Source organism: Nicotiana tabacum, chromosome 18 (genome assembly GCF_000715075.1).
Source record: "Nicotiana tabacum cultivar K326 chromosome 18, ASM71507v2, whole genome shotgun sequence".
NCBI classification, from domain to species: domain Eukaryota; kingdom Viridiplantae; phylum Streptophyta; class Magnoliopsida; order Solanales; family Solanaceae; genus Nicotiana; species Nicotiana tabacum.
Window position 1 is genome coordinate 98,161,876 of NC_134097.1, and position 72,089 is coordinate 98,233,964.

The 72,089-nt window shown below is 39.3% G+C and overlaps 2 protein-coding genes across 3 annotated transcripts; both read left to right on the forward strand.

Annotated features, from left to right (window-relative positions):
- The first annotated feature begins 9,696 nt into the window (after positions 1–9,696).
- LOC107793277 (uncharacterized) lies at positions 9,697–29,199 on the forward strand. 2 transcript variants are annotated; one of them, XR_012702202.1, is made up of 5 exons: positions 9,697–9,903; positions 10,130–10,238; positions 20,891–21,915; positions 28,109–28,409; positions 28,528–29,199. XR_012702202.1 is itself a non-coding variant. In XM_075237084.1 (4 exons), exons 3-4 carry the CDS (start codon positions 20,915–20,917, stop codon positions 28,338–28,340), a joined length of 1,233 nt encoding a protein of 410 aa, XP_075093185.1. In that variant the 5' UTR covers positions 9,697–9,903; positions 10,130–10,238; positions 20,891–20,914; the 3' UTR covers positions 28,341–29,199. The 2 variants fall into 2 exon arrangements, 1 of the variants encoding a protein (XP_075093185.1); XM_075237084.1 differs by having other exon boundaries at positions 28,109–29,199.
- Positions 29,200–52,133: 22,934 nt separating this feature from the next.
- On the forward strand, positions 52,134–54,598 carry LOC107805590 (putative methylesterase 11, chloroplastic). Its single transcript, XM_075236259.1, has 4 exons — positions 52,134–52,502; positions 53,261–53,758; positions 53,854–53,985; positions 54,091–54,598. The coding sequence occupies exons 1-4, from the start codon at positions 52,134–52,136 to the stop codon at positions 54,367–54,369; spliced, it is 1,278 nt and encodes a 425-aa protein (XP_075092360.1). The 3' UTR covers positions 54,370–54,598.
- Positions 54,599–72,089: the final 17,491 nt, after the last annotated feature.

The following is a 72,089-nucleotide window of genomic DNA, read 5'->3' on the forward strand; positions in this document are numbered from 1 at the left end:
ACAAACTTGAGCAATAATGAGACCCGAGAAACCCAGATGCACAGTAACAGTTTTTTAAAGAAAACTTCAAATTTTAACTGAACTATGGATTCAAATAAATCCGAACAGATTCAACAAAGGGACAATATTTCAGATTTCAGTTTCTTTTCTGTTTCAAATTCCTTTTTTTTTATTTTTCTGTTTCTGATTTTTTTTTTGTTTCTGATTTTTTCTGTTTCTTCTTTCTCTTCAAATCTGATTTTCTCTTCTCAGATTTCTGTTTCACTCAAATGTATATGTATTTCTATGTGTATTTTCTATGCTTCAGCCTCTCTTTTCTTTCTTTTTCTTTTCTCTCTTTTCTTTCTTTTTCTCTGATTCCTTTTTCTCTCTTAAAATCTCCTAAAGTCTGCCTGAAAGCTCTCTTTTTTCCTTGTTTTTCTTTCTGAAAGAGCTCCCTTAAATCAGTCCCAATCCCCCTCTATTTATACAAGGTTGTCCTATATCCTTCTAGTGCTGCCAGGGCCCTTTTCTCCTTTAAAAAATCAGAAAAGTTCCATTAAAACTACTTTTGAATACTTTAAATCCTATTGAGTGCTATTATCCTGTTTTTCAGCAGCCCATTATCCCTTGTTCCCCATTAGTATCTTAAATTATAGCCATTAACATCCCACTTTCAGTCCACTATTCTATCACATTACCCTTACTGTTCTGTCCCAAAAATGTCCCAGAATTCCTACTGTAATTACTGTTATTACTGCCTTAAATTCAGAATCTAACAATACAGATTTTAAAATCTGTTTAAGCAGTTATAACCAATCCTATGATTTGAGACAGTACATCACATTTATGCACAAGAGTTGAATTTAAATAGATGATTCTCAATTGAATACTGAACCTGAATAACACACACTAACATTACACAGAACATGCAGGATTATTTCAACTGAGATTCAAAACTGAACCAAAAAGCAAACAAATACAGGAGCATTGTCAATATACTGACAATGCCCTGAAACTCAATGCTCAGAAATCAACACATACACAGCATTCATTTGAATTTACTGGTTTATTAAACAAGAACCAACTGATTAACAATAACTAATTAAATGGTTATAGCAAAATAATCTACTCAAAACATGTTGTCTCAGTCAACATTTTCAGAAGCAAGATTCACAATACAACTAATCGACGAACTTAATCGAGCCGATTACACACATTGTACATAATCACAATCAACAGAAACAATTCACATTTAGAATCAAGTAGACGGGTAGGGGACAGTATAACAAAATTGACTAGAAAATTATGAAAATTTAGACAAACTAATGAAACGAACATAGAATATAGGTAGAATACACACAAGAAACAGAAAATTACCTCTGAACCTTCAAATTCAACCGGACTCAACTCAATTTGAATTTGGACTTTGTTTGAAATCAAACAGACCTTAGTCGAAGTATTTTCTATTGAAAATACTTTGACTAAGGTCGATTAAACCTCAATCTTTCGTCTAAAGTGAACAGAATCCAAAAGTCTGGTATTTCTAGGGTTCTTGAAGGTTCGATTTTGGACTTAACCATTTCTGGTCAGATTCGAGGGGGACCAAATACGACACAAGGGTGAGGGTAGCCTAGGGGTCATTTGGTGTCAGTTTAGAACGGATCTGAGTTTGTTCTTGTTTGGTCCGAATCTTTAAAAGAAGATTCGAGAAGCTCGGAACTGATTCGAGCCAAACAAACTTCAGATCCATAACGAGGCATGCTAGGGGGTACTATGGTGTTATTTTGGAAGTCATTGGAAAGGTTTGAGTTTTCAGACCCACCTTCGATTTAGTATTCGAAGAGTTGGGGTCTGATTCGAAGGAAACTAAGGTCAGATTTGTGTAGAGGATGTTCAGGGGGTTCTAGGGTGTTATTTTGGTGACCGGCGGTGTTGATGTCGCCGGGTTTCAGGCGGTGGGATTCTAGGGCGGCTAGGGTTAGGGGTGGGGTTTGGGGACGATGATGAACAGTGAGAGGAGGGGGGGTGTTCAGTTAGGGGCCGGGGTAGGGATTTGGGATTTATATAGGGGGAAGGTGAATTGATACTAACCGTTAGATCAAGTAGAATGAAGGGCCAGGATCAGTTCATTAAACCAAACGATGTCGTTTGGTTTAATGCCAGGGTCGGCTGAGTCGGGTCAATGGGTCGGGTAGAGGGTTCCGGGTAAGGGCAAGGTATCTCAGCCGTTGGATTGATTTAATCCAACGGTCCTTGATGAAGTGGGACCAAACGTCGTCGTTTGGATTTGCTCCTGAGTTGGACCGGACCTGGGTTGTTTTGATTGGGCTGAGGGGGGGTTAACTTGATTTTGGGCCTGGATTTTAATCCAGGTCCGATTTTTTTATTTCTTTTTTCAATTATTTCATTTTTCTAATTTAAATTTCTAATTTTAATTATAAAATAATTTTAACTTCGCAAAAATATATTAATTACTTTATAACAATTATTTAACACATAGACAAAACATTAATCACACAGTGGAATATTTAAAATAGAACTAATGCGTTTTTTTTGTGATTTTATTTAAATTATCTTTTAAATGCATAATTAAATCCTATACGCATGCAACATGTATTTTATTTTACTTTTCATTTTTATTATGACAAAGTGAACATTTACGGACATAACACAAATATTTAACACCACGCAAATTCAAGAATTACACAGTAAAAGAAATTTATTTTATTTTTTGATTTATTTTGGAGTAGTTTTCGTAAGGCAAAAATTACGTGCTCACAATCACTATACCAAATGAATCAGCGGCTAGCACGCTAAGCTAAGATCAACCAATGTTCAAACGCGGAGCCTTTCTTTCTCGGTCGTCTGTCTTAATAAGTGGATTCTGATTCATGCAGTCGTTCTCTGCTGCATTGGTCTTTTCACTCCCTACTCTCCACCATAACAAAAATATTTCCACTATATCTCAGGAGTAGTCAAAGAAGTACGGCGGGTCCGAATAGGAAGAAATTTACTAAGAAGTAGGGCATACAATAATGGATCAATTCATTCAACAAGATCTGTTCAGATCAGACCAGGATTAATGTTTCCACTAAGAAGTTCCAGGACTATGCTGCGGAAGCAAGAAGGAAAGGAAAGGCAAAAATGGAGGAAACAGGGGTAGCACAAGGCATGACCCGAACTGGTAGGGTGTATACACTCGAACATCTAGGAGGAACAAGCAAAGAAGCCGCTTCTAAGCCGCCTGTCATTGAGACCGGCCTGGACGATCTTTGGATAAAGGTGCAGGCGAGGGAATATTCTGTGGTTGATTATCTGAACAAAACCTCTACTCAGATATCTATTTTATCATTGTTGTATAACCCCGAGACACATAGGAATGCCTTGATGAAAGTGTTGAATGAAACTTATGTACCCAATAACATTACCAGTGGGGAGATGGCCAACATGGTAGGGCATGTATTGGAGAGCCACAAAATCCCTTTTCATGAAGATGAGATGCCACCTGAAGGACTAAGCCACAACAGGGCACTACATATCATAGTGCAATTTGAGGACAAATTCATTACTAGGGTATTGATAGATAGGGGTTCAAGCCTCGATATATGCACGCTGACAACTCTGAAAAGGTTGGGTAAAAGTTTTTATGAGATACGAGCATGAAGTATGAATGTGAAAGGATTTGATAGTTCTCAAAGGGCCACAATTGGAGAGATCAACCTCAGCATATAGATGGGCCCAACTTGGTTTGATGTCGAGTTTCAAGTGCTGGACATATCTACAACCTACAACTTGCTGTTAGGACGACCCTGGATACATGTTGTTGGGGCCTTAGCTTTTACTCTATATCAGGTGGTAAAATTTGAATGGGACCATCAGGAAGTGATCATCCATGGAGATGGGAGTAATCCCATTTATACCAATCAGACTGTTCCGATCATCGAGAATAGAAGGAAGTTGGGTGGAGAAACATACCATCGCATCGAACGCGTCAATACAATTGAGAAAGACAAATGGTGGAGTAATAAGATAGAAAGCATACTAGCATGGACAGGGTATGAACCCGACAAGGGTCTCGGTAAGAATCTCTAAGGGATCACCAAATAAGTACAATTAAAACGTCAACTTTTAGGCTTGGGTATGAATACACTTGAAAAGAGTATCAGGATTGGTCGCCACCATGGCGTGGTCCTTATTATCCATTGGAACAATCAATACCGCATTTGCACCAGACATTCAACAAACTGACGTGATATGGGGATCTGAAGAAGATGAAGCTTTAGCTGGCCTAAGGAATTTATTTCTGGATGATGAAGACATGGACTGCAATGCGATAATTGAGGAGGAGGAGGAGGAGGAGGAAGAGCTTACCATTCAGATCATGGAGAAAGGAACTATTCTTAGGAATTGGACTGCTGCACCATCCCGGGCCCGTCGAGTTCCTGGGTAGCCTGGAAATTAGCACAATTTATTTTTTTAAAAAGCAATTTTGAGCATTTAAGACATTTTCAGTATTTTGTTTTGAACGTATTTTGTTTTGAAATAATTGCTCGAGTCATCGAGCCGTACTTGTTTTGATGTTTTCAATATCTAATGAATTGCTATTTTTAGTATTTATTATTATCCTTTATGTTTTTCTCTACAACATTATTATTACGTATCCCGATGAACCTACGATTGTGACATGTAATGAGACAATGCAGCATAAGGATAGTGATTCAGAGGATATTGTCAGAGAAGTGGAAAATTTTGAAAAAAAGGCTAAGTTTAACTTGGACAAAACAGAGACAGTTAACTTAGGAGATTCTGAATCAATCAAGGAAACCCGTATAAGTATTCACCTATCACCATCAGAGAAAGAATAGTACATTCAGTTCCTGAAAGAGTATGAACACATCTTTGCGTGGTCTTATGATGATATGACCGATCTGAGCGCATCCATAGTGGCTCACAAGTTACCCACCGATCCCATATGCCTACTAGTGAAATAGAAGCTTAGAATATTCAAGCCAGATATGAGTTGGAAGATAAAGGAGGAAGTTACTAAGCAAATCAATGCCAAGGTTCTCAGAGTGGTTGAATATCCAACCTGGTGAGCCAACATCGTGCCGGTTCCGAAGAAAGATGGGAAGGTCAGAGTATGTGTTGATTAACGGGATTGAAATAGAGCAAGTCTCAAAGATGATTTCCCATTGCCCAATATACACATACTAATCGACAATTGTGCCAGGTATGAGCTTTAGTCTTTTGTAGATTGCTTCGCGGGGTATCATCAATTTTGGATGGATGGAGAGGATACCGAAAAGATCGCCTTTATCACTCCGTGGGGGATGTATTGTTATAAGATGATGTCGTTTGGCCTGAAGAATGTTGGAGCCACTTACATAAGAGCTATAAAACCATTTTCCATGACATGATTCATAAGGAAATAAAGTTGTACGTGGATGATGTCATCATCAAATCCAGAAGAAGCACAGATCATATAGCAGACTTGAAGAAATTCTTTAATCGGCTTCGAAGGTACAATCTGAAACTGAATCCTACAAAGTGTGCCTTCGGAGTCCCTGCTGAAAAATTGCTAGGTTTCATCGTCAGACGTCGAGGGATTGAGCTAGACCCGTCAAAGGTTAAAGCTATCCAAGACTTGCCACCTCCAAAGAGCAAGAAAGATGTGATGAGTTTCTTAGGGCGTCTCAACTATTTCAGCCGTTTCATAGCACAATCAACTGTGATATGTGAACCGATTTTCAGAATGTTAAAGAAGGATGTTGCAACAAGATGGACTGAAGAATGCTAAAAAGCCTTTGACAAAATCAAGGAATATTTATCCACACCACCAGTCCTGGTCCCATCGGAACCTGAAAGACCTTTGCTACTCTATTTGTCCGTACTAGATAGGGATTTTGGCTGTGTCGTGGGACAACACGACAGGATGGGAAGAAAGGAGCAGGCCATATACTATCTGAGTAAGACGTTCACGCCATACGAAGATCGATATTTTTTGCTAGAACTCATCTGCTGCGCTTTATCATGGATAGCTCAAAAGTTGAGGCATTACTTCTGTGCCTACACCACATATCTCATATCAAGGATGGATCCTCTAAAATACATTTTCCAGAAACCCATGCCTACGAGCAAGTTGGCAAAAAGGCAGATACTATTAAGTGAATTTGACATCGTCTATATAACTCAGAAGGCGATTAAAGGGCAAGCGTTGACGGATCATCTCCTGTAGGTGGAAAATACGAACCACTGAAAACATATTTTCCCGATGAAGAGGTATCATTCATAGGAGAAGATATCACCGAAATATATGATGGTTGGAGAATATTTTTCGATGGAGATGCAAACTTCAAAGGAGTGGGCATTAGAGCTGTCTTCGTATTAGAAATAGGTCAGCACTATCCAGTATCTACAAAGCTCAGATTCCCATGTACCAGCAACATGGTAGAATACGAGGCCTACATCTTAGGACTCAAACTAGCCATCAACATGAACGTTAAGGAACTACTTGTAATTGGTGATTCAGACCTTTTGGTACATCAGGTTCTAAGAGAATGGGCTACAAAGAATACCAAGATATTGTTGTATCTTTACAATGTGCAAGATTTGATGAAGATATTCACAAAGATAGAATTCAAACATGTTCCAAGGATTCAGAATGAGTTCACTGATACTTTGGCTACTTTATCTTCCATGATACAACACCTAGACAAGAATTTCATCGACCCTATCCCGGTAGGAATCCAAAGTCAGCCGACTCATTGTGCTCATGTTGAAGAAGAAACCGATGGAAATCCATGGTTCCACGACATCAAAGAATATCTAGCAAAAAGAGAATACCCGAAGCACGCAAATCATACTTAGAAATGCACAATCCGGAGGTTATCCAACCACTTCTTCCAAAGTGGAGGAATTTTGTATAGAAGGACTCCAGATCTAGGACTATTACAGTATGTCGATGCCAAGGAAGAATCCAAGATGCTCGAAGAGATACATGCCAGAACTTGCGGACTACACATGAACGTTTTCGTCTTAGCCAAGAAGATGTTAAGAGCAGGATATTTTTGGATGACTATGGAAGCGGATTGCATCAGGTATGTTCAAAAGTGCCATCAATGCCAAGTACATCCAAATATGATACGAGTTCCACCAAATGAACTCAATGAAACAAGTGCACCTTGGCCTTTCTCCGCTTGGGGAATGGATGTCATCGGTCCGATCGAACCCACCACTTCAAATGGGCATAGGTTCATTCTAGTGGCCATAGATTACTTCACAAAGTGGGTTAAAGTTGCATCTTACAAAGTTGTAACTAAGAAAGTCATCACAGATTTTGTCAAAGATCGTATTGCTTGCCTATTTGGGGTGCAGAATCCATCATCACTGACAATGCCGCCAACCTCAACAGTGACTTAATGAAATCTATGTATGAAATCTTCAAGATCAAGCATAAGAATTCCACAGCATACAGGCCTCAAATGAATGGAGTTGTGGAGGCCGCCAACAAGAACATCAAGAAAATACTGAGAAAGATGGTAGACAATCACAAGAAATTACCATTTGCCTTATTGGGATATCGTACCAAAGTTCGCAATCAACCGGGGAAACTCCTTATTTGCTGGTCTACGGTATTGAAGCCGTCATTTCCGCCGAAGTAGAAATTCTTTTTTAAGAATTATACAGGAAGCTAAACTCAGTGATGTAGAATGGATATGGAGTCGCTATGAACAATTGGCTCTCATTGACAGAAAAAGAATGAACGTGGTATGCCATGGTCAACTTTATTAGAACAGAATGTCTCGAGCTTTTAACAAAATGGTCAGACCTAGACAGTTCATACCGGGGTAGCTGATGCTGAAGCGAATCTTTCCATATCAAGATGAAGCCAAAGGGAAGTTTTCACCCAACTGGCAAGATCCTTACATAGTTCATCGAGTACTAATAGGAGGGTCGTTCATACTTGCAGAAATGGACGGAGAAATTTGGCCAAAAACTCAGTTAAGAGATATTATGTTTAGGATTGTTTACATTTCTTCACTTGATGTAACTGAACTACGTTTGACCTGATTCCCGTTAAAGAGGGGATATGTAGGCAGCCCTGTAGGTTCGGTCACATCTTAATAAAATCTACATTTTGCCATGGCCAGAAACTGAGGCAGAATTTTAAGGAAACCCCTCAAAATTCTGAAGTAAGTCCAGCCGATTTCTTCATACGAAGAGCAATCAAAGAATCGCTTTCAAACTAGGGCAGAATTTTGAGGGGGATCCTCAAAATTCTAAAGCAAATAGGTCACGGTGTCTCTAAAATATGTCACAGTCATCGCTTCATCTAAATTATTTGATATTGCATACTACTACATTTTAAACAACTATATTTATCAAATGCATGCATATTTTTTCAAAAACTTTATTTCTATGGAAGCCAGATGTTACCCAGGGTAACTCAAATAGGATCTCAAGACAGGAGCACAGGCAAAGCATAAGATAAAAGCATGAACCAACCTTCCCCCACAAAACTCACAATTTTTCTTTGAATACAAGAATAATAAGGCAACGATATTCGCAGATACATCAAGACATCGCCTTCAAGAAGACAAATTATCCAGCACGAACATCTTTAGCTAAGAAATACATTACTTTTCCATTTTTCTCCCCTCCTTGCATTAGGCTAAGCATTGCCTCCCTAATTGCATAAGGCTAAGCATTGTCTTTCTTTGCATCGAGACTAAGCATTGTCTCCGTTTCCTGCATGAGGCTAAGCATTCCCTCCCTAATTGTATAAGGCTAAGCACCACCTTTCCCTGTATCGAGACTAAGCATTGTCTCCTCCTTGCATGAGGCTAAGCATTGCCTCCCTAATTGCATAAGGCTAAACACTACCTTTCCTTGCATCGAGACTAAGCATTGTCTCATTTTCCTGCATGAGGCTAAGCACTGTCTTTCTTTGCACCGATACTAAGCATTGTATCCTCTTCCTACATGAGGCTAAGCATCTCCTCCCTAATTGCATAAGGCGAAGCCGTGCCTTTCCTTGCATCGAGACTAAGCACTGTCTCATTTTCCTGCATGAGGGCAAGCATTGCCTCCCTAATTGCATAAGGCTACTATCTCCATTGTGCTATTTAAGACCTAGAACTATCCTCTATTCGCCTGAGGCTAAGCACTGGTTTTGTTTGACTTCGCTTGAATCGTTTTGGCTTGGATTGACTTGATTTGATTTGGCTTGGCTTGGCTTGGTTTTGGTTGAATTGGCTTGGCTTGAATTGGCTTGGTTTATAGTAGCTTAGTTTGACTTCATTTGGCTGGGTATTAAAAAAATGGGTAGGAACAGGTAAATAGTTGCATGCGCATGGGTATTTGCTAAGCTTCCCCTAAGAAATACTCTCTCTGATCCGCCTTAATGGAATTTTTGGTCTTAACTTCTTTTTTATGGTCTACACTATTTGATTTTTTCAAATATTAAAAATGAATTAACTACGAGAATGTTGCTAACATTGTGACAGCTACAAAATTTTGAAGAAATGGCACAAAATTAATGATTTAATATACATTTTAAATTGTTGGACTATTTATTTTAACATAATGATTATGAATCATAAACTAAGTGTGTTCAAATGCACGTGTAGAGCACGTGAGGAAGGTGTTAGTTGTAGGCTGGCGCCAAACAAAACCGAAGTTCGTTATTCAAGAATAAGAGAGTGATGACTCCGAAGCCTACTCTTTACCTTCCCAACTTTTCTTATCATATATTTCCTCCCCAAAAAAAAAAAACCCTAATCCCTCCATTTCTTTTGATCCTTGCAGAAACTCATCATATCCCACCCGGATTAATTAAAGAAATTATGAACCCCAAGAACGATTTATAAAAGTTGAAGAAGGATCAAGAGAGAAAATAAGAATCTAAGATTCACTTACTAGGTAAAATGTTTTAATTCAGAAAAATCCCACAGCAAAATGTTCATTTCTTACTTTTTGGCCAATAGAGTTTGGATGTTTAATTTGAGGCAAATCCCAGATCGACATGTATTTCTTGTTTTTTTTTTGGTCATCTGTTTCTGGCCTAAAGCTTTGATTTTTGGAGATACTTTACTCACGTTAATCTTGTTATAACTGTGATTTCTAATTTTACATTTTTCTCTTTTAGAGATTCTGCTTGGGGAAAAAGTTGAAAAGTATTGCCGGTACCGCCCCGAAAATATATAAGGCGGCTCTTTTATAGGAGGGCATTGGCATTAAACTGCTGTTTGCATCAGGTAATAATTTTTTATTACAGATTCATTTATCGCAGATAATTTTCATTTCATAAAAACAACAAACCAAGTAATTTCCCACAAGTGGGGTATGAGGAGGGCAAGATGTACGCAGCCTCACTTACCCCTACCCTAGAAGGACAGAGAGGTTATTTTCGATATACCCTCGGCTGGAGAATGGATGACAAAAGTAATGACAACAAGAAGGAGTAACAACAAGATAAAAAAATACCGAAGCCAAGAAAGTAGTTAAACTCTAGGTAGTAATAGCAATCTATGAATAAAAGGATATCATCGTGGGCGGCCCTTCCATAAAGCAAGTGCTTTAGGCCCCATATTTGTGGGGGCCTTATTTTTTGTTACACCTAATCGGTTGTGTATAAGTTTTAAAAAAGGTTCTGTGAAGTGAAAATATTTGATTTCTTTCTTTAACAAGTATAGAGAATAAGGATTTGCAACTACTATGATTTCTGCCACGAAAATTGCACTTGAAATGAATGTCGAATCCGAATTTCATAAGAAACGTATGATATATAGGAAGTATCAATTTGATGAGAATGTTGATAATAAAATCTCAAAATCTTTCGAAGAGTCCTTTGGAGTTGATTACTTTATACATAGTAGACAAGACTATTTTTTTCAATTCAAAATAGATTTTAACAATTCGAAGCATATGAAAATATTTTTGGTTTTCTAATTAGCGGTAAAATTAAGATCACTAGATGATGAAAATTTGAAAAAATATTGCCTTAATCTTGAATGTTCCTTAAAGCATAATGATCAATTCGATATTGATGGTTTAGATTTATGTTTGGAATTAAAAATATGAAGAAAAGTAGTTCAATTAGAAGATAACAGTGTAATTGATACACTCGATCAAATAAAAAGATTTGATTCTTTTTCCCATGCCTATATTACTTATGGAATAATATTAATAACTTTTGTTACTATCGCTTCAGCTGAATGAATTTTTCAAAATTAAAATTGATAAAATCTTACCTATGATCAACAATGTTTCAAGAAAGGTTAAATGGATTAGCTATATTGTCAATTAAGAAAGACTTATTAGGACTTATTGTTTAAAATTATTAATAGCTTTGTATCTAAGATACGTTAGAAAAATAGACTTCAAATAAATAAATAATTTTTTTTTTAAAAAAAAAAGTTAAGTCCTCTTATAAAGTTTGGCTTTAGGCCACTTAACTCGTCGGGCCGCCCCTGGATATCATACTAACACTAATGCTAGCGAACTGAGAAAGACAAAGAGATACACTCAACTACCTACTAGCATTCTATCCTAATCCTCGACCTCCACACCCTCCTATCTAGGGTCATATCCTCAGTCAGCTCCAGATGTGCCATGTCCCGCCTAATAACCTAGCCCCAAGACTTCTTAGGCCAGGGGCGGATCCACCCCTTTACAATGGGGTGGCATGACACCCGCTAAGATGATAAAAAAATTATATACCAATGTTGAAATTTTCTTAAATTAGGTTAAATATCTAATCGTACCACCCGCAGCTATAAATTAGACAAAGGTGTCATGACTGGTAGATCTTTTTGAAAGCTTTTCTCGTGTGAAAAATTCAAGTTGAAAATTATCTCGTGCCATGACTGGTAGATCTTTTTGAAAGCTTTCTCGTGTGAAAAATTTAAGTTGAAAATTATCTTGAACCTTGTCCGACTTTTCCTTTTCGTGTGCTTTTTATTTCTTTTTTTCCCAATTATTTTCCTTCTTGGCTCCCTCCCAATTTTCTATTTATCATTTCTTTTTCTTTTTTTGTATTTTTCTTTTTTTTATTCTATTATTTATATGTGGTCTCTAACAAAAACACTCAAAAAAAGACTCCAATATTAGAAAATTTTATAAAATAAGCATTCCTCTTAATCTTAAATATATGAGTTTGCTTCTTTCATATCCGAAAAATTTGAGTCTTAATGAGAATTTTCGATTGAGATCAAAAAAAATTCTTCTTTTTTTTAGTTGTATCATAAACATTTATGTTATTCTATGGTTATTAAATATAATTTAAATCTCTTTACTATTAAATTATAACAAAAAATTTCTAAGCATTGCTTAAAAAATATGAGATTTATGATTTTGATTTTTGAGAACTCCTAGTTTATTTAATTCTATACTTGTGGGATATAGTTTATCTATTGAAAATATTTTTTAAAAATTTCTTAGTCTGCTTGATGTAATTCCCTCATTCAAGATGTTATCTTGTGTAAATTTATTTTTAATATATAAAAAAAAGATGTAATTTCCCAGTGAAAATGTTGATTTTACTTGTGTTGCTATAATTAAGGTATGATTCCATATTTACAATATCGAATAAACATTCCTAATAAATTTCATATTAGTCATTATAAGGTATATATTAAAAGAAATTATGGCACCCGCCACTTTCAAATCCTAGATCCGCCTTTGTCTTAGGCCTACCTCTACCCCTCTTGATACCCGCTGAGGCTAGCCTCTCGCACCTTCTAACTGGGGCTTCTATACTTCTCCTCTATAACATGCCCGAACTATCTTAACCTCCCCTCCTGCATCTTTTCCTCCACAGGAGCCACTCCCACCTTATCCCGAATAACTTCATTCCTAATCTTATCCAACCTGGTATGCCCACACATCCACCTTAACATCCTCATCTCAGCTACTTTTATCTTCTGGACATGAGTTTTCTTGACAGGCCAACACTTTGCTCCATACAACATAGTTGGTCTAACTACAACCTTGTAGAACTTACCTTTAAGTCTTAGCGGCACATTCTTATCACGCAAAACACCGGAACTTACCTTTCATTTCATAAATGACTTTCTTTTTTGTTTAAAAAGTGATTTTGATTGTAATAAAACTGGAGAGAAAATGATAGGATCAATATGGACTTAGCTAAATCCATGTAGGAGATACCAACAAATTTGTTTAAGTAGTAGTTGTTGTTTTACTTACATTAAGTCAAATGTTGTTAGTTTGATTGGGAACTCGTGCCTCAGTGGGGGGATAAGTGTAAGATCTAGAGAAACTCTGGTATCATAGATTCCTTTTTTTTCTTTTTTGCAATAAGTGAGAATTATTTCAGAGTATCGGATTGACATGGACACGAGTAGAGCTAAATGTATATTAAGGATTCATATTTCTCTCAATTTATTTGGGATTGAAAATAAACATTGATCGAATAAGCTGATAAGTTTATGAAAAGTTTCTGTCAGTACTTTGTTTCAATTTCTAGAAGCATCAGGAAGTTTTAGTCAGTATATAGTAAGGTCGTGATGGTACAGCTTGAATTGAAAAATGATAACACATTAAACTATAGAACCGGTTTTTTTTAAGACAGCGGTCCAGTCTAGGATGTCGAGTATGTTGAAGTTTGGCAAAATGCCAAAGTCCCACATTGGTTGGGAGTTAAGTTTGGGGGGGATTTTTCCCCTATAAATGAAGGCCTAATGTTTAGGATTGAAATACACCTCTCATTTGCCTTCTCATCTGTTTAAGGCATTTGTATCTTCTCTCTTTAGTATTATTTCACTTGTATTTTTGGAGTGAAATAAAATATTGGTTGTGTCCGAGGAGTAGGCAAAATTAGCCGAACCTCGTAAATTCTGGTGTTCCCTTTATTGTTGCTTTATTGTCTTATTTATTATTTGGTGGCTGTCATAATTTTGGTATAGTAGTTGTGACTTATTCACACTATATACATTTGGCTTCCGCAACAATTGGTATCAGAGCCAAGGTACTGTCTAAGTATGCTCTGTGGTTGCAGCATAGTCTGATCTTCCACATCAGAAAAGATTTATCTTGGTAACTGAGTCAAGGTTCTGTCTGAGTATGCTCTGTAGTTGCAGCTTAGTCTGATCTTCTACATCAGAAAGGAAATAATCTTGATTTGTGTCGTCAGCTATTAAATAATATTTGTGTCAAATATGGGGGACAATAAACAAGAAGAATCTACATCAAGTGTCAACAATACGTCATCATTGACATCTTCGCTTATGACAAGAATTGTGTCAAATGCGAAATTTGCGGTAGAAATTTTTGGCGGGTCCGGACATTTTGGGATGTGGCAAGGCGAGGTTCTAGATGTCCTTTTTCAACAAGGGCTAGATCTGGCCATTGAAGAAAAGAAACCAAATGTTATTGGAGAAGAAGATTGGAGAATTATCAACCGTGTTGCTTGCGGTACCATTCGATCCTACCTTGCTAGAGAGCAAAAATATTCATACACAAAGGAAACTTCTGCAAGTAAATTATGGAAAGCACTGGAGGATAAATTTTTGAAGAAAAACAGTCAAAATAAATTGTACATGAAGAGCTGTTTCACTTCACCTATGTTCCTGGTACCACGATGAATGAACATATCACCAGTTTCAATAAGTTGGTCACAGATTTGCAAAATATGGATACAACTTATGATGATGGTGACTTGGCCTTAATGTTGTTGGCGTCACTTCCTGATGAGTACGAGCACCTTGAAACTACTCTACTCCATGGAAATGACGAAATTTCTCTCAGAGAAATTTGTTCAGCTTTGTACAGCTATGAACAAAGAAAGCGAGAAAAACAGAAGGGCGGAGAAGGAGAAGCACTGTTTGTGAGGGGTCGTCCTCAAAATCAAACGAGGACAAAGAAGGGAAGATCCAAGTCAAGATTCAGACCCAGCAAAGATGAATGTGCCTTTTGTCGAGAAAAAGGGCATTGGAAGAAAGACTGTCCGAAGTTGAAGAATAAAGCCAAACATAACAATGAAAAGACTATTATGGATTCAAATGTAGCTGATTGTGATGATTCAGACTTCTCATTAGTTACAACAGAGTCATCAACATCATCAGACATATGGTTGATGGACTCGGCTTGTAGCTATCATATGTGTCCCAACAGGGACTGGTTCGTGGAATTTCAAGAAGGAGAATATGGAGTCATCCACACAGCGGATAACAGCCCTCTTACCTCATATGACATTGGTTCAATACGATTAAGGAACCATGATGGAATGATCAGAACATTGATAGATGTTCGATATGTACCGGATTTGAAGAAGAATCTCATCTCTGTGGGAGCCCTAGAATCAAAAGGGTTCAAAATCATTGCAGAAAATGGAGTGATGAGAGTATGCTCCGGTGCACTAGTGGTAATGAAGGCTAATCGGAAGAATAATAATATGTACCGCTATCGTGGCAGTACAGTTATTGGGACAGCGACAGTAACATCCAGTGACGACAAAGAGGCAGAAGCAACCAAGCTATGGCAAATGCGCTTGGGACATGCTGGAGGAAAATCCTTGAAAACTCTATCAGATCAAGGATTGTTAAAAGGAGTAAAGGCTTGCAACTTGGAGTTTTGTGAGCATTGTGTTAAAGGGAAACAGACAAGGGTTAAATTTGGTACAGCGATCCATAATACTAAAGACATTTTGGATTATGTACACTCTGATGTTTGGGGTCCTTCCAAAACACCTTCATTGGGTGGGAAGCACTATTTTGTAACCTTTGTTGATGATTTTTCCCGAAGAGTATGGGTGTATACAATGAAGAGCAAAGATGAAGTGTTGGGAATTTTTCTCAAATGGAAGACGATGGTGGAGAATCAGACAGGCAGGAGAATCAAGTGTATTCGCACAGACAATGGAGGTGAATACAAAAATGATCATTTCAATAAGGTCTGTGAAAATGATGGCATCGTCCGACACTTCACTGTTAGACATACACCACAACAGAATGGAGTGGCAGAACGTATGAACCGGACCTTACTGGAGAAGGTACGGTGTATGTTGTCCAATGCTGGCTTGGGCAAAGAATTTTGGGCTGAGGCAATTACATATGCATGCCACCTCATTAATCGTCTACCACCTGCTGCTATTGATGGCAAAACACCATTTGAAAGATGGTACGGAAAACCTGCTGTAGATTATAACTCTTTGCACGTGTTTGGCTCAACTGCATATTATCATGTGACGGAGTTAAAATTGGATCCAAGGGCAAAGAAGGCTATTTTTATGGGAATTACTTCTGGAGTCAAAGGATATCGCTTATGGTGTCCTATGACAAAGAAAGTAATATTCAGCAGAGATGTTACCTTTGATGAATTTGCTATGGTAAATAAGGTAACAGAAGATACCAAACAAAATGAAAGTGCTTCTAAGCAGGTGGAGTTTGAGGGAAAATTTATTTTTCCTACACAAGAAGCAGAGGAGGAAACAAATGAAGATTACCCTCTGGAAGGAGAGCCAGTAGAGGAGATTCCAACTCAGGAATCTCAACAACAACTTGAATCAATAGCAACCAGCAGGCCAAAAAGAACAATAACGAAACCTGTTCGTCTCATAGAGACGGTTGCTTGTGCAACCTCAATTGTAGCTGATGATGTTCCTACTACTTATAAAGACGCTGTCCAAAGTTCAGAAGAATATAAGTGGAGGATTGCCATGAATGATGAAATACAATCCCTTCATCAGAATCATACATGGAGATTGGCCAATCTCCCGAAGGGAAAGAAAGCAATTGGGTGCAAATGGGTATTTGCAAAGAAAGAAGGATTTCCTAACCAATTAGATGTTCGCTACAAAGCAAGATTGGTGGCCAAAGGATATGCTCAAAAGGAGGGAATTGATTACAATGAAGTGTTTTCTCCTGTTGTAAAACATTCCTCCATTAGAATTATGTTGGCTTTGGTAGCACAATTGGATTTGGAACTAGTTCAGATGGATGTAAAAACTGCGTTTTTACATGGAAACTTGGATGAGGAAATCTACATGACTCAGCCAAAAGGATTCAAAGTTGCTGGAAAAGAAAATATGGTGTGCAAACTTAAAAAATCGTTGTACGGATTGAAACAATCTTCTAGACAATGGTACAAGCGATTTGACGAGTTTATGTTGCGGCAAGGGTACAAGAGAAGCAAATACGATCATTGTGTGTATTTGCACAAGCTTAAAGATGGTTCCTTTGTATATCTTCTACTATATGTTGATGATATGTTGATAGCTTCCAAGAATTTGGAAGAAATTGATAAGTTGAAGATTCAACTGAAGAAGGAGTTCGAGATGAAGGATTTGGGTGAGGCAAAGAAAATTCTTGGCATGGAGATAATTAGAGATAGACGTTCAAAGAAACTCTGTTTATCTCAAAAGGAATATTTGAAGAGAGTACTTCAACGTTTTGGCATAGATGACAAGACTAAGCCAGTTAGTACTCCACTTGCTTCCCATTTTAAGCTAAGTACTACTATGTCGCCAATGGATGAAGCTGAACGAGAGTATATGTCAAAGGTACCATACGCAAATGCTGTTGGTAGCTTGATGTATGCAATGGTTTGCACAAGGCCTGACATTTCACAAGCTGTTGGAGTTATTAGCAGATATATGCACAATCCAGGAAGGAGCATTGGCAAGCTGTGAAGTGGATTCTACGGTATATTCATAATACTGTAGATGTCGGGTTAGTTTTTGAGCAGGAAGACAATCAGTCTGTAGTTGGATATTGTGACTCAGATTTTGCGGGTGATATGGACAAACGAAGATCAACTACTGGTTATGTGTTTACTTTTGCAAAGGCACCAGTTAGTTGGAAGTCTACTTTGCAGTCAACAGTTGCTTTGTCTACAACAGAGGCAGAGTACATGGCTATTACAGATGCTGTGAAAGAGGCAATTTGGCTTCAAGGATTGCTAAAGGAGCTTGGTGTTGAACAAAAAGGTATCACAATTTTTTGTGATAGTCAAAGTGCTATTCAATTAGCGAAGAACCAAGTTTATCATGCAAGGACGAAGCACATTGATGTTCGGTATCATTTCGTACGAGAAATCATAGAAGAAGGTGGAGTCACGGTGAAGAAAATTCATACTACAGAGAATCCTGCTGATATGCTGACAAAGGTGGTGACTGCGGTCAAGTTTCAACATTGTTTGGATTTGATCAACATTGTTGAACACTGAAGATTGAAGATGAAGACACAACCAAAATTTGTTATTGAGAGAGAATTGAAAATGTGGAATTTTGCCAAGGTGGAGATTTGTTGAAGTTTGGCAAAATGCCAAAGTCCCACATTGGTTGGGAGTTAAGTTTGGGGGGATTTTTCCCCTATAAAAGAAGACCTAATGTTTAGGATTGAAACACACATCTCATTTGCCTTCTCATCTGTTTAAGGCATTTGTATCTTCTCTCTTTAGTATTATTTCACTTGTATTTTTGGAGTGAAATAAAATATTGGTTGTGTCCGAGGAGTAGGCAAAATTAGCCGAACCTCGTAAATTCTGGTGTTCCCTTTATTGTTGCTTTATTGTCTTATTTATTATTTGGTGGCTGTCATAATTTTGGTATAGTAGTTGTGACTTATTCACACTATATACATTTGGCTTCCGCAACAGAGTAAACATACAAACTTTGTCTCATGGGTCTTTCTTAATGAAGTTCACTTTCCAAGTGCATTCTGTTATGTTTGATTGACAGGTTCTAGAACAAAATGGTCATTTTTTGGTTTATGTCATTAGTGTTTGCGGTAAATTCTTAGACTTTTGGGTTCATCTACATTCAAGCCTCTTGTTGCTCACTGTGATTTGATGTTTATTCTCTATCTTCCCTTTTAGAGAACTTTTATTGGGTGGTTATAGATTCTGTTGTCAAAATGGTGGAACTGCCGGTTGCACTTTGGCTATATTCATCTGATGCAGCTCCATTCGTAGGAAGATATTGGCATTAAAAATTGGTATTTGCATTAGGTAATGGTTCTGAGTTATAGATCATTGTATGGAGATGACTTCCATTTCATGAATGACTTGTTTATATTTTACTGTGTTTGAAAAAAATTGATAGAATACGTAGATAAATGCGATGAGAAGTTTCTGTCAGTCCCTTCTTTCAACTTTCTTTTTATGTCGATCAGCAAGTGGAAGTATCAGGAGCTTTAGGTCAAGAGCATAAGATGGCAGTTACTGTTAAATAGTTATGTGTAATAGCCCTTGTCCTATATGTAGTAGGAGTAGAATATGTCATATTCCATATGTAGTAGGAGTAAAACATGTCTTAGTCTCATATGTAGAGTAGAATATGTATTATATATAGGGTTCATTGTATCATTGTTAAAAAAATAGATTTTTCTCCAGTGCATTCTCACATGGTATCAACGCTTGAGTGAGAAAATTATCGTTGTGTGTCATTCCAGTGACATCCGGGAAGAAAGATCTCATCGCCGTGCAATTTTTCAGCAACTTCGTCTTGTTCCCAAGGCTCATCACTGCTACAGTGGTACTATGCATATACCAGTACCACCATCAGATCTAAAGCCCTTGTGCGACCAAACCCCAGAAATTCCAGTCCCATCTGAACAGAAAAGTGAGTCACCGTGCGTCTTTCCGGTTAACGACTCAAAATTGATTTACGTTATCTCATCATAGTAAGTGTTGTGCGAAGAGCAACACCACATCTTGTTCGAAAAAGTCAGGCAACAAAACCCTAGTCAATCGCTCGGACAAAAGGTCACGCACCTCAAGGCGCCGCCAGAACTAGGGTTTCGGCGAGCTACAATAACTTTTCCGGCGCGTGTGAGCCATTCCGGCCATTTTTTGACAAAACTTATTCAGGACAACTTACTCGTCCAGTGATTCCGAGCCTACCCATATAAATCATATCAAAATCTGACAATTTTTATTTTCTCTAGCATGAACAGTGCACTTTTTCCGGTGCGAACAGTGATTTTCCGGTGTGAACAGTAATTTTAAGAAAAGTTTCTGTTTTTGGTGGTGTTTTAGAACCTACTTTGTAGTGTGGAATTCGACTTAGTCTTACTATTTTCAAATTTTTCCGACGACCTTTCAGCCAACTTCTGCTTATCAACAACCACTTGGTTTGCTGCTCAAGGGGAATCTAGTGGCTTTGTATGTCGAATGATGAGCTTGCAAATATTTTCACCAAGTCCCTCACTGGTCCTCGTATTAGTTACATATATAACAAGCTCGGTACATATGTTTTGTATGCACCGGCTTGAGGAGGAGTGTTACATAGTTATGTGTAAATAGTCATATTCCTACATGTAGTAGGAGTAGAATATGTTCTAGTCTCATATGTAGTAGGAGTAGAATATGTATTATATATAGGGCTCATTGTATCATTGTTAAAAAATTAGATTTTTTTCCTGTGCATTCTCGCAGTTATGGTACATAGATTGTCGATTAACACAATGATCGCATATTGAACATTAAAGCATCTTGAAAGTAGGCCAAGCAAACCTGCAAACATTATGTCATGGGTCTTTCTAATGAAGTTCACTTTCCATGTAGAGGCGGACGCAGACTATGTTCAATTGAATCCACTACTTTCGTGAAAAATGGCTAAAACTTCGACAAATATTACACTCTGAACCTGTAATTCCGGAAGAACAATAAGTTCAGTCAAATAGCCTTAAAGGTTGAAGCTATCAAGTTTAAATTCTGGATCCGCCTTTGTTTCCATGTGCATTCTATTTTTGAACGAACCTAGAAAAAGGTGGCCATTAATAATCAGGAGTTTGACCTAGGTGCTTCTTTTTTGCATGAGATGGTGCTCATTGCGAGTGTTACATTGCTTCCCTCAAACAATAAATTAATCTCATCTCTAATCCTGTTATCATATTAAGACCGACTGGACTTTGTTTGTGCATCTAAACAAGTTGATGGTTTTCTACAGGTGATTTTTAGCTTTATTCGAGGCATGGACCCTAAATATGGAAGTGGAACCTGTAACCATTCTCGAACAGATACAGTGGTTGCTGAAAATGAAACTGAGGCCAGTTCACCAATAACCTTTCTCGTGGATTCTAAAAATGAGAGTGAAAGCAGAACAAGTTCAGATGCCATCTTAAATGAAAGTACTTCAGGATCAAGTAAAAGTTCAGAACTTTCTTGTTCCATATTTTCATCCTCATCTGGTTCTTCCTCGGATGATTTCATCTTAGTGAATCCAAAAATAGCATCCAACTCTATCTCATTAGATGTAACATCTTCTAAATATTCTAGGGATGCCAAACCTTTATCCCAAGATGACTACAATGGTTTGAATGGTATGTTCTGTAAATTGGAACTGAATACATCAACAAGCTCCGCCTCGCAGATTTCAGACATCTCTGATGAATCTTTATTGCCAACCATGTCAATTACAAAATCTCCTTCTATCCAAATGATGGAAAGGCAAGGAGGCTATGATCCCAACAGAGTTCCGTCTTCTATTTTTGGAAGTAAATCGTCAACACCTAAGGAATGGAGTGCTGCCTCTGATGAGTCATTGTTTAGTATCAACGTCAGTCTTTCGAGGGATCATATTCTATTGATGGGTGGAGATATCTGGAAGTCAGGGGAACTTCATAAATCTGGGGAACCAAAAAACAAGTGTGTAGAATTAGACAGATCTGAAGAAGTTAGTAAGTCCAGCAAGCTAATTAGCTTTAGGGACTCTCCAACTGTAAAAGGAGGAAAACATACGGAAAGGATCTGTGATACAGAAAAGGGTGTGGTAACAGGAAACAACCTTATTGAAGCAGGAAGTCAACATGAACCAATTAAGAAAGAACTCCATTTTGAAGAGGAAATTAAAGTAGGACGGAACGCAGAATATTCAACTACCATTGGACATTCCAAAGGGAATGAAGGGTTTATAGACTCCTACACCACAATTCACCATTCTGATGGGAGTGGTACATCTTTAGCTTTTCCAGTGTGAGTACCAGTTCCCATCTTTTTCTGCTATTCACTAAAAGAAGCATCTGCTTTATTTTCCTTTTTTATTTTCTATTCAGTAAAGTATCTGCTTAATTCGTAGTTAATTGGTTAGTGTTGCGGAAGCCAAATGTATATAGTGTGAATAAGTCACAACTACTATACTAAAAATTATGACAGCCACCAAATAATAAATAAGACAATAAAACAACAATAAAGGGAACACCAGAATTTACGAGGTTCGGCTAATTTTGCCTACTCCTCGGACACAACCAATATTTTATTTCACTCCAAAATACAAGTGAAATAATACTAAAGAGAGAAGATACAAATGCCTTAAACAGATGAGAAGGCAAATGAGAGGTGTGTTTAAATCATAAACATTAGGCCTTCTTTTATAGGGGGAAAATTCCCCCAAAACTCAAGAGCCCACCGATGTGGGACAAAAATTTGCCAAACTTCAACAAATCTCCACCTTGGCAAAATTCCACATCTTCAATTTTCTCTCAATAACAAATTTTGATTGTGTCTTCATCTTTAATCTTCAGTTTTCAACAATGTTGATCAAATCCAAACAATGTTGAAACTTGACCGCAGTCACCACCTTTGTCAGCATATCAGCAGGATTCTCTGTAGTATGAATTTTCTTCACCGTAACTCCACCTTCTTCTATGATTTCTCGTACGAAATGATACCGAACATCAATGTGCTTCGTCCTTGCATGATAAACTTGGTTCTTCGCTAATTGAATAGCACTTTGACTATCACAAAAAATTGTGATACCTTTTTGTTCAACACCAAGCTCCTTTAGCAATCCTTGAAGCCAAATTGCCTCTTTCACAGCCTCTGTAATAGCCATGTACTCTGACTCTGTTGTAGACAAAGCAACTGTTGACTGCAAAGTAGACTTCCAACTAACTGGTGCCTTTGCAAAAGTAAACACATAACCAGTAGTTGATCTTCGTTTGTCCAGATCACCCGCAAAATCTGAGTCACAATATCCAACTACAGACTGATTGTCTTCCTGCTCAAAAACTAACCCGACATCTACAGTATTATGAATATACCGTAGAATCCACTTCACAGCTTGTCAATGCTCCTTCCCTGGATTATGCATATATCTGCTAATAACTCCAACAACTTGTGAAATGTCAGGCCTTGTGCAAACCATTGCATACATCAAGCTACCAACAACATTTGCGTATGGTACCTTTGACATATACTCTCGTTCAGCTTCATCCATTGGCGACATATTAGTACTTAGCTTAAAATGGGGAGCAAGTGGAGTACTAACTGGCTTAGTCTTGTCATCTATGCCAAAACGTTGAAGTACTCTCTTCAAATATTCCTTTTGAGATAAACAGAGTTTCTTTGAACGTCTATCTCTAATTATCTCCATGCCAAGAATTTTCTTTGCCTCACCCAAATCCTTCATCTCGAACTCCTTCTTCAGTTGAATTTTCAACTTATCAATTTCTTCCGAATTCTTGGAAGCTATCAACATATCATCAACATATAGGAGAAGATATACAAAGGAACCATCTTTAAGCTTGTGCAAATACACACAATGATCGTATTTGCTTCTCTTGTACCTTTGCCGCAACATAAACTCGTCAAATCGCTTGTACCATTGTCTAGAAGATTGTTTCAATCCGTACAACGATTTTTCAAGTTTGCACACCACATTTTCTTTTCCAGCAACTTTGAATCCTTCTGGCTGAGTCATGTAGATTTCCTCCTCCAAGTTTCCATGTAAAAACGATCTGAACTAGTTCCAAATCCAATTGTGCTACCAAAGCCAACATAATTCTAATGGAGGAATGTTTTACAACTGGAGAAAATACTTCATTGTAATCAATTCCCTCCTTTTGAGCATATCCTTTGGCCACCAATCTTGCTTTGTAGCGAACATCTACTTGGTTAGGAAATCCTTCCTTCTTTGCAAATACCCATTTGCACCCAATTGCTTTCTTTCCCTTCGGGAGATTGGCCAATCTCCATGTATGATTCTGATGAAGGGACTGTATTTCATCATTCATGGCAATCCTCCACTTATCTTCTTCTGAACTTTGGACTGCGTCTTTATAAGTGGTAGGAACATCATCAGCTACAATTGAGGTTGCACAAGCAACTGTCTCTATGAGACGAACAGGTTTCGTTATTGTTCTTTTTGGCCTGCTGGTTGCTATTGATTCAAGTTGTTGTTGAGGTTCCTGAGTTGGAATCTCCTCTATTGGCTCTCCTTCCAGAGGGTAATCTTCATTTGTTTCCTCCTCTGCTTCTTGTGTAGGAAAAATAAATTTTCCCTCAAACTCCACCTGCTTAGAAGCACCTTTATTTTGTTTGGTATCTTCTGTTACCTTATTTACCATAGCAGATTCATCAAAGGTAACATCCCTGCTGAATATTACTTTCTTTGTCATAGGACACCATAAGCGATATCCTTTGACTCCAGAAGTAATTCCCATAAAAATAGCCTTCTTTGCCCTTGGATCCAATTTTGACTCCGTCACATGATAATATGCAGTTGAGCCAAACACGTGCAAAGAGTTATAATCTACAGCAGGTTTTCCATACTATTTTTCAAATGGTGTCTTGCCATCAATAGCAGCTGATGGTAGACGATTAATGAGGTGGCATGCATATGTAATTGCCTCAGCCCAAAATTCTTTGCACAAGCCAGCATTGGACAACATACACCGTACCTTCTCCAGCAAGGTCCGGTTCATACGTTCTGCCACTCCATTCTGTTGTGGTGTATGTCTAACAGTGAAGTGTCGGACGATGCCATCATTTTCACAGACCTTATTGAAATGATCATTTTTGTATTCACCTCCATTGTCTGTGCGAATACACTTGATCCTCCTGCCTGTTTGATTTTCCACCATCGTCTTCCATTTGAGAAAAATTCCTAGCACTTCATCTTTGTTTTTCATTGTATACACCCACACTCTTCGAGAAAAATCATCAACAAAGGTTACAAAATAGTGCTTCCCACCCAATGAAGGTGTTTTGGAAGGACCCCAAACATCAGAGTGTACATAATCCAAAATGCCTTTAGTATTATGGATCGCTGTACCAAATTTAACCCTTGTCTGTTTCCCTTTGACACAATGCTCAAAAAACTCCAAGTTGCAAGCCTTGACTCCTTTTAACAATCCTTGATCTGATAGAGTTTTCAAGGATTTTCCTCCAGCATGTCCCAAGCGCATGTGCCATAGCTTGGTTGCTTCTGCCTCTTTGTCGTCGGATGTCACTGTCACTGTCCCAATAACTGTACTGCCACGATAGCGATACATATTATTATTCTTCCGATTAGCCTTCATTACCACTAGTGCACCGGAGCATACTCTCATCACTCCATTTTCTGCAATGATTTTGAACCCTTTTGATTCTAGGGCTCCCACAGAGATGAGATTCTTCTTCAAATCCGGTACATATCGAACATCTGTTAATGTTCTGATCATTCCATCATGGTTCCTTAATCGTATTGAACCAATGCCATATGAGGTAAGAGGGCTGTTATCCGCTGTGTGGACGACTCCATATTCTCCTTCTTGAAATTCCACGAACCAGTCCCTGTTGGGACACATATGATAGCTACAAGCCGAGTCCATCAACCATATGTCTGATGATGTTGATGACTCTGTTGTAACTAATGAGAAGTCTGAATCATCACAATCAGCTACATTTGAATCCATAATGGCTTTTCCATTGTTATGTTTGGCCTTATTCTTCAACTTCGGACAGTCTTTCTTCCAGTGCCTTTTTTCTCGACAAAAAACACATTCATCTTTGCTGGGTCTGGATCTTGACTTGGATCTTCCCTTCTTTGTCCTCATTTGATTTTGAGGACGACCCCTCACAAATAGTGCTTCTCCTTCTCCGCCCTTCTGTTTTTCTCACTTTCTTTGTTCATAGCTGTACAAAGCCGAACAAGCTTCTCTGAGAGAAACTTCGTCATTTTCATGGAGTAGAGTAGTTTCAAGGTGCTCGTATTCATCAGGAAGTGACGCCAACAACATTAAGGCCAAGTCACCATCATCATAAGTTGTATCCATATTTTGCAAATCTGTGACCAACTTATTGAAACTGGTGATATGTTCATTCATCGTGGTACCAGGAACATAGGTGAAGTGAAACAGTCTCTTCTTCATGTACAATTTATTTTGACTGTTTTTCTTCAAAAATTTATCCTCCAGTGCTTTCCATAATTTACTTGCAGAAGTTTTCTTTGTGTATGGATATTTCTGCTCTCTAGCAAGGTAGGATCGAATGGTACCGCAAGCAACACGGTTGATAATTCTCCAATCTTCTTCTCCAATAACATCTGGTTTCTTTTCTTCAATGGCCAGATCTAGCCCTTGTTGAAAAAGGACATCTAGAACATCGCCTTGCCACATCCCAAAATGTCCGGACCCGTCAAATATTTCTACCGCAAATTTCGCATTTGACACAATTCTTGTCATAAGCGAAGATGCCAATGATGACGTATTGTTGACACTTGATGTAGATTCTTCTTGTTTATTGTCTCCCATCTTTGACACAAATATTATTTAATAGCTGACGACACAAATCAAGATTATTTCCTTTCTGGTGTGGAAGATCAGACTAAGCTGCAACCACAGAGCATACTCAGACAGAACCTTGACTCAGTTACCAAGATAAATCTTTTCTGATGTGGAAGATCAGACTATGCTGCAACCACAGAGCATACTTAGACAGTACCTTGGCTCTGATACCAACATGTTGCGGAAGCCAAATGTATATAGTGTGAATAAGTCACAACTACTATACCAAAAATTATGACAACCACCAAATAATAAATAAGACAATAAAACAACAATAAAGGGAACACCAGAATTTACGAGGTTCGGCTAATTTTGCCTACTCCTCGGACACAACCAATATTTTATTTCACTCCAAAATACAAGTGAAATAATACTAAAAGGAGAAGATACAAATGCCTTAAACAGATGAGAAGGCAAATGAGAGGTGTGTTTAAATCATAAACATTAGGCCTTCTTTTATAGGGGGAAAATTCCCCCAAAACTCAAGAGCCCACCGACGTGGGACAAAAATTTGCCAAACTTCAATAGTTAGCACATGTACATTTTTTTCCCTGCTATTTCCCTAGGTCATACAAAACATCTTGCTTCATTAATTGTGTAGGGGTGTACATTTAATTTCCTGTGAGCATCACCAATATAGCGGTCAAGTCAATCTAACTTGTCTTTCAAGTTAAAATGTCTGTCATTCTCATGTCTCCAACTTACATCCACTACATGAATGATTATTGGTATTTTAGAGTTCAACAACAAATCTAATCATATTAACGAATTCTGCAAAGCAAAGCGTGAAAACATGCACAACATCAAAACCATGCAGTTCAGCTTGAGCGGTCCAATTGAAAGTTTTATTGCTAAAACTTATGGACCTAGCCTACATTACTATGTGTAGTTTTAGCAGTTGGCAGAACAAGAGTAAAGATCAAGATTTGGAAGTGAGCACCCTTGAGCAATGTTTGTGATTGTTGTCCTAGTTAAAAATAAACATACATATATTCTTAGTTTATTGTACACACATTGAGACCGTTTCTCTTTCTTTTTATACAATTTCTAATTTCTCCACCTCATCCACTAGATCTTTTCTGAAATTAAGAATTATAGCCGTTCAAGTGTGTTTAAGGGTTCGGTTTGGGTCTGGTGTTTGTAGCTTTCTTTGATCACTTACTCATTAACGTCTCATAAGCACAATGATTTTGGGATTCTGTTGCTCTTGAGTTCCAAATACTCCCTCAATTTCATATTATATGAGTTAGTTTGACTCGGCATGGAGTTTAAGAAAAAAAAAGAAGATTTTTAAAACTTGTGGTCTTAAAAGCTTAAGGGGTAAAAAGTTTGTGGGGCCATGATATTTGTGTGGCGATAAAAACTTCTAATTTATGGTAAATGGGTAAAATGAAAGAGTTTAAAGTTGAATTATTTCCAAATTTAGAAATGTGTCATTTGTTTTGTTTTGGAACAAACTAAAAAGGAAAGTACATCATTTAATATGAAACGGAGAGAGTAATATATTAACCTCCTTTTCTATCTTATGGACGAGCAAGTTGAAGATGTCATTTATTTCTAGATATACGGAGCTCGCAATCATGTGTTTTAGTGTTTAAGGAATATAAAATTGTTTATTGCAGAAGTGGGAAGTCCACCGAACCTTTCTGCCATATTGTTTATTACACAAGAAAGAAGTCCATATGGCCATTGTGCTTCTATTCCTATTGTAGCTGCGGGTCTTGCTGCTCTAGGTGGCCAAGCAGTTGCTTTAAGTGCTCAGGTTGCTTATCTTGTAAGTGGTCAAGCTGGATATGTTGCTCTTGTAAGTGGTTAAGTTGGTCTGGTTGCTGCCATAAGTTGCCGAGCAGATAGGGATGCTGCTGAAACAAATCAAGCTGCTACTTTTAGCATCCAACGTAGCCCAGCAGAGGCGGATCTAAGGTGGGTCGTGTGGTTCAAGTGAAATCATTGTTTTCCGCTCGAACAATGTATACATATAGAAACAAATTTTAATATGTACAATCACACCCATTCTGAATGATTAGTCCTGTGACTCTAGATCCTGGATCCAGCATGTCATTTGTTCTATGTCGCCAAGCAGCTGCTACAAGTGTCCAACCTGACCTAGCTGCTGCTCTAAGTACTGGAAAAGCTGTGGGTGCCACTGTTTTTTGCATCTGGCTGCTAGGCTAACTGTAAATGGAAAGAACATTGTTGCTCAAAATGATTTCTGACAGCATTCATAAGGCATCCTATAAATCATGAGACGGGTAGCAGCCAACGATGCATATTGGTTCAGCATCAAACAATCCAGCCAAAATGTGGAGCTTTATCATATGTAGCTGATCACTGAACATCGTCCAATTTTTTGATCTTGCTAGTGTACATATTAGTAGGTGATTGAGTTTAGACATCATGTTTTGCCTCACAAGATTTGGTCAACTGTGCATTCATTTCTTTCCTCTATTAAGCTAGGAGAAGAACAAGCGGGGAAAAAGCTATAATTTCGACAAAGTTGGGAAGTATGTAAATTATTCAAGTAGAGTATCTCCTCCTTTTTCTCATTGTCTATGTAATGTCTATCACAGAAAATATGTACTGTAGTTCCTTTGATCCCTTGTCCTTTTTCTTGGGAGTGCTTATGATTCATACACCATTTGTAACAGTTTTTTGGGCAATTTTCATCAATGCTCAATTTGATCAATTTTGGAAGCTAAATCATCTACAACAATTTATTTCTTAAAATTTAATTTTTGTTTCTTCTTTCATGTTGTGTGACGAAAAAATTCCGCGTCCATTGTTCTTCCGATAAAGAGTTCACCCCCTTATGTCGGTATGTATTATTTCAATTTGTAAGTTTAAAGATATGGGGTGTGTTTGGTAAAAATGTTTTCCAATTTTTCTATGTTTGGTTGGCTTAAATGTTTTGGAAAATATTTTCCTATTAACTCATTTTCCATCAATTGAAGGAAAATATTTTCCTTATCAAGAGAAGGTAAAACATTTTCCAAAACTCCTAACTTCCTCACCCTCACCAACCCACCCGACCCCCTCTCTCCAAAAAGGTTTTTTTTTTTTCAAATTTCCGTTGTTTTTCCGTCACCACCCACCCAGCTACTACCCCTCGCAAAAATAATTATTTTTTTTACTTTTTTTTTTTTTGTAATTTCAGATTTCTGTTTTTGCGATTTTCTGTACCACCAACCCCCCTCCCCCCAACACCAACCGAAAAAGAATATTTTTTTATATATATTTTCAGTTATAGTTTTTTCATCTTTCGACTTATAGGTTCAAAATTTTACAAATTCCAAAGTTATGAGTTTGGAGGTTTATGTGTTTGGAAGTTTACGGGTTTAGAAATTATAAAATTTACTGGTTCGAAAGTTTGCGGTTTCGAAAGTTTATCGGTTCGGATGTTTATGAAATTTGTGGGTTCAAAAAGTTGTTGGTTCTAAAGTTTATGGCTTCATGTTTATTGTATCTAAATTATTTATGAATACTCTTGAGAAGTTATTTTCCTTATTTGTGTGCCAAACACCGAAAAATGAGTAAGATTACTACTTATTTTCCAAGAAAATATTTTCTTGAAAAATATTTTTTACGAAAAATATTTTCTGTTATACTAAACACACCCATGATGTCATTGCTTCCTATTCGCATTCCTCTAAGTCATCCAAGTATGTGAAATTTTACCGTTGCAGCTTCTTTTGCAGTCAAATTATGAGAAATTTTGAAAATTTTGGTGTTATTTCCTGTGAAGATGCTGCTTCTATATCTTGCTGCTTCATTTTTCCTTAAAGCAGCTTTAACGCAGCATGATGGTAGTACATACAGGTTAAGATTTGACTTTAATATTGTAGGCATATAAATTTTATTAAAATTAAATCCATAAAATAATTTGGATTATATTTTAAAATTCAAGATACATTGGTCCAAATAAATATTATGAGCTAATATAATTGAATAATTTTAATTATGTAAATCCAATATATATTGATTAAATAAATAAGTCTTAATCCATTGGACTAACCCATTTAATTGGGCTAAAGTGATGAATCCACTTCATTAAGCCCAAGATGTTTCCCAGAGGCCCAGTTTAGTATCACGTGTCAAATGATGTGGCACGCCAAGTCAAACAGAAGAGCCAATAGGATCACGCCACGTGTCAAAATGACAAGGCATGCCAAGGCAATTTAAAAGGCCAATGAAATCGCGCCACGTGTGCAAGTGACATATTCTGGCCAATCAAATGTAGCCTTATCACACTTCGATTTGATTGGTCGGAAAGAGTTTGTTCTAATCATAACTCTTCTCTCCCACAACTATAAATAAGGGGTCTTCATAACCCAGAAAAGATACCAGAAGTTATAACAAGAAGCAAGAGAGAGCTCGTGGATCAAACGCCACAAATTTCTCTACAAGTTTCAAGCTTCAAGCAATAAAGTTCAAGTTCAAGAAATTAAGTTCAAGTTCAAGAAATCAAGCTCAAAAACGAAGAACAAATGAAGTTGAAGCTCAAGAACGAAGAACAAATCAAGGTTCAAGGAGTACAAGTTCAAATCAAAGTTCGTGCTAGTTTAATTCAAGATCATCGTTCGTGGCAACAAATATAGATTCAAGATCAAGCTCAAAAGCCTTTGAATTTATTTACTATTGAAAAGAAGAATAAGAGGATTCATAGAGATTGTACACTTAAATATTTAAAATAAAATACTACGATTGTCGCAATATTTTTCTACGACGACCCGGCCAGTCGTCTCATGAGTTACCACTCTATTTTCCCTATTTTTACTTCTTTATGCTTCGTTATCTGTGTTTTGTGGTATCAGGTTGGTCGGATCGAGCCCGGAATAATTTTGGCAAGGTTTGAGACACTTAGTCTCTTTTGAGGGATCTTAAGTTGAAAAAGTCAACCGGATGTTAACTTATGTGTTAGAGGGCTCAGAAGTGAATTCCGATTGTTCGGTTAGCTTCGGGAGTTGATTTGTGACTTAGGAGTGTGATCGGAATGAGGTTCAGAGTAGATTTAGGCTTGAATTGGTGAAGATATTTTGGCGATTTTCGGTAGATAGGCGAGATTTTGATATAGGGATCGAAATGGAATTCCGAGAGTTGCAGTAGTTCTGTTGTGTCATTTGGGATGTGTGTGCAAAATTTTAGGTCATTCGGACATGGTTTGGTTGGGTTTTTGATCAAAAGAATAATTTGGAAGATTTTAGAAACTTAGGCTTGAATCCAATGTGTTTTGGGTAATTTGATGTTGTTCGAGGTATTTTGATGATTAGAACAAGTTTGAATAAGGTTATAGGACATGTTGGTGCCTTTGGTTGAGATCCTGGGGGCCTCGGGTGAGTTTCGGGTGGTCATTCAGATCATTTTGGAGTTGGGAAGATAGCAGAAATTGCAGGTTCAAATGTTGCAAAACTTTGCCCTTCGCGATCGCGAGGGGAGTCCTGCGATCACGTATAAGGTTTTGAGGTGGCTGTCCAGTTGTTCTTCACGTTCGCGAAGAGAGGCTCGCGATTGCATAGCATGGGAAGGTCATTCATCGCAAACGCGGGAAGGTAGTCGCGTTCGCATAGAGTTAAATGGACCTGGGGGCTTGGCTGGTCTTTGTTCATCGCGGACACGGAGTGGTGTCCGTGATCGGGTAGTGTTAAGTCGTCTGGGCATCGCGTTCGCGTAGGCTTTGTCGCATTCGCATAGAGTAAATTTTGGGAAGTGAAGATTTGTTCTTCGCAATCGTGAGGGATGTTCTGCGATCGCAATGAAGAAAAATGCCTGGGCAGAAATGTTTTTAAACTCGTCTTGTCCGCGAGGATTGGGTTTATTTCCTCCATAGTTGGCCATTTCTGGAGATTTTTGAAGGAGATTGAAGAGGGATTCAAGGGGAATCATTGGGAGGTAAATTCTTGGACTAAAAACTCGATTATTATGCGAATTCCACCTAGAAAATCATGAAAGCTAAGCCTAAAAATTGAAGAACTAGGGCTTGAGAAATTGGACTTTTGATTTGGGATTTGAAGGATCATTTGGGGTCGGATTTGAGAACTTTTGATATGTATGAACTCGCGGGGAGATAAGGAATCTATTGGTGTGAAAATTTCTGATTTTTGAGATATGGGCCCGGGGTTCGGGTTTTGGTAATTTCAGGATTTGTACCCTTTATTGATTGTTTTCACTTGGGCTTTGTTTCTTTAGCATATTTTGATGTCCTCGTTCTTATTTTGGAAAGATTCGACACGCGTGGAGGCCGATATGAGGGGCAAAGGCGTCGCGAGCTAGAGATTTAGCCGGGTCGAGGTGAGTAATGATTGTAAATGATGTTTTGAGGGTTTGAAACCTCGGCTTGCACATCGTAGTGCTATATTGAGGTGAGACACATGCTTGATGACGAGCGTGGGCTCATGCACTATTGGGGATTGTGACTTAGTCCATCCCGATTGATGATTTTACCGCGTATTTGATTGAAAACTATTTGCTATCATCATTATTTGGGTTGAATGTCATATTTGGGCCTAGTGCCAACTATTTGAACCCTTCGGGGATTTTTATTGATATTTCCTCACTATTTTGACTTTATACTTGAACTCAATCATGTTATTCTCCACTATTTTACTACTCAGCCATGTTTACTCAGTTTTCATACTTAAATGACATTTTAAATGATGTTTGGGCTGAGAGACACTGTTTTACTATTGCCGGAGGGGCTTGTGAGGATTTTTGACTGAGTAAGGCCGAGGGCCTATGTTGTGAGGAAACACTGATACTGATTTGAGGCCGAGGGCCTGAGATATTCACGCCACGAGGTGACTTGATTGATATGAGGCCGAGGGCCTAGTTTGATGTCACGAGATGGCTTGTTATTGCGCTTGGGCCGTAAGGGGCCCCTCTAGGAGTCTGCACACCCCCAGTGAGCGCGAGTACCCATTGTGATGTGAGATTGAGCCCGAGGGGATGTTATTGTTCTGAATTGTTGCCCGAGGGGCGGATGTGGTGATACTGTGCCCGAGGGGCGAACTTATATTTGTTTACTTTACCTTAATTACCTGTCAATTTCTTGATTATGTGTTGAAAGAGGATTTTACTTGACTTTCCACTGTTTTACTGTTTCATTATAGAATGCCTTGTGCCTTACGTGTTTTCTTACTTTCAGTTATTATTTACATTTGTTACTCACTGAGTTGGAGTACTCACTTTACTTCCTGCACCCTGTGTGCAGATTCAGGCGTGGCTGGTTCCGCTCCCGAGTGCTGATTCCTCCAGCTTCAGGCGGGCTTTCGGAGATTATGAGGTAGAAGTTGACGTCCGCAGCCCCGTGTCTCTACTCTTTTTATCGCTTTTATTTCCTTTCAGACAGTTGTACTAGTTATGAATTTAGCAGAATTGTATTATGACTTATAGATACTCATGACTAGTGATACACCGGTTAGGGCTGTGTATGGGTATTCTTCAGCGTATTTATGTTATCGTTGTTATTTTCGGATTTATTTTATCATGTTTAGACTTTTTCTTAAATGCTTAACTGTTAAAAATTGGAAAATGGGAAGTGACGGCTGGCCTTGTCTTCACGAGAGGCGACATCACGACCGGGTCCGGGTTAGGGTCGTGACAAGTTGGTATCAGATCCTAGGTTACATAGGTCTCACGAGTCATGAGTAGGTTTAGTAGAGTCTCGCGGATCGGTACGGAGACATCTGTATTTATCCTCGAGAGGCTGCAGAACCTTTCGGAAAAACTTCATATTCTTGAAATTCTTGTCGTGCAAATTTGTTAACCCGAGTACTAAACTTCTGTTATTCTACTCTCTCACAGATGGTGAGGACACGCACTACTGGTCGGGGTGGACGACCCCCAGTACCACCAGTTGTGGCCACCAGAGGCCGAGGACTCGGTCGTGGTCATGGTAGGGGTAGAGCAGCTAGAGCAACACCTACAGATCTACTAGCTGCCCCAGTTCAGGACCAGGTCCCAGCTACGGACGCTTCAACAACACCAGCTCAGGCACCAGCTGTGCCTATTGTGATTCCGGATCTTCAGGAGGCCTTAACTCAGATTTTATCAGCTTGCACTGGCCTGGCTCAGGCGGTCTCAACCACTGCAGCCGCAACTACTTCTCAGGTGGGGGGAGGCAATCAGACTCCCACTGCTCGCACACCTAAGCAGGTCGTTCAGGGACTTCAGACGCGGGGGGCGCATCTAGCCCAACTGGTGGCAGCTTTTCAGTACTATGTAGTTCCTGTCATGCCGGAGGATGAGCAGCGTAGGTTGGAGAGGTTTGGTAGATTGTAGCCTCCGACCTTCGGTGGCGTAGAGGGAGAGGATGCCCAGGGCCTTTTGGAAAAGTGTCAGAAGATGCTTCGTATTGCAGGTATTCTGGAGACCAGCGGGGTCGCTTTTACCACCTATCAGTTTTCAGGAGTTGCTTTCACTTGGTGGGAGGATTTTGAGAGGCGTAGGCCTGTTGGTGCAGCACTCCTTTCTTGGCAGCAGTTCTCCGTTCTCTTTCTGGAGAAGTATGTGCCGCAGTCTTGTAGAGAGGAGCTGCGTAGGCAGTTTGCATGGTTGCGTCAGGGGGAGATGACAATGTCACAGTATGAGTTGAGGTTTTCTGAGTTGGCTCGTCATGCCATCTGGTTGGTCCCGATAGATAGAGCAAGGATTAGGAGGTTTGTCGATGGTCTTACGTATCATCTCCGTATTTTTATGACCAAGGAGAGGGTTATTGGTGCTACTTTCGAGGAGGTTGTGGATATCACCTGTGAGATTGAGTCTGTTCGTCGCCAAGAGCGAGAGGAGAGGGAGGACAAAAGGCCTCGAGGATTTGGCAGTTATAGTGGTACTCATTCGAGAGGTTAGTTTCAGCATGGCAGAGGCCGTCCATTCAAGTATGCTCAGCCAGCTCACCCAGGTTATCGTGGGGCATCTTCGGGTCATGGTTATCATGGTTCTCTGTAGGGACAGTCATCACTTAGTGCCTTTCCAGTTCAGAGTTCGACCCGTGCTCTATCAGTTCAAGACTCTTCTATGACGAGTGCATCTGCTAGTCACCCCGGTGCGAGGGGTTCCCTTCAGTCCCCTTCTCCAGCACCTGGGAGTTGTTATGAGTGTGGTGAGATGGGTCATATGTGGAGGCAATGCCCTCGTCGTCTTGCGAGTTCATCTCAGTAGAGGGGTCAGTCATCGGCTTCAGCGCCAGTTACTTCATTACCACCCGCCCAGCCAGCTAGGGGTGGATGCCAGTAGCTAGGGGTCACCCTAGAAGGGGAGGTCAATTAGGTGGCGGTCAGGCCCGTTTCTATGCACTCCCAGGCAGACCCGATGCTATTACTTCAGACGCTATTATTATAGGTATTGTTTCAGTCTACCATAGAGATGCCTCTGTATTATTTGATCATAGTTCCACCTTTTCTTATGTGTCATCATACTTTCCTCGTTATTTGGGTATGCCCCGTGAGTTTCTTGCTTTACCTGTTCATGTATCTACCCCGGTGGGCGATACTGTTGTTGTAGACTATGTATCGGTCGTGTGTGGTGACTATTGGGAGTCTGGAGACCTAAGTGGATCTATTACTATTGAGCATGGTGGGTTTTGATGTCATTTTGGGCATGGATTGGTTATCTTCGTGTCGTGCTATTCTGGACAGCCATGCTAAGACAATCACATTGGCCATGTCGGGTGTGCCACGGATCGAGTGATGATGTGTGACTGATTATGTTCCCAGTAGAGTGATCTTATTCTTGAAACCCCAACGTACGGTTGGGAAGGGTTGTCTTTCGTATCTAGCCTTTGTGCGGGATGTCGGTAATGAGACTCCCAGTATTGATTCTATTCCAGTTGTGGGGGATTTTTCCGATGTGTTTCCTGCAGACCTGTCGGGCATGCCACCGGACAGGGATATTGATTTTGGTATTGACCTGGTGCCAGGCACTCAGACCATTTCTCTTCCGCTGTATCGTATGGCATCAGCGGAGTTGAAGGAATTAAAATAACAGCTTCAGAAACTCCTTCATAAAGGGTTCATTCGGTCTAGTGTGTCACCTTGGGGTGCGCCGGTTCTATTTGTGAAGAAGAAGGATTGCACAATGAGAATGTGCATTGATTATAGGCAATTGAACAAGGTAACAATTAAGAACAAGTATCTTTTGCCACGCATTGATGATTTATTCAACCAGCTTCAGGGAGCGAGGGTGTTCTCCAAGATTGATCTCTATTCAGGTTATCACCAGTTGAAGATCAGGGACTTGGATATTCTTAAGATGGCTTTCAGGACCCGATATAGTCATTATGAGTTCTTGGTGATGTTTTTTGGGCTGACTAATGCCCCAACAGCATCATGCTTTTGATGAACAGTGTGTTCCGGCCTTATCTCGATTCATTTGTCATAGTTTTCATTGATGATACTCTAGTGAACTCGCGTAGTCAAGAGGAGCACGCGGAGCATTTGAGAGTCGTGTTGCAGAGATTGAGGGAGGAGAAGCTTTATGCAAAATTCTCCAAGTGTGAGTTTTGGCTCAGTTCAGTGGCTTTCTTGGGGCACGTGGTGTCCAACGAGGGTATTCAGGTTGATCCGAAGAAGATAGAGGCGGTTCAGAGTTGGCCCAGACCGCCCTCAGCCATAGAGATTCACACGTGGTGTCTAGCGAGAGTATTCAGGTTGATCCTAAGAAGATAGAGGTGGTTCAGAGTTGGCCCAGACCGCCCTCAGTCACAGAGATTCGCAGCTTTCCTGGTTTGGCGGGCTATTATCACCGGTTTGTTCAGGATTCTCATCTATCACATCGCCCTTGACCAAGTTGACTCAGAAGGGTGCTTCGTTTGTATGGTCGGACGAGTGAGAGGAGAGCTTTCAAAAGCTCAAGATAGCTTTGACCACAGCTCTAGTGTTGGTTTTGCCATCAGCTTCAGGTTCATATACCGTGTATTGTGATGCTTCGAGAGTTGGAATTGGTTATGTATTGATGTAAGAGGGTAGAGTTATTGCTTATGCTTCTCGTCAGTTGAAGCCCCATGAGAAGAACTACCCCGTTCATGATTTGGAGTTGGCTACCATAGTTCACACATTGAATATATTACTTGTACGGCGTATCTTGTGAGGTGTTCACTGATCATCGCGGTATTCAGCATTTGTTCAAGCAGAAGGATCTCAATTTGAGGCAGCGGAGATGGTTGGAGTTGCTTAAGAATTATGATATCACTATATTGTACCATCCGGGAAAGGCCAATGTGGTGGACGATGCCTTGAGCCGAAAGGCGGTGAGTATGGGTAGTTTGGCATATATTCTAGTTGGGGAGAGACCTCTCGCAATTGATGTTTAGGCTTTGGCCAATCGATTTGTGAGATTAGATGTTTCGGAGTCCAGTCGGGTATTGGCTTGTGTGGTGTCTCGTTCTTCCTTATATGATCGCATCAGAGAGCGCCAGTATGATGATCTGCACTTTCTTGTCCTTAAGGATAGAGTTCAGCATGACGATGCTAGAGATGTGACCATTGGAGATGATGAAGTGTTGAGGATGCAGGGCCAGATTTGTGTGCCCAATGTGCATGGGCTTCGGGAATTGATTTTGGAGGAGACCCATAGCTCGCGGTATTCCATTCATCCGGGTGCCACGAAGATGTATCAGGATTTGAGGCAGCACTGCTGGTGGAAAAGAATGAAGAAAGATATTATGAGATTTGTAGTTCGGTGTCTCAATTGTCAGCAGGTGAAATATGAGCAACAGAAACCGGGTGTCTTACTTCAACAGATGGATATTCCCGAGTAGAAGTGGGAGAGGATCAATATGGACTTTGTCGTTGGACTTCCATAGACTTTGAAGAAGTTCGATGCTATTTGGGTGATTGTGGATCGGCTGACCAAGTCCGTGCACTTCATTCCTGTGTGTACTACTTATTCTTCAGAGCGGTTGGCAGAGATCTATATCCGGGAGATTATTCGTTTGTATGGTGTCCCAGTTTCCATCATTTCAGATAGGGGCATTGAGTTTACATCGCAGTTTTGGAGGTCTATGCAGTGAGAGTTGACTCAAGTTGAGTTGAGCACAACTTTCCACCCTTAGACAGACGGGCAGTCCAAGCCCACTATTCAGATATTGGAGGACATGTTGCATGCTTGTGTCATTGATTTTGGAGGGTCATGGGATCAGTTTCTACTACTTGCAGAGTTTGCTTATAACAACAGCTACCAGTCGAGTATTCAGATAGCTCCATATGAGCCTTTGTATGAGAGACGGTGTAGATTTCCAGTTGGTTGGTTCGAGCCCGACGAGGCTAGGCTATTGAGGACAGACTTGGTGCATGATGCCTTAGAAAAGGTGAAGGTGATTCAGGAGAGGCTTCGTACAGCGCATTCGAGGCAAAAGAGTTATGCTGATAGGAAGGTTCGAGATGTGTCCTACATGGTTGGTGAAAATGTTCAATTGAAGGTTTCGTCCATGAAGGGTATTATGAGATTTAGAAAGAAAGGGAAATTAAGTCTGTGGTTCATTGGGCCTTTTGATGTGCTTTGGAGGATTTGGGAGGTGGCTTATGAGCTTGCTTTTCCACCCAGCTTGTCGAGTGTGCATCCGGTATTTCATGTTTCTATGCTCCGAAAGTATATTGGGGACCCGTCTCATGTCCTGGATTTCAGCACGGTTCAGTTGGATGATGATTTGACCTATGATGTGGAGCCAGTAGCTATTTTGGGTCGTCAGGTTCGAAAGTTGAGGTCAAAGGATATAGCTTCAGTGAAAGTGCAGTGGAGAGGTCGGCCCGTGGAGGAGGCTACCTGGGAGACCGAGCGGGAGATGTGGAGCAAATATCCTCACCTGTTTGAGGCTTCAGGTATATTTCTTGATTCGTTCGCGGACGAACGATTGTTTAAGTTGGGGAGGATGTGACGACCCGGCTAGTCGTCTCATGAGTTACCGCTCCATTTTTTCCTATTTCTGCTTCTTTATGCTTCGTTATCCGTGTTTTATGGTATCGGATTGGTCGGATCGAGCCCGGAATGATTTTGGCAAGGTTTGAGACACTTAGTCTCTTTTGAGGGATCTTTAGTTGGAAAAGTCAACCAGATGTTGAATTATGTGTTAGAGGGCTCAGAAGTGAATTCCGATGGTTTGGTTAGCTTCGGGGGGTGATTTGTGACTTAGGAGTGTGATCGGAATGAGTTTTAGGCTTGAATTGGTGAAGTTGATATTTTGGCGATTTCCGGTTGATAGGCGAGATTTTGATATAGGGGTCAGAATGGAATTCCGAGAGTTGCAGTAGTTTTGTTGTGTCATTTGGGATGTGTGTGCAAAATTTCAAGTCACTCGGACGTGGTTTGGTTGTGTTTCTGATCAAAAGCGTAATTTGGAAGATTTTAGAAACATAGGCTTGAATCCGATGTGTTTTGGGTGATTTGGTGTTGTTCGAGGTGTTTTGATGATTGGAACAAGTTTGAATAAGGTTTTAGGACATGTTGGTGCCTTTGGTTGAGGTCTCGGGGGCCTCGGGTGAGTTTCGGGTGGTCATTCGGATCATTTTGGAGTTGAAAAGATAGCAGAAATTGCAGGTTCAGATGTTGCAAAACTTTGCCCTTCGCGATAGCGAGGGGAGTCCTGCGATCGCGTAGAAGGTTTTGAGGAGGATGTCTAGTTGATCTTCGCGTTCGCGAAGAGAGGCTAGCGATCCCATATCATGGGAAGGTCATTCATCGCGAACGCGGAAAGGTAGTCGCGTTCGCATAGAGTTAAATGGACCTAGGGCTTGGCTGGTCTTTGTTCATTGCGAACGCGGAGGTGTGTCCGCGATCACGTAGTGTTAAGTCATCTGGGCATCGCATTCGCATAGGCTTTGTCGCGTTCGCATAGAGTAAATTTGGGAGCTGAAGATTTGTTCTTCGCGATCGCGAGGGATGTTCTGCAATCGCAATGAAGAAAAATGTCTGGGCAGAAATGTTTTTAAACTTGTCTTGTCCGCGAGGATTGGGTTTATTTCCTCCATAGTTGGCCATTTTGGGAGATTTTTGAAGGATATTGAAGAGGGATTCAAGGGGAATCGTTGGGAGGTAAGATTCTTGGACTAAAAACTCGATTATTATGCAAATTCCACCTAGAAAATCATGAAAGCTAAGCCTAAAAATTGAAGAACTAGGGCCTGAGAAATTGGACTTTTGATTTGGGATTTGAAGGATCATTTGGGGTCGGATTTGAGAACTTTTGATATGTATGAACTCGTGGGGAGATAAGGAATCTATTGGTGTGAAAATTTCTTATTTTTTAGACGTGGGCCTGGGGGTCCGGTTTTGATAATTTCGGGATTGTGCGCTTTATTGATTGTTTTCTCTTGGGCTTTGTTCCCTTAACATATTTTGATGTCCTCGTTCTGATTTTGGAAAGATTCGACGCGTATAGAGGCCGATTCGAGGGGCAAAGGCGTCGCGAGCTAGAGATTTAGCCGCTTCGAGGTGAGTAATGATTGTAAATGATGTTTGGTTTGAAACCCCGGATTGCACATTGTAGTGCTATATTGAGGTGAGGCATACGCTTGATGACTAGCGCGGGGTCGTGCACCATTGGGGATTGTGACTTGATCCGTCCCGATTGATGATTTTACCGCGTATTTGATTGAAAACTATTTACTATCATCATTATTTGGGTTGAATGCCATATTTGGACCTAGTGCCAACTATTTGAACCTTTCGGGGATTTTTATTGATATTTCCTCACTGTTTTGACTTTATACTTGAACTCAGTCATGTTATTTTCCACTGTTTTACTACTCAGCCATGTTTACTCAGTTTTCATACTTAAATGACATTTTAAATGATGTTTGGGCTGAGAGACACTATTTTACTATAACCCGAGGGGCTTGTGAGGATTTTTGACTGAGTAAGGCCGATGGCCTATGTTGTGAGGAAACACTGATACTGATTTGAGGCCGAGGGCCTGAGATATGCACGCCTCGAGGTGGCTTGATTGATATGAGTCCAAGGGCCTAGTTTGATGCCACGAGATGACTTGTTATTTCGCTTGGGCCGTAAGGGGCCCCTCCAGGAGTCTACACACCCCTAGTGAGCGCGGGTACCCATTGTGATGTGAGATTGAGCCCGAGGGGCTGTTATTATTCTAAGATGTTGCCCGAGGGGCGGATGTGGTGATACTGTGCCCGAGGGGAGAACTTCTATTTGTTTACTTTACCTTAATTACCTGTCAATTTCTTGTTTATGTGTTGAAAGAGGATTTTACTTGACTTTCCACTGTTTTACTGCTTTTAAATGGTTTTACTGTTTCATTATAGAATGCCTTGTGCCTTACGTGTTTTCTTACTTTCAGTCGTTATTTACATTTGTTACTTACTGAGTTGGAGTACTCACTTTACTCCCTACACCCTGTGTGCAGATTCAGGCGTGGTTGGTTCCGCTCCCGAGTGTTGATTCCTCCAACTTCAGGCGGGCTTTCGGAGATTACGAGGTAGCTATTGATGTCCGCAACCCCGTGTTTCTACTCCTTTATTGCTTTTATTTCCTTTCAAACAGTTGTACTAGTTATGGATTTAGCGAAATTGTATGATGACTTATAGATGTTCATGACTAGTGACACCCTGGTTAAAGCTGTGTATGGGTGTTCTTCCACGTATTTATGTTATCGTTGTTATTTTCAGATTTATTTTATCATGTTTAGACCGTGTCTTAAATGCTTAACTGTTAAAAATTAGAAAATGGGAAGTGACGACTGGCCTTGTCTTCATGAGAGTCTCCATCACGACCGGGTCCGGGTTAGGATCGTGACATTTTCGGTCTTGATTTTATTTTCTCAACGCAAATTTATTATCTACAAATTCTGGCACGCCCAGTGGGACGATCTCTACCTCTTATCTCTTCTTTTTCAAGTTCAAGAATAAGATCCATTTGACCATGGGAGAACAACTTGAAAATTTGACCAAAGCACTTGAGAAGTTGACCGAGTATATGGAGGATCAAGATACTCGCCTCGAAAAGATAGCAAGTGAGATCGAGAGCTTAGCAGAAGCAAAATCAATTCAAGCACCTGTGGAGCTTTCCGAAAATAAAGAAGGGGGAGAATCCACTGCGAGGAAAATGAACGTGGTCAGAGAGATCCAAGTTTCTTTAGAAGGTCTAATTCATGTTGATCAATTGAAGGAGTTCATCATGGGGACAATTAAAGATAAAATTGATCCTTCAATTAAGTCTTCCCTCGCATATGCAAAGTCATACACATAACAGATTGATAACTTAGAGATGCCTACTGGATATCAACCTCCAAAGCTTCAATAATTTGATTGAAAAGGAAATCCCAAGCAACATGTGGCACATTTCGTCGAGACATGCAACAACGCTGGGACTTATGGTGATCATCTTGTCAAATAGTTTATTCGTTCTCTCAAAGGTAATTCATTCGATTGGTACATAGATCTCGAACCTGGTTCTATCGATAGTTGGGATCAGTTGGAGCAAGAGTTTCTCAATCATTTCTATAGCACAAGACACATCGGAAGCATGATCGAACTTACAAACACTCATCAAGGAAAGGATGAGCAAGTTATTGATTTCATCAACCGCTGGAGGAGCTTAAGCCTCAACTGCAAAGATCGCCTTAGCAAAACTTCTAGCATTGAAATGTGCATTCAAGGCATGAATTGGAGTCTTTTCTATATCTTACAAGGCATAAAGCCCCAAACATTTGAAGAACTAGCAACTCGTGTACATGATATGGAATTGAGTATGGATACAAGTGGAAATCAAAGGTTTCCTGACTTTGAGCCTCATGATGAAATAGAAGCAGACGATGCTCAGAATGGGGGAAAGTATTCATCCAAAGATGAAACTGAAGAGTCCATGCAAGTCGTAATGCTCCTTGACGCATGAGCCTAAACTGCAAGTCGTAATTCTCTTTGACGCATGAGACTAAATTACAAGTCGTAATGCTCCTTAACGCACGAGCCTAAACTGCAAGTTATGATATTCCTCAACGCACGAGCCTAAACTACAAGTTATAATGCTTCGTGGTACATGAGTATACATTGTATGTCACAAAGCTCCCCAATTTTGAACTAAATCTTTAAGGCGTAAAGCTCTTCAAATTCGAGCAAAGTCTTCAAGTTGTAAAGCTCTTCAAATTTGGGCAAAGTGTTTAAGTCGCAAAGCTCTTCAAATACGAGCAAAGACTCAAGTCAAAAGCACTTCAAAGTCGAGCAAGGACTTCAAATCACAAAGTTTCCCGAATTTGAGCCAATCTTCATGACGTAAATCTCTTCAAATTCAGTAAAGTCTTCAAGTTGTAAAGTTCTTCAAATTCGAGCAAAGTGTTTAAGTTGCAAAGCTCTTCAACTTTGAGCTAAATCTTCAAGTCACAAAGCTCTTCAAATTCGAGTTGAACTTCAAATTGTAAGCTAAACCTTCAAGTTGCAACGCTCCTTAACACAAGAGCATAAACTGCATGTTACTCCTATCCCACAAGAGTATAAACTGTGTACGGCCCACACCCAAAATAAAAGTTCGCTAGGTTGAAAACCTCGAAAGAGGCAGCCTAGGTAAAAGTTAGGACATTAAAACATAAAAATAAAAAATAAAAAATCACCCATTCTGAACTACGGTATGACTCGATCCTCTTCACCGAGGTATGTAGGTATCTTAGAGTTTTATTCTAATTTCAGTCGCATAAGCTCAAAAGAAACATATTACCCCAATCGTTATCTGAAGGAAGAATGATGGAATATAATCCACTTGATTGGAACTTAAAAGTTGGGCTTACATGAACTTTGTGCCTTATCAAGGATTGGTGGTTCAATGGGGGCAAGTCTCCATAGCAAATTGGCATCTCCAATGGATGGATGCAGACTTTTAGTAGAATGCCAAATCTTCAATATGAACTCCTCAAGTTCGCCGTTCTTCAAGTTGAATTATATAAGCCCTCCAAATCTTCAAGTTAAATTTTGCAAGTCCACCGCCCTTCAAGTTAAATTTTGCAAGTCCACCGCCCTTCAAGTTGAAGTCTGCAAGTCCACCAAACTTTAAGTTGAGGTATTCAATCCCTCCAAGTCTTCATGTCCGTAGGTCTTCAATTTGAAGTCCTCAAATTCAAAGGTCTTCAAGTTGAATTATTTAAACCCTACAAGTCTTAAAGCTGAAGTCTTCAAGTCTGCTAATTTTTCAAGTTGAAGTTTAAAAGTCCACCGCTCTTCAAGTTGAAGCATCAAAGTCCACCAAATTTTCAAGTCCGTCAAATCTTCAGATTTGTTGGTCTTCAAGTTGATTTCATCAAAGTCCACCAAGTATTCAAGTTGAAGTTTTATAATTTGCCAATCTTAAGGTGGTCATGTTAGTCCCTTTTCACCTTAAGTTGGTCTCTTCGCGGGTTTGTCCTTAAAAGGAACTATAATTTTTCAATCTTAAGGTGGACGTTGAAGTCCCTTTGCACCTTAAGTTAACCTCTTTACGGGTTTGTCCTTAAAAGGAACTATAATTTTCCAATCTTAAGATGGACATTTAAGTCCCTTTGCACCTTAAGTTAGCCTCTTCATGGATTTGATCCGTCTATATGTTGTTATTAATTTGATACTTCTATATGTTGTCAAAGATTTGATACTTCCATATGCTATCATGGATTTATCGTTTCATATGATGTTGAAGATTTGTCCTTCTATTTTTTTCCATGAATTTTTCCTTCTATGTGCGTCTAACCTTGTTGAGGAAGATATCTCCATTGCCTACAACAACAAAAAAAAGAAGGCAGCAAAAAAATCAAGTACAAGAAAGATAGTTACCTGCTAAGGCGCGTCAGATTCAAAAATTGAGTTCAAAGTATTGCCTAGAATAATCTGACATGATTCGGGCCATGATTTTTAGTGAGAACAAATCTTTCTGAGTCTAGTTTCTATCAATTAAAACAGTTTTCAATTCCGACATTCCAACATCGAGAATCGAGATAAAAAGGTTTTGGTGAAGCCGCGATAGTCTGAAACTGTTGGCGCGTCAGAATATAGAGCCGATTTTAAAATATCATCTAGAATGATACTGAAAGTGTTTAATTCTGAATTTCAGATATGTTGTACACCTTGAATTCTAGTTTCTGATAAATCAGACAGATTGTAATTCTGATACTCCTAGCTCAAGACACATTATTTTTAGCTTAAAGTATGCGAGTCTGAAAGTTTACTACAGCTAGGTCGTATTTTGAGAATTTTCTGTTTCTTGCCCAAAAGGAGTTCTGCCATGAAATTCATATGTGATATAGCACTATGAGTTCACTTTCTAATGATGCAAACAGATTGTAATTTAGAGTCTCCTAACTCAAGATATGAATTTTTCGACAGTAGCACGCAAAGTTGAAATGCAGCAAGGCTGACGTCTAGTCTAAATTCAAGAAATTACTACAACCATTGAGGAAGGAAATTTGCCAATAAATTTTTAGGCCTTGCAGATCTCTGAATTGTCTTTCCGGTGGTGCTAATAACTTGAAAATTTGATGCCCCTAGCTCAAGATATGAATTTGTCGGCTAGAGCATACAAAGCTGGATTGCAAGTGCGGTAGACATCAAGAGCAACTTCAGAATATTATTGCAGCCATTATAAAAGGAATCCTGCTATGAAATTTTCAAGCGTTATAGGAATCAGAGTTTTCTTTCCAATGGCACCGACGGCTCGTGATTCCAACACCCATAGCTCGAGATGTGAATTTTTCTACAAGAGTGCACAAAGCTAAATAGCACATTCTGGCAATAAATTGTGTTGATAAAATAAAATCAACACCGAAAATATTGCAACAATCGTAGTATTTGATTTCAAATAATATGAGTTTACAATCTCTATGAATCCTCTGATTACAACCAGCGTTGACAGATTACAACAATCGTAGTATTTAATGTGATTACAACCAATATAACCGTTAAACCTAATACTTAGGATATTAATGTATAAATATTTCTTATTATTTTTAGGATAGTTTTCTAATATATAGTGACTTTAGAGGTGAATGCTTTTATATTTGTTGAATGATTTTTAATATATTTAACTTATATTAAAAGAATTAAGTACTTTTAAATTTCATTTTCATATTTTAGTTAAATAAAATGAAAAGATTTAATTATTGCCTATAATAATAAATTTTTAAGATTATTTATTTACTTATAATATTAACTATTAAGTAAATCTATTCATGTCCTTATTCGTAATTTAATACTTAAAAGCACTTTATGAAAAGCTTGGCCAAACACAAATTATTGCTCAAACATGCTTTTGAGAGTGATTAGCCAAACACAAACTACTTCTCTCCAAAAGTACTTTTTTCAAAAGCACTTTTAAAAAAGAAAAATTTCACATAGGAACAATTGAGATCCCTACTTTTCAACTTGATAGCCCATATTTTAATTTACAACCAACTATCCCAAAAATAATAGGCTAAGATTTCCAACTCCAATAAATTCTCAAAATTACTATTTAATTTTTTTAAAAAAAATTGCTCAAGCTTTTAAGTTAATTTTCGAATCATCAACTATAACTCAAATATTAGTTCAACAAACTAAATCCATTTGAATGGTGAAAATTAGATTTTTTTTACAAGCTTAAATATGTGGGTTTAGATCCCGAATTTGATTTTGTGAGAAATTTGGAGTGAGTGTTATTTGGAATTGTTAGAAATAGTATAAGAAGGTTGTATATAAAATTTGAAGTCATTTAATGGAGATTTGGACTGGTTTTGAATAAGAGCTGTAATTGAAAATCGTGAAAAGAGTTCGTCTACAGACGCTTGTATAAATGTGTATAAAAGTGTACAATAGTGTATAAAATATGTTTATACACCCATATACACAATTATACAAGATTATACATAATTATACAAAAAACTGACTGCGTCTTCTTCCTTGCGTCTTTTCTGAAATTTAACTCAAATGTTGTTCAAATCTACTCAAAATCACTTCAAATTGAAATTTTGAACTCATTTTGATATTTTCAATCAATTAGAACAACACCCAATCCAAACAACTAACAAACTCAAAAAATCCTATTTTCGAAAGCAAAGCTTTGAATAGCCTTCAGTGGTAGCCTTCTACTCTTCAATTTTCTTACATTACAACCAGATGACACAGGGGGAGAAGCAGTAATAGCGGATTGTCACTTGAAGCATATATAGAAGATGTGAGAAGAAAAGAGAGTGAAAGCAATAGTTGTGAGAACACAAATTTAACTCCATAGATTTTGAATTTGCTAGTGCTTTCAAAATATGTGTGATATAGGCTAAGTCAGATAAAACTTAAAAACATGGGCCATTTTTTGTTATGGTGTGATATCAAATGTATTTTCTTATAATTCTAAGCACTTCTCAAAATAAGTTGATTTCTCTAGCTTGGCCAAACAGGCTATATATTTTGTTAAGGGTATTTTTGGTAAGAAGAAAAATTAAAACTACTTCTGTTTCTGCTTTTAGGAAGAAACTACTTTTTTCTGCTTCTCAAAAAGTGCTTTTACTTCCACTCCCCCTCCCGCACTTTTTTCCCCAAATAAGCTTGGCCAAACACCTCAAGTTAGAAAAAAAAAAGTATTTTTGGCCTCTTGAGAAGCTTGGCCAAACATGCTCTAAGACAATGCAGCAAATAAATTAGGCCCAAGGAACCCCCATCGAATGTTGCCTGCTGACTTTTGTAACTACTGATATGTTAGTGCTGAGTTGGTACTTTTACTCAATATTGCGAGAGTGATATCGTTCTAAGGCCTCAACATAGCATATTTCCTATGAAAAGGGACTAAAACCCCGCATTTCAATTAGTCAAATTTTGAATATGCTTAGACAGATATTGTAAAAGAAATGTTATGAAACTCTTTAATGAAATGGAGTTGCAAGTTATATTGTTCACCACCTTTCTCTACACCAAAAAAATTGGGAGCGAAAACTTTTAGCTTAAAGAGTGTAGTTGTTGTGAAGAAACTACAAGACTCCACAAGTGATCTTGTAGGACGCACAACCGAGTTTAAAAGAAGGTATATCTAATTTCGCATAAATCGCCTAATTTAATTCCTTCATTGGTATCAAAGCAAGGTTATATGTGTTTATCTTCCACCATTGTATAATTAAAATTTGGTGAATAACGGTATTTTCATTGAAATATTTTGCATGACAAAAGATTTGTGAAAAAATATGATTAACATTCATACTTTCTACTGTATTTTCTTCTTCCATAGTCGGGCGAGCCATATATCTCTAGAAATATCTTTTGGAGAGATTTTTAATGATCTAATATTTGTAAAACTTTGATATCTACAGAAGGAGATATGAGTATCGAAATTAACTGTCTGAAACAGAAGCATTTGAAAGTTTTAGCATGAACGCAAGACTTTCTATCTGTTTCTCTCCCTATTCAGGCTTCTAATGTGTACAAGCCATATATCTCTAAAAAAGAAATAACCTTACTCTGATACCAATAAAGGAATTATTATTTGAAGATTATGCAAAATTAAATATATCTTCTTCTAAGATCGGTTGTGTGTTACCACCACCAATCGCCTTAGCTGTTTCCTACAAGATCACTAGTGGAGTCTTGTAATTTCTTCACAGCAACTATAGTCTTTTGCATAAATATTTTCAGTCAAAACTTTTTTAGGTGCAGAGAATGGTCTCAAGTCACTCCTTTTTATATGTGAACAATGTAACTTCTAATTCATTTCATTCAAGAGTTTCATGACTTTCTTTTATTACTGTGGAGTTATGTGTTGGAGTTACAACTTACATAAATATAGTAAGTTATGGAATAGTTATATATGGAGTTATAATTTGAAACTACCAGCTATGTCTATTTATACGTAGCTTATTACAAAAATTAGTCAATTCATAAAATATTACTAATATTAGCCAATTATCTATTTGTAGCTAAAAAGGTCAAATTTTTGCTTTCATTTGAGTGGGTATTATTAGAATAGATTGGGTAAATATTAAGGAGCTTGAATCTTAGTTTTGGGATGATTTGGTGGAGTTTTGAGGTGGTTTGAATTGAGAATTCGAAGTAGAAGATGAACATAAAAAAATGATATATGTATGACATTATGTATCATTTGTGTATCACATATGTATCATATTTGTATCAAATATGTATCACATGTATATTTATGTATACCTCTGTGTGAGATACATGCATGATGCATGTGTCGCAAAAGGGTTTTTTGAACTCGATTTTAACTACGAATTTTGATAACAAATCAGTCCAAATTACCTCCAATCTTCCTCAAATTTTATATATTGACTCATCTATATGTTGTTAATGAATTTCAACTATACCCATTGAAAAAGGTCCTTCTTTGCTTAGATTTATGGAATCTTGTAGATATATTTTTTGTATTTCATCACTTTATTTGCTCTTCATCCATGAAATTTTCTTTCCATCTTGCATCTAATGTTGCTAATCACGCTTAAAAATATGGAAGGAGATATGTGCGTGTGATTCTTGGAGAGAAAGAACCTTATTTTATTGGATTTTTAATTCTTATATGTGTTTGACTAGTTTTGGTAAGTCTATGATTAATGACTAGAGGTTGGTAAGTTGGGACTTATTTGGGATATTTCAGTAAGATTCTCTTATAGTAAAAATAGCATGGTCTAGCTAGTTTTCGGACTGGTCATTCAAAAATAGCCAGCGTTTAACAAGGCAATAAAAAATAGTCACTGTTTTGCTGCAACAGAGACCGGTCCAGCATAATATACTGGAGTTCGGTGTACCTGTGTATGAACGTCCAGCATATTATGCTAGACCAGTATACTTTGTTGGCTCCAGTATAATATACTAGAGACTGGAGCACCGGTGCTCCAAACTCCAGTATATTATGTTGGACCAGTATATTATACTGGAACTCCAGTATATTAGACTGAAGTATTTTTTCCGATTTTGAACAGTATTTTCGTTCAGATTTATCTTTACATAAAAATTGGCTAAATTTCGATTACTTTTGAAACTGAACTATTTTTGAACGACCACTTGTAAATCTGGCTATTTTTGAATTTCTCCTCCGTTATAAGTTAGAGAAATTTTCATAAAGCACTATCTTTTAGTAGTAATTAGCCATTTATAGATACCATTTGCTATATTACGGATTATAGATACCTTTTATGTGGTTATAAGATGTATTTGATGTATTTAAGCTGTTGTATTCATGAATACAGTGGTAAAAATAGGCGTGAATCAGGGAAGTCCAGCTAATCAGTTATTGTATTCGAGTGTATTTGACTGTATTCATGGAGTGAAACATGAGATTCAGTTATAAAAAAGATTCTCAACCAAAAAATACCCCAAAAACATAGCAATCTTCAGAGAAATTATATAATACATCCGAATACATAAATTATATTAATTAAAAAAAACTTATGAATACATTCATGGCATATAGCGAGACAGTGAATACAATGAAATACATAGAATATAGCGGGATACATTGAAATATAATGAGAAAAAAAGATAGTGAATACAACGAAATACATGGAATACAACGAGATACATTGAATTACAATGAAAAAAAGACAATGAATACAATGAAATACATGAAAATACATTGAAATATATTGACAGAAAATCAAGTTGCTCAACCCAAACTCCATCGTCTTTGTTCAAGGGCAAACCCTAATTTCCGGCGAATTAGAGTTCAACAAACCATAAAAACAGCCAACGGCTGTTCATCAATTAGAGTTCCGGTAATCTTCACAATCTTCGTCTTCAATGTCACAACGTTACCGTCATTTTGCGCGACGAAATCGTACTTCTTAGATCCGTCAGTAGCTAACGTGTTCAAACCAGGCACCGGCCATCTCAAACTACATATTGCCTTGGGTATTTGCCCGATGAATCGAAGTAACCAAGAGAAGAATCAAACCAGGAGAATACATTCATGACATGTGAAGCAATACTGCAGAACCCCAAAATATGCTATTATTGGATTTCAAGCTATCCGTAGATTGATAAATTGGAACTCCGTAATATTCAAGCAAAGATTGTTTTCCTTCCGCCATCGTAAATTTTAATGGGATGGGGGAAGAGAATGGGATGTATCAAAGTAGAGAGAGAAAGAAAAAAGTGTAACTGATTAGCGTATTTAGTGGCTTAGGGCTAGGAGGTAACCAAAATTAAATATTTTGCTATAAACCTTAAAAGGTATCTATAGAATATAATTATTTTAAATGGTATTTATTTAAAATAATTAAGGTGTTAATCTTTATTATAGGAGGTAGAAATATGGGTCAGCCCATCATGACCTACCACGCTCCAACATAAATGTCAAACAGTAGCGACATTTTTCTTTTGATAAAGTATTATTTTACTTAAAATACACCTTCAAACTAGCATTTCACCTTGAAGTTTAAAACTTCATAGTCAAACTAGTATGCATTTGCTTAGCATTTGCAAATACTGAAATATCGATTAATTGCCAAACGGATTAAACAAAGAAGAAGAAGAAAAAAAAAAGATTTCTTGTAGCCAAGTATTAGTTGGACTTTTTCTGGACACTATTTGATTAATTAGAAGGTCAACATTGTACTACTTCAACTTTCAACTCCTTCACAGTAGCTTCCAAATCATTTTTACAATTAATCAAACAATTTCTTGGAACTTTCATTTCTCTAACACCTTCTATTTCTTCTCAAACATATATAAATTGCATTCATGTTGAAAACTTGTCTCTCAAACATATTCAAAGAAAATGGGGAATTCGTTGTCATGTTTCTCTCAAACTCAAGCTATCAAAAGAAATAAATGTAGAGCTAAATCATCACAAAGTATTCCTCCTCCATATTTTCCCAGCTCATCAGCTAGTCAAAGATCAGATAAAATATATCCAAAGGAAACTAATCTTGATACTGATTATATAAAAGAGCAAGCTCGAGTTGCTGCAGCCTTGCTTCTCCAACACCACCAACAAAATGGAACACTTACTCAGTTTGAACGCTCAGTTTCTGTAAGGGACCCTTTAGCAGCATCTAAAAGGCAAAAGAGGATTCCCAGAAGTTCAAGTTCTCGTCCGAGTTTACTGTCTGATTCTCTGCCCCAGCACCTGGAGATTCCTAATCAGGTCTTGCTTTTTTCTTGCCCTCAAATTAATTCTAAGAGCTATTTTGAGATTTCATTAAATAAGAGGATTAACATTAACATATATAGATGCTTTATAAATTATTTTCATGAAGACATGAAGTAGCAATTTGCAGTGGCTCTTTAGAGTCCTAAGGATTTGTCAAATCTTATACAGTGGAATTTCATGTGTACTGAAAACTCACCAAGAAATATTATTTAATCAGTTTTAAGAAATATATTCACCTTTTCTTGAGCCGAGGTCTATCGGAAACAACCTCTCTATCTCACCAGCTGGGGGTAAGGTCTGCATACACACTTCCCTCCCCAAACCCCACTTATTGGATTATACTGGGTATGTTGTTTTTGTTGTTGTAGTTTTGAGAAACATACTTGCTATCTTTTTCTTTCAGAGTAGATTTTTGAGAACTGAGACTGAAGAGCAAATTAGTGTACAAGAGACTAAAAGATAATGTTTTTACTAAGCAAAGGGGCAGAGTTGAAGTCTCAATACTCATATGGTCTTGGTGTTTAAGCCTTGCTAGTAGTAGCAGAATATTCAAACGCTAGTTTTGTACTTCATCTCTTTCTCCTTATGTGAATACTCTTTGATAGTTTGGCTGATGAACTTTTTTTGTAACTCCCAGTAAAGATACTGTTACCTCTTTCTCGAAACAAATTAATTACTAATCTAAAACGTAAGAATCAATTCTACAAGATTCTGCAGCAATAATCTCTTAGTATTATGTTGGATAACATTTTCTTTTACCTTCTCAGGGTACAGAAGTTGAAGAATTAGAGACTAAGCATTTTGTTCTTGTCCATGGAGGCGGTTTTGGTGCTTGGTGTTGGTATAAAACTTCAACTCTACTCAAAGAAAATGGATATCAGGTTGATGCCATAGACTTAACTGGTTCTGGTGCTCATTCTTTTGACTCCAACAACATTACCTCTTTGTCTGAATATGTTAAACCACTTACCAATTACCTTGAGAAGCTCCCAGAAAGCAAAAAGGTTCGAACTCTTGCACCTTGTCTCCATTCAATTAAAGAATTTGCTGGTGCTTTCTCAAACTTAAAAGCTGAAAGCATGCAAATTGGTTGTTTCTTGATCCAGGTCATCTTGGTTGGCCACGATATTGGAGGAGCTTGTGTTTCTTATGCAATGGAGTTGCATCGATCAAAAATCTCTAAGGCGGTTTTTATTGCTGCAGCAATGTTGATGAATGAGCAAAGCATACTTGATATGTTCTCAATGCAGGTTGGTTATGAAGGTTTAAACTTCGCGACCTAGTAATTACAATAGTAGTAATCCAATGGACATGATAACAAATTTTATTGCCTATGTTTCTGCAGCTTGGCTCGGATAATCTTTGTCAACAAGCTCAAATGTTTCTCTATGCAAATGGCAAGAACCATCCTCCAACTGCAATTGATTTCGACAAATCATTATTGAAAGATGTTTTGTTCAATCAAACCCCTGCTAAGGTATGTATTGTAGTAATCAACATTGTAGAACAGAGTTTTTTTTCTGTTCCAAGTTGTTTACTTTCTCATAGAGATAGCCAATTTGACACTTTTTCTTTATTTCAGGATGTTGAATTAGCATCTGTATTGATGAGGCCAATCCCTTTTGCACCTTTGACAGAGAAGCTTTTCCTTTCTGCTACAAATTATGGTTCTATCCCAAGATTCTATGTAAAAACACTTGAAGATTTCGCCATTCCAGTTTCCCTTCAGGAGGTTATGATAGATTCAAATCCACCTGAACAAGTTTTCCAGATGAAAGGCTCCGACCATTCGCCGTGTCTGTCAAAACCTCAAGCGCTACACAAGATTTTAGTGGAAATTTCAAAGATTCCTCTAAAATGAACTCTGTTAAATTGTCCAGCTAAAATGGACATCAGCACATATGATATTTCTTCAAGAAAATGTGATATATGTAGATCGCTAAACATTGATCATTGAAAGCAAGCTCTCATTTTGATGTCTTAAAATTTATTTCATTATTTTCTGGTTAACGAAAAGAGAGAGAAGTCCCGTTGTACTATGATCGAGTGAATCAGTTTTGTACATCAGAAAGCCATTCTTTATCCTCCCACTCCCATTTCTTATGTGTTAAAACTTCTATTGGTAATTAATAACATCCATGATATGATGATAACATCAGACCTTATATTTTATTCAGAATTTCAGTTAAACCGCAGTCCTTTTTAGGTTATAATTCATCAACGTAAAGTTTAAATTCAAATAGTGATGGATGTGATTTGTGACCTACATACCTAGACTGGATAACTACACGTACTAATAAGTAGAATTAATAGGTTTAGAATAGTAACTTAACGAAAATGACTCATTAATAGAGTAAGATCGAAGAAAATAATGTCGTGATATATAAACCTAGATTATCGAAGAACTGTCATGCAATTCTAACTGCATGGAACTATCTAAGAATTCCAACATAGCCCTTTACGATTTGAATAGAAAACAATGATCCTACAAAGATTCTTTTATTTTCAGAACTGTTACAACATAAAGGTCTGTTGGAAGATTTGATAAAAAAACTAAAATAAGTTATAATGGACCACAGAACCAATTGACTCCGAAACCTTCTGTAAACCTAAAGAATTCTAGAAACAGTGAAACCACGAAACGAATTGTATTGAATTCAATATTACCTTAAAAACTATGGAAGTAGAGTCGATTTAATGCTCAAGTCAAAGAGGAGTCCACTAATTGGATTATTGTATATTAACTTGAGATTTCTGTAGGAATTCATAAACTTAAATTCCTGGATCCGCCTCTATGGGTCAGACCAAGAGGATGTTTTTGATTTTCATTGAAATTCTACAAAAATAAAAAAGAAATCAAGTTGCTTATCCCACTTGTTTGAATCTATTCGATTAAATAAAATTTAAATGAATCGTAGTTTTGTATGAATCAAATTGTTTCAAAGCTATAAACCCATTTCACTAACCACTTGAATCGATCCTTGAAAATTCTTCAACCCCGAGATGTAACGCGAATTAGCATCACATGCCTTCGTCGGGCTTCCGTCCAATCTTCTTCGATGTACCTGTATAGGTCCAAATTTGGTGACCACGGTAACGGATAAGTAAGATAAAGGATGGGGTTGACCACAATATAACAATTGAAGGTTGTTCTCACAAAGGCTGATGCCAAAAGCGAGTAGCCGAGATAAAAAAGTAACAGTAGCATAGGTTCAGAAGTGGACATAAGAATATTCCTTTAGATATTCTTTATGTTGTACCTTTTAGGATTTCTAGAGATTATCCCTTATAAGTAGGAAGAGATAGGGAACAAAAAGGGGATCTGTTTTTTGGACTAGAATATATTGTAAAGGTTGAGAGAAGAATATACAAAGAAGTTGTCTTATTCATTGATTTATTCAAGCACACGTTGTTCAATCTTTATCCATAAATCTCTAGATTCCATACCCATCTTGACTTCCCACTTTTCCATCTCGCCGTCAGAGGAAAGGAACATCTCAATCATATAATAATTGGGTGGTAGATCCTTTCCCAGTACATTCCTTGTCATTATTTATAGTTATTATACATTTATGCTATCATATTTATTGTCAATCATTGCACATTAAATTCGCTATTTAACGCTCTTGAGCTTTACTCATTACACAAGTGCTCTTTTTTATTTGGTCTAGAATTTATTAAGTTCAACTAAGATTCGCCCTATAACTCATCATTAATTGGTTTAGCATTTATTTGCTCAAACAATTTGGCGCCGTCTGTGGGGAGGTTTTAGTTGAAATTATAGTTACCTTTTCTTCGTTTGCACAAACTAACGATGGCAGGAAAAGGAGATGCAAGACTGAAAGCGATAGCAGGCGTCACTGCCAACATTTTGAACAGCATCAACAAAGATGGCAGGGAAGACAACAAGAACGTGACACCAAACGTTACGCCCAGGCGTAGTGCTTCACCTCCCCCTCATGAAAGCGTAACAGCTTCATGCGAAAGGGGAGACTCCACATCTACAGTTGAGGAAGCACCACCAGTAGTGAAAAAATTACTAGAAGAGTGGCTGACAAGCACTCTAAACAACATATTCGACAAACCCGTTCAAATGGAGAGCAGAAACACCACGCAAGCAGATATCACGACAATCACTGGCGAGCAGCCCATCCCTCAAACAGGTAACACTTACGCCACTGTTGATGTAGGTAATGATGCACTCGCAGCCATTCTAAAGAAAATGGAAGAAATGAAAAACAAAAACAAGGCACTCCGCGACCAGATGAGAGATCATCAAGAAAGGGTCGTTAAGATACCGTGCGCCCCAAAGTTGCTACCAAAACGAGACGTTGGTCGGTTCGTCGAACAACCGTACAATGAGGAAGAGGTTCCACATTCCATTCCCAAAACCTTAAAAATGCCACCGTACTTAAAGATATACGATGGAAATACAGACCCCGAAAATCATATCATCCATTACGTTACAGCGGTGAAGGGCAACAACCTTTCGAAGGAGCAAGTACCATCAGTGCTACTAAAAACGTTCGGCAAAACCTTGGCAAGGGGAGCCTTAACCTAGTATTCACAAATGCCGGTGCGGTCAATAACAACGTTCGAGGAAATGGCCAACAAGTTCGTCACCGCCCATGCAGGGGCTAAAAAGGCGGAGGCCGGGGTGAATGACATATTCGTCGTTAGGCAGTCGCATGGCGAGGGACTCAGGGACTTCCTCGCCTGGTTTAACAGGGTGAGAATGAGCCTACCAAATATATTAGAAGGGATGGCGATAGTGGCTTTCCATAATGGGTTGAACAGGAATGGGTCAAGAGCAACCAGAAAGCTATTAAGCAGGCTCATGAAATACCCTCCCACCACTTTGGAGGAAATCCACAATGCCTACTACGACGAGGTGAGAGCCGACGAAGGACGACCTTAACGGTCCTACCTAATGGTTGACATCAGCTCAAACAGAGTCGAGAAAAGATCGTCATAACGATGGCCGAAGAGATCAGTCAGGCCCAGGTATCAACCGAGAAAGACATCAGCCCTACATCAAAACAGTCGTCCCATAGTCTCCTCGACATCCAGAAGGGCTGCCCAGGCCACACACAGGGACTCAGCGAAACAAAAAAGGTATGCCTCTACTCTTATCTGCTCACAATTTTTGTGTTTCCCCTTCAGAAATAGTGTATGCACTAGAGAAGCTTGACACAAAGATGAAATGGCCACAAAAGATGGAGTCCAGCCCAAGTACTCGAAAATCGAACATCCTCTGTGAATTTCACCAGATATAACAACTGAAGGTTGTTCTCACAAAGGTTGTTTCAAAGATATTCTTTATGTTGTACCTTTTTAGGATTTCTAGAGATTATCCCTTATAAGTAGGAAGAGATAGGGAACAAAAAGGGGATCTGTTTTTTGGACTGGAATATATTGTAAAGGTTGAGAGAAGAATATACAAAGAAGTTGTCTTATTCATTGATTTATTCAAGCACACGTTGTTCAATCTTTATCCATAAATCTCAAGATTCCATACCCATCTTGACTTCCACTTTTCCATCTCGCCGTCAGAGGAAAGGAACATCTCAATCATATAATAATTGGGTGGTAGATCCTTTCCCAGTACATTCCTTGTCATTATTTATAGTTATTATACATTTATGCTATCATATTTATTGTCAATCATAGCACATTAAATTCGCTATTTAACGCTCTTGAGGTCTACTCATTATACAAGTGCTCTTTTTTATTCGGTCTAGAATTTATTAAGTTCAACTAAGATTCGCCCTATAACTCATCATTAGTTGGTTTAGCATTTATTTGCTCAAACAATTTGGCGCCGTCTGTGGGGAGGTTTTAGTTGAAATTATAGTTCCTTCTAGATCATAAAAAAGACAGCCACCTTTTCTTCGTTTGCACAAACTAATAATGGCAGGAAAAGGAGATGCAAGACTGAAAGCGATAGCAGGCGTCACTACCAATATTTTGAACAACATCAACAAAGATGGCAGGGAAGACAACGAGAACGTGACACCAAACGTTACGCCCAGGCGGAGTGCTTCACCTCCCCCACATGAAAGTGTAACAACTTCATGCGAAAGGGGAGCCTCCATATCTACAGTTGAGGAAGCACCACCAGTAGTGAAAAAATTACTGGAAGAGTGGCTGACAAGCACTCTAAACAATATACTCGACAAACCCGTTCAAATGGAGAGCAGAAACACCACGCAAGCAGATATCACGACAATCACTGGCGAGCAGCCCGTCCCTCAAACAGGTAACACTTACGCCACTGTTGATGCAGGTAATGATGCACTCGCAACCATTCTAAAGAAAATGGAAGAAATGAAAAACAAAAACAAGGCACTCCGCGACCAGATGAGAGAGCATCAAGAAAGTGTCGATAAGATACCGTGCGCCCCAAAGTTGCTACCAAAACGAGACGTTGGTCGGTTCGTCGAACAACCGTACAATGAGGAAGAGGTTCCACATTCCATTACCAAAACCTTAAAAATGCCACCTTACTTGAAGATACGATGGGACTACAGACCCCGAAGATCATATCATCCATTACGTCACAGCGGTGAAGGGCAACGACCTTTCGAAGGAGCAAGTACCATCAGTGCTACTAAAAAAGTTCGGCAAAACCTTAGCAAGGGGAGCCTTAACCTAGTATTCACAAATGCCGGTGCGGTCAATAGCAACGTTCGAGGAAATGGCCGACAAGTTCGTCACCGCCCATGCAGGGGCTAAAAAGGTGGAGGCCGGGGTGAATGACATATTCGCCGTTAGGCAGTCGCATGGCGAGGGACTCAGGGACTTTCTCGCCTAGTTTAACAAGGTGAGAATGAACCTACCAAATGTATTAGAAGGGATGGCGATAGCGGCTTTCCAGAATGGGTTGAACATGAATGGGTCAAGAGCAACCAGAAAGCTATTAAGCAGGCTCATGAAATACCCTCCCACCACTTTGGAGGAAATCCACAATGCCTACTATGACGAGGTGAGAGCCGACGAAGGACGACCTTAACGGTCCTACTTAACGGTTGACATCAGTTCAAACAGAGTCGAGAAAAGATCGTCGTAACGATGGCCAAAGAGATCAGTCAGACCCCGGGATCAACCGAGAAAGACATCAGCCCTACGTCAAAACAGTCATCCTACAGTCTCCTCGACATCCGGAAGGGCTGCCCAGGCCACACATAGGGACTCAGTGAAACAAAAGAGGTATGCCTCTACTCTTATCTGCTTACAATTTTTTTGATTCCCCTTCAGAAATAGTGTATGCACTAGAGAAGCTTGACACAAAGATGAAATGGCCACAAAAGATGGAGTCCGACCCAAGTACTCGAAAGTCAAACATCCTCTGTGAATTTCACCAGGAGTGAGCTCACAAAACTGAGGACTACATTGCTCTATGGAAAGAGGTAGTAAACATGCTAAACGAAGGGTACCTGAGGGAACTGATGAGCGACCGCGGATGATCCAACTTCGGCCGTGGACGTGAACAACACCAGGGACCTCCAAAGTCGCCCTCCCCCCCGTACCATCAAAATGATCATAAGCGGAGGCGATGATGCAGTGATCAACCATGTGAAGTTCACCACTTTACACAAACTAAAGTGGTCGTTCAGTCACGCATGGTACGACGACCTCGAAGACAGTATCATCTTTGATAAGTCAGATACCGACGATTTGACTTTCCTTCATTTTGATGCTCTTGTTATTACTTTACGTATTTCAGATACTAATGTGAAAAGAATAATGGTAGATGACAGATGCGACACGTGTATTATCCACCCTCGAGTCCTCACACAAATGAGACTCGAAGACAAGATAGTATTGTGTTGCATAATACTAACAAGTTTTAACAATGCAGTTGAGCGAACCCCTGGGGAGATAACGCTACCCGTTCTAGCTGGGGGAGTCACGCTAGAAACAACGTTCCATGTCATGAACCAAGACACAGCTTACAACGCCATCATAGGGCGGTTATGGATACACGCCATGAGGGTCATCCCGTCAAGCCTATATCAAGTAATCAAGTTCCGGACTCCATGGGGAATATTCAACATTCGAGGCGAACAACGCACCACCCAGATCAAATCTAGATCAAATCAAAGCCATTAAAGGGATACTTGAAGTGTTAACCAGCAAGAAACATGTGCAAAAATTGACTGGTCATATAGACGCCCTGTTAAGATTCATCTCGCGGTCATCCGACAAATGCCATAAATTCTTCAACGTGATGAAAATAGACAACGGGCTCCAGTGGAATTCAGAATGCATCGATGCCTTAAGAGAACTAAAGGCATACTTGTCCTCGCCCCCACTACTTGCCAAAGCAGAACTTGGCGAACGTCTCCTAATATATTTGTCCGTCTTAGAAGTAACGGTAAGGGCGGTGTTGGTCCACGAAAACAAAGGTACGCAGTATCTAATTTATTATATTAGCAAAACCTAGATCAATGCCGAAATGAAGTACCCCCATGTCTAGAAATTGTCTTTAGCATTGGTTATGGCTTCACGAAAACTTAGACCCTATTTTCAGTACCACCCCATATCGGTGGTGATGACCTTCCCCCTGCGGAGCATCCTACATAAACCCGAAATGTCAGGAAGACTGGCCAAGTAGGCCATAGAATTGAGCGAGCACGATATAACATATCAGCCGCGAATAGCGATAAAATCGCAGGTACTCTCCGATGTCGTCGCCAATTTCAGTGCCAAAATAATGCCCGAGGTCGAGCAGGAAGCTTCTCGTACCCCCCGAGAAACCAACCTCTGGGTCCTTTACACCGAAGGCACATCCAACGCGTCAAGATCTGGACTGGGACTCGTACTTGATGTCCAGACAGGCGAAGTTATCTTCCAATCCATACGGTACCCCGATATGACTAACAATGAGGCCAAGTATGAGGCTGTAATTGCAGGATTAAAGCTTGCTCTCAAATACAGAGGACGACGAGTCATCCTCAGATGCGACTTACAACTCGTCGTCAACCAAGTTACAGGGACTTTCCAAATCAAAGAGCAAAGGCTACAAAAGTACCAAGCAGAAATTCATAAACTACTGCCACAATTCGATGAATGTCAACTCGACCTGATACCTCGAGCAAAAAACATCGAGGCAGATGCCCTCGCCAAATTAGCAGCAGCCACCAAAAATATCACTAAAAAAAACGTGGTCACCCTCCTCCACTCATCAATAGACCAACTTGAGGTACATTCCATAAATTTGACTTGGGACTGGCGCAACCGAATCATGATATATTTTCAGGAGGGAGTACTCCCACAAGACAAAAAAAACCTAAAAGCTTCGAATGCAGGCAGTCAGGTACAACATCATAAATCATGACCTATACAAGAGAACGTTCGAGGGCCCCTTGGTGAAATGCTTAGGGCCGAATCAAACAAGGCATGTGCTCGAAGAAGTACACGAAGGTCATTGTGGTGCTTATACAGGTAACGAGCCCTCGTTAGATGCCTCATTCGGACAGGATATTACTGGCCTACTATGAAAAAGGAAGCCGCATATTATGTCAAGAGATGCGAGCAGTGCCAAAATATGCACCTATGATACATCAAGCGGGCGAACACCTCCACTCTGACACTTTGCCATGGCCGTTCATCAAATGGGGAATGGACATCGTCGGACCCCTCCTAGCGGGGCGAGGTAAGATATGCTTTCTTTTGGTTTTAACTGACTACTTTTCCAAATGAGTGGAAACAAGTGCGTTCACCCAATTACGTGAACAGGAAGTCATCACATTCATATGGAGGAACATCATATGCCGTTTTGGCATCCTTAAAGAAATCAGATGTGACAATGGGCCCCAATTCACCAGGAAAAAGACCACAGAGTTCTTCGAAAAATGGCACATCAAGCGAATACTCTCTACGCCATATCATCCCATCGGCAACGGTCAAGCCGAATCCTCCAACAAAACAATATTGAACATCTTAAAGAAAAAGCTCGAGGACGCCAAAGGGTTATGGCCGAAATTGCTACCAGAGATACTATGGGCCTACTGCACCACGCTAGAAACGAGCACTGGCGAAACACCATATTCACTAGTCTACGGGACTGACGACATGATACATGTTGAGGTAGGGGAGCCTAGCCTTAGATACTGCAATGAAAGCGGACAAAAGAAAGAGGAGAATAGGAAACAAGACCTCGATGAGGAAGAAGAACGAAGAGACATGACTTACGTAAGAATGGTATCCCAAAAACAACAAGCAACAAAGTACTGCAACAAAAAAGCCAAAATACGACTGCTCAAAGTCGGAGACTATGTTCTCAAGGCCAAAACACAAGCGAGCAAAGACCAGAAAGAAGGCAAACTGGGAACCAATTGGGACGGGCCATACAAAATCACGGCAGCAGCAAACAAAGGAGCATTCCAACTAGAAACAATGGAAGGAAAACTACTACAAAACAATTGGAATGTCGCCCACCTCAAATACTTCAACCTTTGAAAAAGGACGCCGCTTAAGTCGTACGCTTTTTTCCTCACCCTGGTTTTGTCCCAATTGGGTTTTCTCGGGGAGGTTTAACGAGGCGATGAAGGGGACGTGTCAAAGTTCAAGTATGATTCATCGCCCCGCCTACCGACTGCTTCTCCAGGCCGAACGATGAAGGGACTAGATACATGGAAACTTCTCCAATATATGTATGAAATGGATATGTATAGTATTCTCTAGTAAATGAAATAAAGCAGCATTTTGTACTCTCCACCAAGATATTCTCCAATGAATGAAATAAAGCAACATTTTACTCTCCATAAAGTGTCTTTTTTCCGCATCTAACACTCGACCTCGCTCGAATTACTTAACATTCGACCTCGCTAGAATTACTTTACAACTCAACCTTTCTTGAGTTACTTTAAGATCTACGATCGACCATGCCAAAACATTACATACAAGTGGCCGAAAAGCCAGGGACTTCACCGAACAACAAACAAAAATAACAATTTGGAGATACACAGCAAAAAGGTAATCATTCCATTACAATTGTTACTTAATAAATCTTTTTTCAAAGGGCTCGAAGATACCCTTACAAAAATAGCAAGGCAAAACAAAAATAAATAGAACGGCCCTATGCCACATCATCCGCTATGGCATACTCCTTGTTATACCAAGAATCGGAGGCAAGCCTATCCGCATATTCATCAACATCATCCCCGCCAGGCGTACTGGGATCATAACTACAGCCTTCACGGGCCGCACGTGCTTTAATACGAACACCCTCAAGCTCTGCCTCGAAAATCTTCTCGTCGGCCTTCAAGGACTTGTACACATGAAGCTGAGCCTTAACATGAATCCACATCTCATACAACTCCCGCAGCACGATGAGATCTACAGAAGTATGAGATGTAGACGACTACGACTGCCGTCGCTCTCCCTCAGGCAACCTGTTCATTCAATCCGAACAACTTCGCCTCCAGATTTTGGATCCGCTCTTCTAACCTCGCTACTTTGAGTGCCAACGTCTCCACCTCATTATCTCGCTCAGACCTACAAACATGGAGGGCATCATCCAAAGCTACTAATGTAGATATGGCGACCACCCTGCCTTTTTCGGCATTGGTCAATTCATCAACTTTAACGCTCAACTCGCCCCTCAGATTGACAGTCTCCACTTCCCTTTGCCCAAGCTCAGCAGTTAAAGAAGCCACCCGCACCTGAAGATCTGCGTTCTCTGCCATCACCACTTTGCTCACCTCGAGCTCATCATCCTTGGGCTTAAGAGCCACCTCAAGTTTGCTGCATCGACCTATGGCATGCATCAGCTCATCATCCCGCTCCTTCAGCTCTTCAACTTTCTACACTAGCTCTTCCTCTTTCTGTTTAAGCACGTTGCAAAATAGCTGAAACTCGCTATCTTGAGTGAAGACACCGGCCAACGCATGGTGCTTGGTACGATACTCTTTGTACTTTGAGGTCACCTTCTTAAAAACGGTCGCCCTCCGCTCATCCCTATGGTCGCGCTCGATCTCCATAATGAGAGTCTAATATATAGAGTAAAACAATTCGGCATAAGCAGAAGACACATGCAAAACAAATCCTAACACTAAAAGAAAAAACACTTACTCGCAAAGCCATGCTATAAATTCTACACGATAGCTTTGCATCACTCATCACCCGAGGCGTTGTGTTCTCAGAAGCAGTGCATAAGGGGGTGAAGGACGACACTGCCTGCTCAGAGTTCGCCAAAAGATCGTAACCCACGGGAATGATTACATATCGGTTAGGAACCTCCGTCCTCACTTCCACACGTGTATTTCTCTCCAAAAAGCCTGCACCTCTTCAGGATCGATGTCCAAGCCTGAACCATCATCCTCTACGAGCACCGCTCCATCTCCTCTGTCCGTCGATGACGTGCCATCTTCAGTGGCCTGTGTAGGTTCCCCTCCTTGGTATACCCCCTCGGCCCTAGGAGACCTCCCCACCATAATAGAATTCGCCATAAAAATGACCCCTGCATCTAGCATAGGTGAGGACACCGCTCTCGAGGCAACAACCTTTTTCTTTTCAACGTTGGTGGCGATGGTCTTTTCAAGCTCCATTCTCCTCCTCTTTCTCGACGGCGACTCCTCTCCATTAGAGGACTCATCTACAAGGTGGTAGATAGGCAGGGAAGAGATCTCATCCCGTATAGCTTTATTCCGATGAAGGGGGTCCCTAGTTGACAATGTTTGAGTACGACCTCCACAGGCGGGCTCAACCAAAGTAAATTGCATCCCTGCCGATGCAATGGCCTAGCGAAATGCCATCACTGGAGCTTTTTTTGGAAACCAATCGACCGGTCACCACAAAGAGGTCATATCAATAAATGACAACAAACAACAGAAGGCTAAAACAAAAGTAATACTTACTAGACGGGACCTTCGATTTAAAGTGCTTGTAGAAGACCGCCCAATCTCGGATACCCACCATGTGAGGTAACACGTGATCCACCCAGTCTTCAATGCCGATGAGGAGAAAAGATGCAAGCCTCTCAGCTAAAAAACACAACACAAAGAAACCACAAATGAATGAAAATCAAAAGGGACGAAAGAAGATAACAAGCGTATGCCATCAACACCTACGAATATGATTCCACTGGTCGGGAAATCCAGCAGGGTCCGACATCAACTGACACTGAGTGCTCGGTTTTGATAAAAAAGTACTTATGCCAAAATTTCCGATTCGTCCTATCATCCCTTCCAACTATCAGCCCTCTGGTCCTGCGATATTGCAGGTGTATAATAGTGCCTCTATAAAAACTTGGTGAAAACAAGTGTAATAGGTGGCTGATGTCGACCTCGCAACCAGCAAACTCTACATACTTTGTTAGAATTAAGAAAACTTTATACAAATACAATGACAGCTATGCCGGGCTAACGTTGAAAAATCGGCAGAATTCCTCCGCCAGCGGAAGAAGAGGGAGAGTATAACAAATTAAGAAAGGGTAAATATAAAAGGCACAGTACCCAGGTCTATGGACCTCCACGATGTCGCCACTATTCGAAACCATCTCAACGTGAGAAAGGATATGATATGTAGATTGGAGTTCAGCTATATGAGGTGGCCCGGTCTCAGAGATCACTAGAAGGGGAGCAAGAGCGGGTTCCTTTTGGAAATAGCTTTTGTACAAGGTGCTTTTGGGAACTATCTCCTCTACGGTAGGAAAACTCTCACCCTTTTCAGCCACAAGATCCTCATCGCCGGAAGGAAGAGCCATCGATAAAGGAGTGGCGTCGGGAACTTCATCATGAATGCGAAGGGTTTGTGACATCTCTACGATGAAAGGTATGATACTAAACCTAAAGAAAGAGGTGATGACTGGGTGAGAAGGAGAGAAACGGAATCGTAAAAACAAAGTTAATAATAGGAACTAGTAAAGAAGATCGAAGGAAAATAGTGTTCATGCATGGAGGGGAATGGTGGAAACTTCTGAAAAAATGAAACCCTCATATATTTATAGGGCTAGATGGTGCGAGAATCAAAGCAAAGGATTGTCAATAACACTAAAACCAAAGCGATAGGCACGCAGATGCTGTCTCGGGAAGATGCATAATGATAACGCGCATGGATGTGACGTCACCCCATGGTAACCACATCAATCGTGACTCCGCTGATTGTGTCATTCTCTCGATCTTGGTCAGCCCGACTTAATTCAGTAGCCAAATTCTCCCGAGATGAAAACAAATGATGTCCTCTTATCGAGGACGTGCAGGGCTACGACCTCAACAAGCGGAGGGACTAACTATATAGGTCTAAATTTGGTGTCCACGGTAATGGATAAGTAAGATAAAGGATGGGGATGACCACAATATAACAACTGAAGGTTGTTCTCACAAAGGCTAATGCCAAAAGATGGCAGCCGAGATAAGAAAGTAATGGTAACATAGGTTCAGAAGTGGACATAAGGAAAATTCTTTTGGATAATCTTTATGTTGTAACTTTTAGGGTTTTTCGGGATATCCCTTATAAAGAGGAAGAGGTAAGGAGCAAAAAGGGGATCTGCTTTTTGGACTAGAACATATTGTAAAGGTTAAGAGAAGAATATACGAAGAAATTGCCTTATTCATTGATTTATTCAAGCACACGTTGTTCAATCTTTACCCATTAATCTCAAGATTCCATACCCATCTTGACTTCCCACTTTTCCACGTCGCCATCAGAGGAAAGGAACATCCCAATCATATAATAATTGGGTGGTAGATCCTTTCCTACTAAATTCCTTGTCATTATTTACAGTTATTATAAATTTATGCTATCATATTTATTGTCAATCATTGATAATTAAATTTTCTATTTAACACTCTTGAGCTCTACTCATTATACAAGTGCTCTTTTTTATTCAGTCTAGAATTTATTAAGTTCAACTAAGATTCGCTCTTTAACTCATCATTAATTGGTATAACACTTATTTGCGCAAACAGAACCCACTAGTTAGGGCTCTAGGAAGTCATTACCATACTACATGACATTCAATTTCGGGAATCTGATGTTCCGTGCTTCAATACCACTCAAGAGGAGATGATTTGTGTATTATCCGATTTTTCGCGTGCACAGATTATAGAAGAACTTGGTTGTTCTATGTGTTTCTTATACTACTATTGCGAAATAATAAATGCGAAAAGTGACGAATACAAGTACTTTTACGTGGAAAATACCTTGGTCAAAAGGTGAAAAAAAAACCATGACCTACTACCCAGTAGGATTTTTTCCAATACTTCACTAAATCACTGAGGCAAAAACAGCATTTACAAAACTCTTGTCAACCTAAGGATTAACCCTTTGTGGCAACCAACCTCTAGCTATTGCGACAACTTCAACTTAACTCTAACTTGAATACAACACTCAGAGTACCTAGTACAATTGCTTCTAGATAAATCTGAAAGGTGAAACTCAAAAGACCTACTACAATGAAACTAGAATAAAAGACAGACACTTGAAACTAGTTCTTCTATCTGTTTGTGTAGCTTCAGGTTTGCACACTTGAATCACACAAGAATTGCTTGAAAAATGCCTTGCTATTTGCTCAACTCATGTTTATCTTAAGCGATTGTCCGTACTTGTAAAATGAGAACATCCTACAATATATACAGTTAGCAGAATAGGAAATAACTCAGATTCTAATTCTATACTATTCCATGATAGAAGAGCTCTAGTTATATTCAACTTCTAACTCCTCCTTATCTTGGATATAGTTCTCTTTCAGTAAGGCGTCCTTCTCCTTATCACTTATGCAACCCTACATCAGAACAGTCGTCCCACCGTCTCCTCGGCATGCGGAAGGGCCGCTCAGGCCGCACGCAGGGACTCAACGAAATGAAAGAGGTATGCCTCTACTCTTATCTGCTCACAATTTTTGTGTTTCCCCTTCAGAAATAGTGTATGCACTAGAGAAGCTTGGCACAAAGATGAAATGGCCACAAAAGATGAAGTCCGACCCAAGTACTCGAAAGTCAAACATCCTCTGTGAATTTCACCAGGAGTGAGGTCACAAAACTGAGGATTGCATAGCTCTATGGCAAGAGGTAGTAAACATGTTGAACTAAGGGCACCTGAGGCAACTAATGAGCGACTGCGGATGAGCCAACTTTGGTCGCGGACGTGAACAACACCAAGGACCTCCAAAGCCACCCTCCCCCACCTGCACCATCCAAATGATCATCAGAGGAGGCGATGAAGTAGTGATCAACCATGTGAAGTTCACCACTTTTGCAGAAACTAAAGCAGTCATTCACTCACGAACGGTACGACGACCTTGGAGACAGTATCATCTTCGATAAGTCAGATACTGATAGTTTGACTTTCCCTCATTTTGATGCTCTTGTTATTACTTTACGTATTTCAGACACTAATCTGAAAAGAATAATGGTAGATAATAGATGCGGCACATATATTATCCACCCTCAAGTCCTCACACAAATGAGAATCGAAGACAAGATAGTATCGCGTTGCATAGCACTAATAGGTTTTAATAATGTAGTTGAGCAAACCCCTGGGGAGATAACGCTACCCGTTCTGGCTGGGGGAGTCACGCTAGAAACAACATTCCATGTCATGAACAAGACACAACTTACAACGCCATCATAGGGCGGCCATGGATACATGCCATGAGGGTCATCCCGTCAAGCCTATATCAAGCAATAAAGTTCCCTACTCTATAGGGAATATTCAGCATCCGAGGCGAACAACGCACCACCCAAAAATGCTATTGTATCGCCCAGGATTAAATGTACACCCAACAGCTAAAGGGAACAGACGCAGAAGCATCACAATTACCAAAGTCGGGGACATGACTCGACGTGCAAAAAGGCATCATTCAAAGATCAACTCGATAAGACAATGGAAGTTTACATCAACGACATGTTGGTCAAATCAAAAAGAAAAGAAGACCACATCGACCACCTGAAAGAGGCCTTCGGTATATTAAGGCGGTACAACATGAAACTAAACCCCACTAAATGTGTCTTCGGTGTAACCTCGGGAAAATTTCCCGATTTCTTGGTATCACAAAGAGGCATTGAAGTCAATCCAGATCAAATCAAAGCCGTTGAAGGGATACCTAAAGTGTTAACCAGCAAGAAACAGGTGCAAAAACTGACTGGTCGTATAGACGCCCTGTTGAGATTCATCTCGCGGTCATCCAACAAATGCCACAAATTCTTCAACGTGCTGAAAATAGACAACGGTCTCCAGTGGAATTCAAAATGCATCGATGCCTTAAGAGAACTAAAGGCATACTTGTCATCGCCCCCACTACTTGCCAAAGTAGAACCTGGTAAACGCCTCCTAATATATTTGGCCATCTCAGAAGTAATGGTAAGTGTAGTGTTGGTCCATGAAAACAAAGGTACATAGTCTCCAATTTATTATATTAGCAAAACCCCGGTCGATACCAAAATGAGGTAACCCCACGTCGAGAAATTGGCTTTAGCATTGGTTATAACTTCATGAAAGCTTAGACCCTATTTTCAGTAACACCCCATATCGGTGGTGATGACCTTCCCCTTGTGGAGCATCCTACATAAACCTGAATTGTCAGGAAGACAGGCCAAGTAGGCCATAGAATTGAGCGAGCACGATATAACATATCAGTCGCGAATAACGATAAAATCGCAGGTACTCTCCGATGTCGTCGCCAATTTCAATGCCAAAATAATGCCCGAGGTCGACCAGGAAGCTTCTCCTACTCCCCGAGAAACTGACCTCTAGGTCCTTTACACCGAAGGTGCATCCAACGCGTCAGGATCTAGACTGGGACTCGTACTTGAGGTTTAGACAGGTGAAGTTGTTACAACCCATATTCACGTATGTTAGCTTATCCCATAAGGAAGTCAATGTAAACCCATGAAGAGATTATCTTTAAGATGATAAGAAGTTAATCCTATTGGTCTTAAATGATACAAAGGTATATAAGGGTGGTTAACAAGTATTAGAAGTTAAACGAATCAAGGATGTCGTCAGCCGTATTTTCGAATAAACCTAGAGGTGCTTAATACACTAAAGAGGTAGTTTTTAAGGTATTTGAATCATATAATATCCGTATTATAAGTCTTGAAGTCAAACGAGTTATGAGACAAAAGTCAACAAAAGTTATCACAACTTAGGTTCATAATTTTACTTAAACATTAGGTCAAATGTTACTAAGCTTTTCTATCAATTTACTTAGAATTATGGGGTAATCTACCCACCAAATTGAATATCTATGAGTGTAGTTTCCAATGAATTAAACCATTCATAGATACAATCTCGGAGTAGAGAGATATTCGCTTTTTCATGAGACTGCGCCAAGCACCTCTCTATGGGGCCCACTTAGGCGGTTTAAGACATTTGGGTATATATATGATGCCTCCAACCCGTTTTAAGTTATGTTTTTCATGATATTTAGACCTTAGAACCCTAGGAACACCCTATCAAGGTTCTCTCAAGATTCAAGACCCAAACAAAGGGCAAACAACACAAATCAAGTGTCGGGAATCCCGTGGCGCTAGTAAGTTTCTTTTTCTTCTTGTTGTTGCTCATTTTTGTGTTGTTTCAGCTCGTGTGGGAGGTTGTTTTAAAAGGTTTATGTTCTATAAATACTCCCTCAAGTTCTTAATATCAACCCTAGGAGATTTCAAGCCTTCTAAATTGATTTTAGTGTCGAAAAACACTAATTGATTGCTAGCTTCGCTTTCTTGTTGTTGTGGCAGCATTGGAGGGATATTTCATGAAAAATTAAGATCGAATTGGAGTTGTTCTTTCTGCATAAAGGTAAGGAACCTCTTACTCTATATGAATTTAAGATTATCCAAGTTGCGGCTAAGTCATTGAAGCTAGAACTTGTGGAATATATATCGAAAGGCTTGGTAGTAACGTTATCGGTTGGTGGACCATTTTGGGAGGTTCAATATGATTAACATTGATGTTGTTTGGGCTGTTTGGTGATTGTTTACGTTAACGATAGTGTCATTTCTCCTATTGTAGACTAAGGAGTCTTGACATTTGCATAGCTTGAGGTTGGGCAGTATATACAAGGTATGTGAGGTTATCCCTTTCCTTCTTTTGCACGACTCCGATTATACATAATGTAATGAACGAGCTTCGAAAGATACTCTACTCTTAGAAGTTAGCAGTACTTACATTATTTCCCCTCTTATGGAACGATTAATGTTGAAGTTACTTCTCTTATTCTTATATTATCAATGTTGTTGGTACTTCCTAATTCTTATAAGGTTCATAGTGAAGAGTTAGTCCTAATAACGTGTACAGAGGATACCGAACCTAATAACGTGTACAGAGGATACCGACCTTACGTCACTTCGAAAGGTTTAGAATGTGATTACATGAGTCGAGCATGCAATATTATATATGTATCTATTTTACTCTACCGAGCGACGCTATAGTCGGCCGGGTACGACACCTATTGTGCAACCACTGATCAGTTGGATTTTACCGATCTCCACGTGGCCGGGTACGATTCTACCGAGCCTTATGATGGACGGGTACGTTTTTACCGAGCCTATTACGACCGGGTATGATATGATGATGATGATGCCTACAGAGGAGTATGTTTTAAAAGTTTATGCATATATACATATGTATCATGCATTG

Bases quoted from the DNA above. Each gene is read 5' to 3' on its own strand.
- LOC107793277 (XM_075237084.1), top strand. From the start codon at position 20,915: ATGGACCCTAAATATGGAAGTGGAACCTGTAACCATTCTCGAACAGAT. The intron at 21,916-28,108 runs GTGAGTACCAGT...TGTTTATTGCAG, and splicing joins ACATCTTTAGCTTTTCCAGT to AAGTGGGAAGTCCACCGAAC.
- LOC107805590 (XM_075236259.1), top strand. From the start codon at position 52,134: ATGGGGAATTCGTTGTCATGTTTCTCTCAAACTCAAGCTATCAAAAGA. The intron at 52,503-53,260 runs GTCTTGCTTTTT...GGATAACATTTT, and splicing joins ACCTGGAGATTCCTAATCAG to CTTTTACCTTCTCAGGGTAC. The intron at 53,759-53,853 runs GTTGGTTATGAA...ATGTTTCTGCAG, and splicing joins TTGATATGTTCTCAATGCAG to CTTGGCTCGGATAATCTTTG.